The sequence below is a fragment of the Populus nigra genome, chromosome 3 (genome assembly GCF_951802175.1).
Source record: "Populus nigra chromosome 3, ddPopNigr1.1, whole genome shotgun sequence".
NCBI classification, from domain to species: domain Eukaryota; kingdom Viridiplantae; phylum Streptophyta; class Magnoliopsida; order Malpighiales; family Salicaceae; genus Populus; species Populus nigra.
The window spans coordinates 9919222-9991310 of NC_084854.1; the positions used below are offsets into that span (position 1 = coordinate 9919222).

Here is a 72089-nt window from a genome sequence, read left to right on the forward strand (position 1 = left end):
GTGCTCTCCCCATGCCCCTTTCTCCAAGTTAATTACGGGCAATTGTCAACCCTCGTTAGTTTTTCTTTCCTTTTTTCCTTCTAGTGACAAGCCAATATCTCTTGGCATCCAAGAAATTGACTTGGCTCTTATCACTTGGCAATGCCAATCATGTCATAATAACCTTTTTAAGAAATCAACGGCAAAAAACGATCCATTTGATCATAAGGTGATGTGAACAGTGAGACTGCACAGCTTACAGTGTAGATATGTAGACAGAAATTACATTAAGAATGTTGTGGAATTTGGAAAATGGTAGCTCTCTCGCGGTAAACAAACAGAAGACAAAACAAAAAAAAAATTAAGAAGAAAAGAGAGAATCAATCAGACTTCCATAACCCATATATGTTGATGGATTCATGTCCTAAAACGAATCAGAATATGACAACAACAGAATCTGAAACCTAATAATATCCTGATTGGTCTTTCTTTGGTGCCGTGGGCTAGAAACACATATATATGGTCTCCAGCTACCAAATGCAATTTCCTAGAGAAAGAAAATAATGCTGTCGGCACCTCACGGGCAAGTACGAAGTTTGACCTGTCAAGAAAGTCTACGCCATAGCCGTCTGTTAGGTATAACATAAGGAATTTGAGGGTAAGGTTGGGGGTGATGGTGTCACAGAATTTGACCCTATTGATCTCCCCTACCAAGAGTGTGTTTGTCTTTCTTGTGGCTTTAGTATTTTGAATGCACCATGAATTTTAGTATTTGGTAACAAACAAAAAATAGTGGTGGAATTGTTGGGAACTATCCAAAAAAATAAAAAAAGAGTTTCAACATCTGGTTGGAAAAAAACATTGGATACTAGCTTTTCTCTATGAGATTCATAAAATAGCCTTTTCATCTTTTTTTTTTAATTTAATGTATTTCTTTTACTAAACAGTAATTTCAATCATGATTTTAATTAAATAAATATAACCAACCATAACTAAAAATAATTTTTCTATATTTATTTTTTTTCAAATCATAATTATAATTATAAAAACTAACGCATAAATAAACACATTCTAATAAAAAAGAATGGAGGTTTAGATGTCATTGTTGTACTTCTTGACTCGGTTGTTTTAATCATTAACAAATTACTAAATTATCAATTATGGACACATTTCTTAGTAGGGTCAAAAAATTAAATTTAATTAAAGAAAAATAAGGTTAATTATCGTCTAATCAAACATGAGTTAGTACTGTTAGACCCACAAAACCGCCCTAGATCGAGTCTTTGGTCTGAGATCTCACACTCCTTAGTCTTACGTTTGGATAGCATGTAGACTGAGGTCTCAATAATGCTAAGCAAAATGAAAGAATTCTATTCGAGTGAACTCATTCCAATCGTTCTCGAACCTAAATTGGGAGGGGCTATCCGAGCCTCTCAATATGAAAAACCCAAGGTCTTCAAATGGATTTTGGCATAGCATTTTGATCGAGATGTTTTCCAATTTGTGCTGTTCTAATGTCAAACTCCAAGATAAACCTTGCCGAACAACAGGTTCCTTTCAAGCATAACAATTTTCCATGCCCTGAACCCTACATGCAGGCTCTGGGAATGAACTGAGGCTGGAAGCACCTTCACATGCATCCTACTTATGCAGTCCTGCATTAAATATTCACGTACGGCTACAAAACAATGGCCCAGAACTGTTTTCGTTTTCCAATTCAACTTTATAAGAAGCCAGTGCAAATAATGGTTGACTCTCGGATTTTCAAGAACTAGATGGATGAAATTAAGCAAAATCAAAAGAAACACTTCTCAGGCTTCATGAACTTGTACTTCGGGTGCACATATCATCGCAAGGATACATAATGCAAGTATTTCCTCGAGTGATTATCATATACATTTTACATCTCCAGACCATATATTGAACTTCAATTATGTTCATAACAGAGAGTTTCAAGTTCTAAGCATTATGCATCATAATCGCTCCCAAGATAAAGCTCTGACTCTTCAATTACGATTTGACTTGTATATACATGCCCTTCCTCGTAAAAAAACTTGGGTCCAACATCAAATAATAGTAGAAATTGCCCAAGGTAAAATGACTTTGATCGATCCAAACAGGTAAAAAAACCTGCATGAGAAAGTTAAAATCACTTTGCTGCCATTGACACCAATTAATTCATGTGAAAGGAGTGAACCAGAATTATTTGATAAAAGAAAACTAGCTTTGCCAAAGCAGAAAAGATAACTTACATTCCGCTTGTGCATCCACAGCTCTTTGTATTATGTAAGCCTCGAGGTAAAATCCAGTGTGCTTGTAACTGCACTTTGAAAAGAACAATCCTAACTCATAGCAACATTAAATAAAAGCTTGATAAGGTTGCATAATAATAATATTAGCCTGTAAATATTTGAGAACTCGTATGGTGATGGTGACGTGACATTAATCAGAGAAATCTTTCTATTCATTTATTTATTTGTTTGTATTTCCCCCTTTTCTGCCACAATGATAGTCAAGAAATGAAATTGACCGCCTCGGAACTGGAATTATTTCACATTGATTGCAGCAGCCATGTTCCTCAGTTTCCGAGAAATCTCTGAGAATGATGGTCTCTCTGATGGATCCGAGGCCCAACAACTTTCCATCAAAGACTTCCACTCCGGATCACACCATGTGGGAATTTGAGGACGTAATGTGTTGTTCACAATTCCTCCTACGAATCAGAAGGAAGAAGCAAAAAAAATCACAATCAAATGCGCAAATAAATCATAGAATAATTTGACTTAATAAAAGAATACATTTCATTCACTACATCCATTGATGAGGTTGAAACAGATTTCAAAAACCTATGCCACAAACATTTGGGCAGCCAGATGAAAAATGGTGGAGAGCACCAAAAAATTAACAAGAGCTTAAAATGAAGAATATACATTAGCATTCAATATTTCTTACAAACTTGTCCACTTTTCAGTTTAGGTTGTACGGTTATTTTAATCACACCAAGGCATGTCTCTCTCTCTCACACACACGCACACACATAGAAACAGGTACCTGAGATACTATTAAATTTCTTATTAGGTTTCCATAATGCATAATCTTATATTATATATTAGGTTTTCTAGCAGATAGTTATAGTTTAGCATCAAAAACATATGTCAATCTGCAGAATTTTCTGTGTGGCATAAATTAATCTTAGAGGTCATGCTGCTCCATCTATTTAGAAACCCATATCTTTCTGCTGCCAAGAATTATGAGACTAAAACACAGTCCAATTGATAGTCACCAGTTAGCCACCAACACAGGATGCATGATGGACCAATGAAAAACTGCCCTTACTGAAAATCGACCAGCTTTAGCTCAATATTGTTAACATATATATAAACATAATTTAGAAGTATTGGAAATCCATGGTCTACCCTATGAAGACCCAGCGGTCAAAATTCAAGAACATCCAAGTCCCCACATGCAATTAAGGAAATGCAAAATCCAGGAACTAGGTGCTTTATGATGTAGTAAAGAGGCATTCTCCAGAGTACTAAACTGAGGAGGTTGAAATGGAAAAATAAAATTGGAGAATTATGGAATCTAAAATCCCTGTTAGACTGAAAGGTGACTTTCCCATAAAAACTAAAAAGCACAAAAAGCAGAGTCAAACATAAATAAATGGAGCTTAACTAAAATGAGTTTTAAGGTGAAAGTTAAATGATCAAAAAGACCGGATATGAAATGAGTGTGAGTATAGAGGTGGTGGTGACACTCAACGAGAATAAATTGAGGGAGAACCATATTAGTTGGTTTGGCCATGCTCATGAAAGGCACTTAGATGAACAATGTAGAAGAATTGAGCAGCTCCTACAGCATCCTTGCATCCACACAGAGCAGCTGCTGCGCTTCAAGGGCTTTTAGGGTATTTCCCTGACTGATATCCTAAGAAATTCAAACACTCTGTGGCTGTCAAAAAAAATTCTTGTTCTTCTTTGTCCATTTGGAGGTCTCTTATCTCCAATTTTAAAAATATGTTCTTTTCTCATTGATACGACTACTTTTATCTATAAAAAAATTAAGCAGCTAACTTTCCAGAACAATTCACAACACCATACCCTCTTGCATCCAAGATTTTGACCCATCATATGTCCAAATGTGTCTGAGTTTGTAATATGAAGCCTGTAATAGGATATAACCCAGTTTCCATTGGCGTTCCTGATTCTTTATCACTAATGCAATTCTTTAGGGAAAAATGTAAAGCACAAAAAGAATCATGGTTGATTAATGTAAAAGTATCCATGCTACACAGAGATATGCTTATCCTAACCTACATGTTAACAGCAATTCAGGTTCAAAGTCCTTTAATTTACACTCTTAAGAGAAGGACATCTGAAATCCCAGGTTAAAAGAATCTAATCGTATATCCATGTGTTGATAAACAACACTTTCCTAGAGGAAACAAATTATATTGCTATCAATATGCTTATCCAGCATACAAAAACATTGATGCTTACCAATTATGGAGGCACAGTGCATGTCAGCATAAGGTTCTTCTCCCGTAAGTAATTCCCACATAACAATCCCAAATGAGTAAACATCAATCTACAACACAAGACAATACGTGTTACTTAAACTACCAAAGAAAGGAAAATAAGTTATGGCATTTCTATTCGAGCATTATGTTACCTTCTCTGTTACCATGTGGTTCTTGCCACTCAAAAGCTCAGGTGCCATCCAGGGCAAAGTTCCACGAACACCACCTGAAACTAACGTGTGTTGTTTCACCTTTGACAAGCCCAGATCACCAATCTAAGAATGTTTGTGTTAGATGCCAGACTCGGGCCCTTCAGAAATGATTACCATTATTAGAAGACAGTAACGTACAACTTTCTATCTCACATACCTTGCAAACTGGCCTTTGCGGATCTCTCATATTTACTAACAGGTTCTCACATTTCAAATCAAAATGAACAATGTTCTTCCCATGCAAATACTCCATTCCAAAAGCAGCATCCATAGCTATGATGAGTCTTTTACGACGATCAATGGTTCTGTTCAAGATATGACAGTGTCACAGATTCTTCATCCTCAGAATGTTTGTTTGTATAATGTCTTTTTGCCCCTTGTAATTAAGTTTTACTTGTAGAGCATGTTTAATTCATATTTGATAAAGAATAAGAACTCTTCTAAAAACAAGAGATTGAATATTCAAAAATGCAAAATCGTTACCTGTCCTTCTTCTGCAAAAACTGTTTCAGAGATCCATTAACCATAAACTCAGTAACAGTTGCTAATGAGCCATCAGGGCCATCACGAACAATACCATAGAAAGAAACAACATTTGGATGGTGTAATGAACTCAATATCAAAGCCTCCTTCCAGAAATCTGCAATCTACAAAAGCAACATAAATGCAAAAATTACCATCAATCACAAAAAATTACACTACACGGTCATCATATTAGAAACTACAATTTGGCATCAAATACAAAGAGAACGATTCCTGCTGATAAATTTCTTAAGTGAAGACTGTTTAAAAGACATGGTATCAACTCCTCTCCAGAAAGATACACCATAAGGTCCTGGCATGAGCAAATATATGCATAAAGAAACAAATGGGAAAGATGAGGAATAGGAAACCCTCAAGGATCTGATGAAGTTGTCATTAATAACAGACATGAAAGGATCAAATCTCCTACAAAAGATGTCTAAAATATGCACTAGAGGTTTAATCTTTCCACAATTCATACACAAGTATCAAAGAACAACGAAAGAGATACTCAAAGCAAAATACAAATTTCATGTTATCAAGGTCACGATTCAATCTTCCTTTTCTTTTGCCTCAAACAAACTAATTAGCCTCTTTTATAGTTATTCTGAATAAAATTAACTAGCACATAACATTTCCTACTCTGACATCCTTAAGCACAATCCCCTGAAAGGCCACATCCAAAAATTATCACAAGCCTCTCTTGACACTGTTTTACAAGTACCACTAGCTCACACGCACACAAGTGCATGTGCATATATCACATATTATGTCACCTGAGACCAAGTCAATCATCCAGAACAGGGGAATGAAGAATCATCAGAAGGATATGGGTCCTACCAAACGCTCTCTTTCAGAAGGTCTCCCGGCAAAGCAGCTGGCTTTTATTCTCTTTATAGCCACATCAGAACCCTTCCATTTCCCATGATATACAGCTCCATATGTCCCAGATCCTAATTCACGAATCTCCTCCAAATCATCATTTTTTATTGTCTGTGACACAAAATCAATCTATTATTAAAATTGAAGCACACAAAACAAGCAAGTGTAGAGAGCAAGGAACAATAACTAAAATGAATGTGCAGCATTAATACAAAGATGATGTGAATGTGACAACAAACAGGCACCTGCAATCCCCTTTCTATAGCTTCTGCCTCAGCCTTTGTAGGCTCAATTTTGTTGTTTTTTATATTGTCATTGTCAGATCCCAGCTCTGCTTCTTCATGAGTATTCTGTTAGACATGCAATTCATTAGAAAATAAGATAACATGTTGTAAAATGCTTTTTGAGCAAAAAAAAGTTCAGTTCATTCTTACCACAGCTTCAGGCTCCTTATCATCTACTTCTCCTGATATTGAATCATTATTTGCAGGATCAGCATTTTCTTTGACTCTAGCTTTCACCTCTTCAGCCTCTTCCAGTGCTGCCTTCTTTACAGAAGCAATTAAATCAGGTAAGAAACTCATACGGCTAACTGACAGGTTTGGATCTCCAGGAACAGCAGAAGGATCTCTTTCTCCCGCTTTCACTGTATCACCACTTTCTTCAGCTAACCTCGAGAAATTGGAATTGACAGCCTCAAGAAATGCTGCCTGGCCATGCATATCAGCAATCATGTCCTGATCCGGGCAAGGCATGCATGACACATCCAAGTTTTCAACTTTCCCCACACAATTTGCTTGGTTTTCTACACCAAGAAAGATTGTTCCCTCCACTTTTGATGCTTCAGCTACATTGGTATTACTTAACTCTGGGTTATAACCAGAAGTAACTGTATTTGCAGATAAGTTTAGCATTTCATGTTGGAGCGGTGGTTGAAGGGGTTCTGGAGCAAACGACTGATTATTTTCTACCCCATTAGCATTTGGATTCAATTTCAACATGTGACCGTAAGAATATTCCAAGGAATTTGTCCCATCAAAAACCAGCATTTTCTGGGAGGACTCAACCCAAGGTTTCTGACTATCCACGCCAATGCCACTCCTTTGACTACCTTCTGTCGTGCCCCTAAGAAACGATGGATTAACAGTACTACTCACATGTGGAGCTGCACCGGATGCTTCATAAGGAATGCCATGTACTGGAATTTGAGCATTTCTCCATAAAGTCTGTGGATGTGCATGTCCACGTGGCGATGTGTGAAGATTCTCGGATCCGTAAGCATAAGGAAAATTCCCATACCGTACTGCGCGTTCCTCGGAAGGTGAAACTTGTAGGCTGTGGACAGCAGCCACAGCTTGATCGTGAAACACATCATTACCCAATTCAGGTCCAGGACGGTGATGGGAGGACATATGATGGCCATCCACCAAATTACCATGCCCAGGGGGGTAATTCATGCCAGGACCATCTACAATGTAATGATCAGTGAATCTTGCAGCTCCAGAGATATGTTTTCTGGCTTCATCAGCGCGGGGACTCAACTGATGCTGCACAATCCATCCGCTTTCATGGCCTTGTGTCTCATTGTAGACAGTTCGTGGATCATTCTGCTCTCTGGGATACACTGGGTGATGCACCTTTGCATCTGCATTTACTATGAAAGTCTCCCTGTTTGGGGGACAGTCAGCACCTGGATTAGCAACCTGAGGAAGTCCATTTCCCATGCAGAGTTGCTCCAAATGCAGTTGATTTCTTGGGAAAGCCCCCCTGCAGTGCTCACAAACACTGTTCCCTTCAAAAACACTGGGACTGTGCAGCAAGTTACCTGGAAAACCACCCTTATCACCACCTACTACTCCAGCAGGCATCCATACTACATTTTCAGAATACTGTGCCTGGTGATCAAAAGGGGGATGCTGATTTAGCTGCAACCGAGCATATTCTTCAGGCATTCTTTCCATCCCTTTATCGGGTAATTCCCCAAACTGCATACGGTACCGTGCAGAAGGGGGTGAGTTTGGAATCTCTGATAATGGTCTTGGATCATGGTGCCCGTGATGCCTAGGAGAATAATATGCTGGACTCCATGGACCCTCCATCTCATTATACCTAGGAGCAATAGCAACATGATGCAAGTTGTACGGTGATATTGACATCTCACCACTCCTGTGGCTAAGGAGACCACCATCAAGATTCATTCCATTAAAAAACTGTTCTTGTAAATGAATGTCATCAATTGGACCCATTAAAGGGGAATCAGGATGGTGCCTTCTAAAATCAGGCCCCTCGTTCAAATTATTTAGTGCATCCACATACCTTCTTTCACTCTCCCTTCCATCCCCATCAACATAATGGGCTGAACCATCTTGGTCTGTATTCGAAAACAGAAAAATCCTAAGCCTAGTGAAACCATCCCCAGAACCCAATTTCTCATACTCCTCCATCATGTTAATCACATCATCATCATTCACAACCGAGACTAACGCATCAAGATCCTCATCAGGCTGTTGATACTTCAACACCATCGCCCCATCATAAAGCTCTCTCATTTTATTCATCAACTCCTCATAACTAATATCCCTAGGCAAACTCACAATCCGCGTCTCCCCACCAACATAACGCAATTTCCCATCTTGGGGTCGAGGCATTATGCTACCTAAGAAACTACACAGTAATTTAACACGCGGGGTATCATCGTTCGAACCAGGGTTGGAACCAGCTGTGGAATTGGTGGTAGACATTGGTGTATCCATGACGTAGAGACCTTGCTGGTTATCAACAGGATTATCAATCTTATTCAAGAATTCAATTCTGTTATTACACATGGAGTATAACATCACAACACATCAATATTAACAGCTTTCTCAAAATTGAAAGCATAACAACGCAATTCACTGATGATTCTAACAAAGCAAATAACAAACTGATTCTTCATTTGGAAGCTCATAAAAAGCCCCTAAAATCATCAAAATCAGTCATTGCCACTAATTCCAGCACCACCAAAAACAAGAAAAAAGATCCCTAAATTAAAAAAAAAAAAAAAAAAAAAACTATGTTTATCAATCTAAACCAAGAGAAACTACAGTCATAAACAACTCAAAACATCAAAACGAACCCTCCTTTAAGAACCCAGATTCGGTTCAATAATATGTAAAAGAAAGAAATCCCAGTTTCTAAAATGAAACAAGAAGGTACCTGGTGAACAAATTAAAATAGGAAAACAAGAAGTTCCAAGATTAAAAATTTATGTCTGTTTCTCAGAATTGGGTTAGTGGGGTTTCTGTGGAAAGGAAAAAAAAAAACAAAGGAAGGAAGAAACGGAAGCAAAAAAATGGGGTCTGGAGGGGGGTTGGGTTGGGTTGTGACTGCGATGATGATTGAGGGAGAGAGAGAAGGAAGGGGAGATGGCGCAATCGCAAGGCAATGGCTGCTTGCCAGGTAGTCTCATACGTGGCAGGCACTGCCTGCTTTCTCTCTCCTCTCTTGGCATCATTTGTTTGAACTTTAGCACTCTTCAGTCTTCTCGCTCTCGCATGCTTCTCGTCCACGCTCTTTTGTCTAGCGTTTGTTTGAGCATCACCAAGAATTTGTCCTTCCTACCATAAATAATTAAGTAATTAAATAATTAAGAATGTTACTTTTAGTTCTGGAACATAAGATTCAGTTTGGAGGCTAAATTCTTGAACTTCGAGGGTGAGAGTGATTGGCACCAAAATAGCGAATATTAGATATCTGGCTCAGCTACGACACGAATTGAATTATTATTTAATGTTAAAAATAACTTATGCAATTCTTAAAGTGTTTTTCATGAGTAAAAAACTTTTACCATACCTAATGCTTATTTACAAAAATTGAAACGGTGGTATATTGGGATAATATTTTTTTTTTAATATTGAAACGATAATATATTAGATTAATATTTACAAAAATTTAAATAATAACATATTAAGATAATATTTTTTTTAATACTCAAACAATAATATATTGGATCAATCTAAATTAACTTAGATTAAATTACTAAATTAATTTTCAATCAACTCAATCTCGTTAGAAATTGAAAAAAATATTCAATTAGAAAAAAAAATCCAAAAAATAGATCGGAGTGTACTCAAATTAACTTAGCAAAATCATGGCTCAAATCATGCATCTCGCTGGATTTAATAAATTTTATTTATGAAATTATCTTTCATTCAATTCTAAGACAACTAATTGCCCTCTTTTCAGATCAAATAACAAATTAAAAAAAAAAACAAAACAAAAGAACAAACAAAAAAGATTCATGGACTAAAATAAAAAAAATACATTTTTTAAATCTAAAAAAAAAGAATTCAAATAATGAAGGAGGAGATTATTATTTAAAAAAACACAATTTAAGGAATGAAAATGGATAAAAAAAATTAAAAAAAAAAAAGATAAGCACATAGGCCCGCGCTTGGTCTATAAAAAAGAATCTTTACTAACATGCCAAGTTTTTTTCTAATAATCTTATCATCTGCCCTTTAATTAAAAAAAACAAATGATGTATCACATGCAGCCCTAAAAACTAGAGATTAGAGAGCTATTGAAAAATCAAGGCAGGGGCCTAAAAAATCATTTTTTAACCCTTTTCTTTTAACTCAAAACATCTAATAAACAACTTAAATACCTAAATAAACCCATTAATGAGTAAATACAAAAATCAATATGAGTTCAAAAACTTCACAAACCTAAATCCACCATCTCAAACAATGGAAAGGCTAAAGATTATCTAAATGAAACTCCTTTAATCAAATAGAATTTGCAATGGAAAGGCTAAAGATTATCTAAATGAAACTCCTTTAATCAAATAGAATTTGTTGACAGTAAGAACAACTTTGTTGTGACCAAAATAGGTGTTAACTAATGATTTTCTCTAAATATCACCGGAATTTGATGACTTTCTCTCTCCTCTCTTAAACCAAAAACTAAAAAAAAATGTTGGATCAAAGTTTAATTATTGAAAACTAAAGGGACCAACAATGAACCATTTAAAAAGTAGAAGGATCAAAATGAACTTTTTACACCAACTTTAAAATCACCACATATTTTCCATGTCTTTCTTAATTTGGTCCATTGTCTTTAAATCTTGTCTTTTCCTAACAAATTAGAAGCAATTGGCCATCAATTTAACCGTTTAGGGATCAAATTGTAAGGAAAAAAACATAGCGTTGTTGTAATCTATAGTGTTTGTCTACATCTACCCTAACTCGATATATATATATATATATATATATATATATAGTATTTTCACCACACCTTTTATTATTTATTAATTGTTCAAAACTCCATTCCTTCTCACATTATGTGATATGATATGATATACTTAAGTCTTATGAAATTTCACACAATCCTCTAATATATCTATCTTAAAACATTATTTCATGAAAGAACTACTCATTAGAATTTAATTAAGAGGAAAGGATTTTTATTAAAGAAATAAGATTTTAACCAATTTTATATTCTTCATGTAAATATTTTGTTTCTTATTGGATTGAGATTTTTTTAATATATAAAAAATATCCAAGATTACCATCTAACGAAAAACAAATATGGATACAACTTTCATAGTTATAACTTTCAAACATTGTAATCTGTAATATTGTTTATGAAAATATAAGTATTTAATAACAAAAGAATTCTTTTGCAACATTGTTCATTTTCAATGAATAAAAATTTATCTATTCTTATTTAATTGTTGATTAATTTAATTAATATGTACTGAAAATCACATTAAATAATTATGACTACATTTTATTTGCAATAGGGAATTACAAGATAAATAAAATAATCTCCCACTCAAATTCAATAAACTTTTCAATGAACAAAACAAGTAGCTTAATAAACTGAATTAAGATTATTAGAACTACAACTTAAAATTTCATTTCTCTTTGTAATAAAGAAATTTAAAATTTAAAATTTATGAAAGAAATTTTATTTCTTTATAAGCAGAACTTAAATGAAAAATTATTGATTAACCAAAAAAAATTCAAATAGAGTAATTGATGCAAAATTATCCTTTAGATGGATAAATTTAAGGTTTTGAAAAAAGTTTGCAACTTGACCCAACAAAAACCTTGCCTTGAAGATCCAAAGTTATATGCAATTGATCTTCCTCACTTTATACCTATATTGAGACGTAAACCAGAAGTATAAATCACAACGAGTTTGATCAATCATTTAAAGAGTTTGCAAGTTCAATCAAGAATTTAGTATGGAAATCATTCAACTACACAAGAAAAATAAGCACAGAATATACGACAACTTGTAGATAAAGTTCATCAACTTAATGAAAATCTCTTTGCAATAAAGAAATTATAAATTTAAATTTTATGAAAGAAATTGTATTTCTTTATAAGCAAAATTAAATGAAAAATTATTGATTAACCAAAAAAATGAAATCAAATAGAGTAATTGATGCAGAATTGTCCCTTAGATTGATAAATTTTAGGTTTTGAAGAAAGTTTGCAACTTGAACCAACAAGAACCTTGTCTTGAAGAACCAAAGTTATATGTAATTGATCACCCTCACTCTACACCTATATTAAGACACAAACAAGAAGAAAAAATCACAATGAAGTTCATTAATCTTTTGAAGAGTTTGCAAGTTCAATAAAAAACTAAGTATTAGAATCACTTAACCACACAAGAGAAATAAGCACACAGTATACGACAACTTGTAGATAAAGTTCTTCAACTTAATGAAAATCTCCTTGTAACAAAGAAATTATAAATTTAAATTTTATGAAAGAAATTATATTTCTTTACAAGCAAAACTTAAATAAAAAATTATTGATTAACAAAAAATAGACAAAATCAAATAGAGTAATTGATACGGAATTGTCCCTTAGATTGATAAATTTGAGGTTTTGAAGAAAATTTACAACTTGACTTAACAAGAATTTTGTTTTAAAGAACCCAAAGTTATATGCAATTGATCACCCTCACTCTACACCTATATCTAAACATGAACGAGAAGTATAAATCATAATGAAGTTAACCAATCCTTTAAAGAGTTTGCAAGTTCAATCAAGAACTTAGTATGAAAATCACTTAACCACACAAGAAAAATAAGCACACAATATACAGGAACTTGTAGATAAAATTCATCAACTTAATAAAAATCCTTACATAAGAATATTTATATATAAACCCTAAAACTAATGGGTTAGACATGCAACAAATTTAAATAAAGTCCAAACTAATTAAAATAAGGTTTTTTTAAAAAAAAATAGTATAAGATTATTTTTCATGCTTTGCCGTAAATGATAGTGAAAAAATACCCAAGATAAATAATTATTGAAGAATCTTTGCTGAACAAAAGCTTAATGCTTTGTAAATAAGAATTAATTTCTAACTAATTAATTGTTCTTGTTTGATATAAAATCCTTGTAAGATAAGTAAGTCAAATGCTGCTACATAAGTTCTCAATAGCATTAATAACTCCTTATAGTAAATGGAATCCATAACTCTTAAGGAAACAATGTCTTTTTTTTTTTTGTTTTTATACTTTGCTAGCAAATTCTAAGCCCAACTTCAAACATGTTGTTCTCTCTCGTCCGGAAAAATTAGCGAACCTACCATATATCATTGGAAATATACAAATGTCTAGTTTTCAACCCAATTAAAACTCCAAATGTAGCTTCATATATGATCCGAAAAGTAGACAAAGGTCCAGACTGATAGATTTGAGCCTTTTTTAACCCAAACCCCTTTACTTAACCCATTGAACTCATTTTGGATCCACTTCGTTTTAGGCCTTAGAATAGACTCAATAGACACTCATAAGGTCCTTTGATGTTGTATCCAGGATCGCATTATCCCTTATCTCCTCAAAATAATTCGACCGTAAATGACTTACATCAAACAAAGAAAGATAAAAAAAAAAAAACTTTGAATATAGCACTAACATTATACTTACCCTATAGATTCCCTTTGTAGGCATTCCTTCCTTTAAGGAATCTGAATAAATTGTATTCTTTAAACATTAAATTTGATTTTCAATATCTATGAAATCTCTTTTCTACGCATATACACCCAAACTCAATCTCCTGATTCAAAGACAACCCTTTTTCATCTTTTGTTTGCTTGAAATGCATACTTCTCATTCTTTTTCTCAACATATTGTCATACCTTTTTAAACAATGCTTTCTTCACCTTGATTTTATATTGTCATCAAGTCTAACCCTTTCATCAACAAGTAAATAAACTAAATCTAATAAAGTTAAACTATAAGCTATTTTAAATTGTGAATAATTTTTCCAGTTTAATAGATTAACACATGATGATTTCTTTTGTAATATATTAAACAAAAAATTGTAAATGCTCAATATGCTCACCTAAGTTCTTACTATTTGAATCATCTTGGTGGCTCTCCATCCCTAAGTGACGTGTATGGCCAATGAACCTCCAGTATGGCGCCGATTGACTTTTCTTTTTTCCTTCCTTTCTATCTCTTCCTCATTTTGTACACCTAGCCCTCCTAAATCTTCATAACAACCTTCATATTTGATTTTTATTTTTTATTACTATTTGTTTTATTTGAAATTATTTATAAAATTGAAATTTATTTTTAATTTCATCATTTTTTAATTTTTTTATGTGTCAGACTTCAAATTTGGTCGTCATTCTTTTGATTTTTATTTTTTTATTTGAGATAATTTTTAAAATAGACATTTGTTTCAATTTTATCCATCAACATTAAATTGAATGAGAATTGAGCTTCTTGATTGAGTCTGGATCCAAAATTCCATGGGTTGCAAGTTTAAGAGATTGGTTCAGGTTTAGAACATTTGTTCGAATTTGTTTTTTTTTTAAGCTCATGTTTTTTTTCAGTTTCATCGTTGGATATTTATCAAATTAGAGATTGAGCTCTATTATTTTTTATTTGCTTTCTATCAAATTTTTTTGCTAATTTAAAAAATGACCTGATTATCTAGGATCTTTTTAATTGTTATTCTTTTTTAAATGTAGCTTTTTGTCAATGAATTTTGTTTTTGAACTAAATTAAATTAATTGATTAAATATAAGCATGGGATGCTTACTTCATAATAATTTGTTTGGTTTGCTTTTCAGATCCGTTTCTTTAATGTCGCGTGTAGCTTTTTATGTTTTTATCATGCAGTATTTTGCAAAGGCATTAGAACTATCTCGGTGAGTTTTTTTCTAGTAGTGGAATGATATCCACAATAGAATGATAATGAGTTAGATTATTTTTTTCTAACATGTTTTTTTCTTCTCCTCCTGAATATAATATTGTCAAATTATTTTGTATAGTTAATAATTACTAAATATTTTATTTTATTTATTATCACTATAGTTTTCTTAACAATATTATTAAACTAACTAAGTTATATTTAGACCTTATCAAGTGAATGATCCATTCCTCATCTCTCAATTTTTTCTTTCACGCTCGCGTTGCATAAGCGGACACCAATCTGGTATTGACTCTTGGAAACGTGTCAGCCATCCATTGAGTGATCCAATGATATCGTGGAATATGCTTCGTATAAACGACCTGTTACGTTCGATTCCTTATAAGGTCAATTCTCCTGCTCCACGCACAGGCATTGTCAGTCAACTCACTCTCGCTTTCTCATGAAAAATCACGTGAGCCACGGAATGAGAAGACAATAATGAGGTGCCAGGTGGCACAATGTTTATGTTTGATTCGTGAGTCACCAACTTGTGGATGCAATGGTAGTGGCGGTGTCATTGGATACAACCAGAGTACTCAAACTGTTGTGCACTCGCTTTCCAATTTCTTGCCAGTTTACTTGAATTCTTCATTTTCATTCTGTGATGTCAATTGTCCTAATGTACATAAATATCCAAACCTCTTTTTCGAGCATTGTGATCTATACCATCTTCAAAGGAGATTTTATTTTTGCTCTTTCTGGTATTTATGCTATATGATGAAGCAAACCTCTTTAATTATCTAGCAAATCTCTTGAAATTTAGTTTTATTTATTTTGCTTTTGTTAGTGATGAATGCCAAACCTAAACAAAGAATTGAAATTTAAGAAAAATATCAAAACTAAAATTGATGAGAACAAGAGGGTCAATTTTTATTTTCTTTGTATAATAATAATAATAAAAAAAAAAACTTATTCAATGAAATGTAACTTAGTGCTTCAAACAAGACTTAGTAATTCGAGGGATTCTTTTAATTGATAATTTATCTCTTAAACTTACTATTTAGTAATGAGTATGATTATCTCCTCCTCCTCCTTTTTTTAATTCCTTTCCTTCTTTTTTTTCTCTTTTAACTCTCCTCCACTCTATAGGTGGTGGGTTCAAATGAAGGGTTTTTCCAATAAAGACCTTTCTAGGTGATGATGTTTTATTATTTTAGGAATTGAAAATATTTTTGGGTAGCATTTAAAAGAAAATTTTAAAATATATTGGACCAATGTTAAAAGTGTATCTTTGAAATGCTTAGGAGAGGAATTTAGTCTCAAATATCAAAGCAAATTGCTATGAAATACAAAGAAAAAAAAGAATTTCAAATATCTAATGTTGTCTTTTTTTTTTTACACTATCATATCTTGTTAAATAATTGTCATGTACATAGAAATGAAACTAAGATGTTCTTAAATATGATGACACAATTTTAATATAGGTTTATCAACTATGTGCTCCAAGTACCACCACACAATTTCAAAATAACATTTCCAAACAATAATGATTGGATATTGATATAATTAGTTTTGCAAGAAAATAAAAAAAACTAAAAACCTATTTAAAGCAACTTTATGCTCCAAGTCAAATTGGTTGTCCTTGTAAAATCAAGGAGGTCAATTTCATAGTAATTTGACATCTTCAACTCATATGTGATTTTTTATGAATTGTTTCACTTTGCACAAGCTTTTATCTAGTAAGACATAAAGTTTTCTCCATATGACATGTTCCCTTACTCCTTTTATTAAGGCTTTTTAAGTCACTAGCTCAATCAATTCTTCCTCCTTAAGCATCTTATCATTACATCTTCTCAAGTATGCTCGTGTAGACTCATCATTTTATTGGGCAACACTAAAAGGTTATGTGGAGTTTTTCTTAGCATGTATGTTAGTGCTAAAATGTGTCATTAGCTTGGTGTAGAGATTACTAAACCCTTTAATAGAATTTGGTTCCAAGTTATATCAGGCAAGCATAGACCCTCTAAAGGCTGTAGAGAGTATCTTGCATATCGAGTCATGATATTGGATGACCAGCTCTAAGTTATTGCGCATATTTTGTACATTCTCCATTGGGTTGGTCAATCAATCATAGTTGTCCAAACTAATTTCGATAGGAATATAGTCCTTAGGGAGTTGAGTATTCAATATGCATTTGGACAAAGAAGAACATCTTCACCAATGATAGATATAGACATTCTCCTGAATATACTTATGCATAGATTGTCTCTTAGTTCTTTTTTGTTGGGCTCTTGGGAGCCTGAACATAATAGGTGTAGAACGACGATTATAGTGACTAGTGTTCGTCCTATGATAACTAACGAAAGTTTATTCAAAGTATTTTCTTTTTGCATAGGTGTCGTAATAGTGTGAGTGATCCTTTGAGAAACTACTATGAATTTTATTCTTCATGGTCATCTCTAGATAGTGTGATCATCTACGAACTCCTGGTACAACTGATAGTCATGGTGTTAAAACATTGTGTGTTGTTGAGGGTGTTAAAACTTGTTAGGGTGGCAAGGTCTGATTTTCCCTTTAGGTTATCGACACAACCTGGGTGAGGAGTTGCACCTGACTAGTGAGTTGTTAAAGCTTTTGTTGGGTAGGAGTTTCCACGACAACGAGAGACTTGTCTCGCGTCCTAACCCAGGTGGGCATTGGTTGTGTGCCATGAAATGACTTGTAAATGTCAAAAACAAGCTTTAGAAAAGAAATCGATGGCTTTTTTTATCAGTTTCTCATGAACAACGCTATTGATGAAGTCCTAAAAATCCAAGTAGCCTAGGAATGAGGCTACCGAGCTGGATAATTAATTAATCAATTGGTTTTAGCAATTTCATCCATTCTCTCTAACCAAGGTGGTTGATAACTTATATTTGATGTTTGGTAGGTCAAGGCGGCTTGTGACTAGTACTTGCAATAGATCCCCTTTGGTGGAGGTGATTCTTAAATAAGTATATTTTTCGAGAGATATAATACAATAATATTATAGAGAAATATTCTCTCTCTCTCTCTCTCTCTCTCTATATATATATATATATATATATATAATAGACAATGAAAATGATGAACTTTTTTTTTTGAAGGTATGGTGTGTTTATAGCCCATTAGTTTTGTTCTTTTGTGAAGAAAAGAGGCTGGAGTGTAACTTTATCTTTGTAATATTTTGAGTTACATTATAAGTTGTATTCCACTCATTTTATCCGACTAAAGATGAATAAATGACAAACCATGATAGATCCAAAAAGCTATTAGAGAATCTGTTTTAAAATTTGATTTATTTTTTCAAATTTATTTCTTTATTTGGTTAAATTATGTTAATATATTAATATTAAAAATAATTTTTAAAAATAAAAAAATATTTTTAATATATTTTAATACAAAAATATTTTAAAAACAACACTAGTTCCAAATTATCATGCGAACCCTAAAACACCACACCCACGGCCACAGACTGCATCAACTCTCCACTGGACGCTTCCCTCTCCAATCTCAGACACGCACACCACCACTCTCAAGCACCGCCCGACCCGGCTTCTTCTCAAAATTCTAAGGTGCTTTTCCATCCGTTATTGAATCAAAAGAAAATGGGTTTATAGATTTTTTACAATGAATGAATGATAAAAGATAAGATTGTTTATTTGCAGAGATGAGAATGATAGCTCAGGTTTCGTTGCGTTGCATTAGGGATGGATTCTTGAGTAGCGGGCGATTTCAGGCTCCTCATCTTATCAAATCCCTCTCTACAAATGCTCCTTCAGGTACTGAATCCGTCTTTCAGATACTCTTTTAGATGTAACTTTTTTAATCGAACCTCCTTTAACTTTACTTCTTGTAAATAGACCGAAAGGGATGCCAATTCTCTCTCTCTCTCTCTCTGTATTTTTTTGTTCTTGTGAAATGCTGTTTTGGATGATTGGGGATTTTTTTTTTAAAAAAAAGAACCTTAGACGGTTTTCAAATAGCTTAAGTTAAAAATATGTAGCATTTTATTTAGTGATTGTATGATGGTTGACAATTGGTTATGTTATTATTTAGAGTTCCTTAGTACAATCTTCATATTATTGTCATTTTATATATATATTTTTTGTTTCATCTGGGCCAAATGTGGTGGAACCATATCTGAACTTCATTGTATTGTTTTTTATCTTTGGCATTTGATTAGATAATTGGATTGGAGACAATCAAAGCTCCAATTCTTTTGAGTCTGCTGATGGCTTTGAGCAACGAATATTTGGTGGCATTGATGGGGGTAATTCACATTCAGAATCCTTTTTCCAAAAGCTTGATAGACTGGCAAAGGCGCGCAATGGACCTGGTTCAAGGCTGAATGAACGAAATAGTTCTGATGATTTAGATTCGAGTTTTAACACATTAAAAGATGGAATGGATGAAAAGTTACAGGAAGCAGCTGGATATATAGATGTTGATATTGATGATATAGATGAGTATAGGCCAGATGCACACTTTGAAGATGGAGATACTTATGACATTAAGGTATGCAGTTGCGCAGCCATTGAATCTATACTTAGAATGTTGTAATTTGATCTGGTATTGTTGCTGTGTACTTGGTTCATACAGTTTGCTACCTTGAAGGGTATTCCTGGGGTGCATCTTGCTCTGGTTTCTTAAGTGGCATTGATATGTTGGTTTTGTGCTCTACTTAAAAATAAATAAATCCTTGTTTGATGTTCCCTCAATGTCCTTTTCTAATTTTAGTAAGTTCTGTGAATCATTTTTAGCAACCAGTTTCTATTACTATCTGATGTGCAAATTTTCTGTTGTCTTTATGGGAAATAGTTGACGTAAGATATTGTATTATGGTGCTAAATTATTCATACAGGTAAAAAATCACAGTTTGATGTTAAATGACAAGTTGTACTTAGAACTCTCCAGGGGGAACACAATGATGATCAGTTTGAAGTTGTGACATGGGTTGTTAATGGGAAAGAAATAATGTGCCTTGTTGCAGTATTCTATCTGCATTTGACTTTGATGATTGTTTCAATTGGCATCTTCTTTCAGAGCTTGACTATCGCTATTGCTGGTGCTATGACTTTGTACTCTTTATGCCTTTGTCTCCATGGTTGCCTTGTCTAAGACCTTATGGGCCATGTGCAGGATTTGGATCTCACGAAGCCATTTGCACGTAGAGAAAGACGGGATGAATTTTGTGTAACTACTGCGGAAGTTCTGAGTAAAGCTGATTTTCGGGTGAGCTTATCACACAATGTCTGTCATTTATGCTCCCAAGATATAATATTAAGTATAGTATAATTGTAGATGCCACTAATAGGTGTTACAATTGCCATTGTGAAGTATGAGTCAGTCAAGTCACTTGAAGTTCGAACTAGCACTAGTGATAACCACCGCCCAAGTGGCTGCTGGTAACATGCAACTTCATTCCCTTGGGTCCTTGAAACGATGTACTGTTTGGCATTATTCTTAGTTGCTTGCAAAATTAGTGGTTTTTGCCCATTGGTTTGTTCCTGTTGTGACTGATGGTTGCAATTTTCTCCTGCTGCTCTCCTGAACTAAATCAAATTGTAATTGTTTTATTCTTGATTCTACTTCATTTGTTGGAAAATAATTGCTAAATATTAATTCAAGTCAGGGCTATCCCTTGCAATCTCTACATTTTTATTGTTGATTATATCTTCAACTTCATTTGCTGGAACATAATTGTTAAATATTAATTCGAGTCACTATTATCCTTGCAATCTCTACATTTTTGGGCACATACCTAAATTCATCATTTTTTTTTCTCTGAGCAGAATGTTAGATTCCTTGCAAACTTCATAACAGATGCTGGAATTATTATTAAGAGGAGACAGGTAGCATTGAGTGTCAATTCAAGTTTTTGCTGTTCATTGAATCTATGATAAAAATGTGGAATCCTGCCTTACTTCATCATCTTTATTTTGTAGACTGGCATAAGTGCCAAAGCCCAGAGAAAGGTTGCAAGGGAGATCAAAACAGCTCGAGCTTTTGGTCTGATGCCTTTCACAACAATGGGGACAAAATCATTTGTTTTCGGCACTACTATGCAGAGTCAAGATGAGGATTTTCAATATCGGTCTTATGATCACTCAGTTGATGAAAAAGATCATGACGAAGCTTAGAAGTTGTGCCATCTCTTCAGCCCATGTTCTTCACTCCCTTTCTTTTGGCCCAGTTAGGTGCAATAATAACTACTAGTATCGGGTTTTGATAAATTTATTGAGGGACTTTTGGAAAAGTTATGCCACAATTTGAATGTTGTAGTGTGCTGGATAGAAAATAATATATAACTAGTTCCTTTACCTGTGCCACATTGCAGGCTAATCATTTTTGTCAATCTAAAAAAAAGTGATGTGAGGAAGCAAAAAACTTGATGCATACGGGCCAATTTTTTTAAAAAATATTTAAATGCTGACATGTTGAATAATATATTTTTATAAAAAAATATTATAATAGTAATATATTATATTGATTTAGATTAATCATTTTTAATCTATGAAATTCTTTTTGGAATTCACTTTGTTTCCTTGAGGCAAAAGCTTGACAATACTATGTTTCTGAAGGTTACAAGTACATGTTTGGGAACGCAGTGCAAACCGCGTTCCTAAAAAATTTAATATTTTTTTTATTAAAATTTAATATGGTTTGTACATTTTGGATCGTTTTGATGTGCTGATGTCAAAAATAATTTTTTAAAAATAAAAAAACATCATTAGCATATATTTCGACACAAAAAATTATTTGAAAAACAACCGCTACCACACTGCCGAGCACCCTCTAAATATGTTTGGTAGTGTGGTAGTGCGGTTGCTTTTTAAATAACTTTTTGTGTTGAAATGCATGTCAATGATGTTTTTTTTTTTTTTTAGTTGTGTGTGTGTGTGTGTGAAAGATGATGTTATTTAATTTTTAGTTAATTAAACATGAAAGGATGAAATAAGATAAAAAATATTAAAAAAAAACTGGTGTGAGCTAGCCTAAGACAACAAGATTGACATTTAATATGGACATCAAAGGGCGAACTAATCCGGATTAACTTGAAAAACTCGTGTCTTAGGTCATAAGATTGGAATAATTATATAGAAAAAGAAATTGAAAAATATCACAAAGCTATTTTTTCTTAAAATGTCGAACGATGATATCGGAAAAGAAAATAAAACAAAAAAAGATGTCAACCCCTATTAACTTTTCAAACTTGTGACTTAAGTCATCATATCAGAAGCACTATATATGAAAAAAATCATGAAACTCAATCTCTAGAAAATGAAATGTTGAAGGATGAAATTGAAAAAAATATAAACAAAAAAATTCAAAATAAAAATAGCAGTTAAAAGAATATTTTTTAAAATAAAAATAAATTAAAGGGCAACACCAAATTTTCACTTTGAGATTTAAATTGAAAAGAACAAAACATTAACAAAAGAAAAAAAAAACCAAAAGAATGAGGGCATAAATGGAAAATAAAAAACAATACACTATCAAGTTGAATTGAAGGATGAAACTAAATACAATAAAAAGTTTACAAAAAGTTTAAGGAAAAATATAAGAAATCATAAAAATAAGAATCAAATTGAAAACACCAATACACAATAAAAAAATGAACCTGTAGATTTTTTTAACATGTTTTTTTACATAAAAAAAATAAAAGATGTAAATAAAAAACTTATGCATGCATCGAATTAAATAAATCACGAACTATTATGTAAATAAATGGAAAAAAAATATTAGCAATAAATAAAAATATAATTCAAAAAATTGAGAGACGTAGATCAAAATATTTAATATCATAACATTGGTCATTTACCTGATTGTATTTAATGAATTTGTTTATTAAAATCAATTTGTAATAGAAATCAATACACATATAATTGTTTTTTGAATAAAATAAAAGGAAAAACAATATTATACAAGGTTGGACATATTAAAAACATTATAATAAAATAAAAATTTAATCCATATAAAAAATATAAACAAATATAGATAAATCATACTAACCTCTTAAAAACATAATCGCTATTTAAAAAAAAAGCTAAATAACCAAAAACAATCACAAAGAATGACTATTAATTAAAACATAAATTTTAAAATTATTTTAAAAAAGATATAAAAAGTTATTAATAAAAAAATTAAAATTAAAAAAAATAAGGTCAGGCACTGTTGGACTATGTAAGCTAGGCCAAGAGCCTGGCCAACAAGAAAGTGCCCACATGGGGCCTTTAAATTTTTTTTCTTAAGTTAATGGGGTGGATCTCGTTCACCCTAATTGTTTTTTTAAAAAAAACAACGCGTAATTTGAAGCTCCCCAGAATCTAGAAACTAGTTGGCTGGAAAAACAGGGTTGCTGTTTTTTACCAAAAAACTCATTTTCAACCCCTTTTTTTTTTTATCCAAGACACTTAGAAAACACTACAGGAACCTTGTTAAACCAATCAATGGTCTTCAAAAATGCAAAAAACAGCCCCAAAACTGAAAACAACTCAAAACTAAAAATCTTTTCGAGCTCAAATATGTTTTTGTAGGCGTTTTCAAGGAAAAAACAACACCTAATCTTAATTCCCCTCATCACATGGCACCATTTGACACAAAAATAAACGGTTTTGTGTCTTAAATCATCGCCAACGACAATTTTCTTCTTAACACTGAAATTTGCCAACCCCTCTCTCTCCTCCATAAAAAAAAAAGAGAACTTAAAAAAAAAATGAAGTTTGATACCAAAATTGAATTTTTTAAAAATAGAGGAACTAGTTACCTAATAGCAAAAAAAGATGGAGGACTAAAATAAACTTTGCTAACCAATTTAAAAGATACCATCTGTTTTACCTGTTTTTTTCATTTCAGTCTTTTATATTTTAATTTAATTTTTTCTAAAAAAAATACAATTAAATGTTAATTTGGATTGAAAAAGGTTTAATTATACCAAAAAAAATTCGAGAATTAAATAGAGCCATAAGAGAAAGTGAGGAGGGTGGTTCATGAGAGAGAGGGAGAAAGGTGGTGCTATGATTGGATTTTGTTGGAAGAGAGGGAGGGGGGAGACAATGATTTTATCAGGAAAAAGGAAAGAGGGTGGTTTCGATTTCAAAATTGAAATACTTGTATTCTTTTTATTAATTAGTGTGGTTTGTATTTACAGTTCTTCTCCCCTCCTCAAATCTTAACTAAATATAACATGATATCAATGATAAAACAACTATATATTTTGATATTAGCTAAAATCAAAATGAAAGAGAGAAATTGATAGAGACACTAGGGATTTAGAGCTTACAAGTGTAATGTAAATAAAAGAACATTTGATTTCATTTTTTTAATTAAAAACTTTCAATAACTCTTTGATTTTGTATGATTACAATGTTTTTAATTCATGTGCCCTTGCTTTTTTTTTTAAATCATCAATTGATATTAACTTTTCATATCATCTATGAATATCAGTTTTTATAAAATAATTATTAGTTTCATAATTTTTTGTTGAATAGCTATATATACAAATAATTTTTTTAGGGCAACACATTAAAAAACATAAAACAAAAGGTACCTAATATGCTCATTTTATTTTTATAAATAATAATATCTTAAAGATAATTATGAGTATTTCACCATTATTATTAACAAAAACCTAAAAGAGATTAGTAAAATACTATGAACTAATTAAGACACAATACACTAAAGATTGAAATAATGTTTTGACCTTTTGCCCTTCTTAACAATTTTGAACTAGTTTGGAAGTGTAATAATTTTTGTTTTTAGACACTTTTTAAAAGTGTGTTATTATTGAAAAATATCACATTAATGTTTTTTTAATATTTTTTGATGATTTTTATCGTACCTTTTACAAGAGCGCGACGTCCCGCGACCCTTTTCAGAAAGGTTAAGAGGTTGTTGGTTGGACAAAGAGTCGTCACCTAGTATTATAATTATTAGGAACTCTAAGATTCTAGGCAAGTGAATGGTTGCATAAAGAGAAGGTATTATAACTCTTAGTATGTCTCATCTGAAATAAACTGCATTGTTTTTCTTTGTTTGTGATTGCTATGGTCTGTTGGTGTTTCTATTTCTATTAGTGTGTCCATGATGGAGTTGCTACGATGAACACATCTTGATTTTATAGGTCAAGAACTTGATCTGAAAGATCTCTAAAGAAACCAAGTGTATTCACAGTTTATTCACTCCAAATGAACCATAGTTAGAAATCCAAAGTGATTAAATGATTGTCATTTTTTCTCTTTTTTCTTTGGTATTTTCGTATGTTTATGATTCTTGTACCATGAGATATAAGGTGAAAAATCTCCAATTATCATTGACTTCTTTCAAGAAAAACTTGGAATTTTTAGGTATTGTGTTATTCCAAATAATATTTCAGATAAACTTCAGTTTTTATTTTTATATTAGAAGTGAATGAGTTGTATTACTCCTAATCATATTTTAGATATCAATCTTTATACAAGGTTTCTATCCTTATATTAAAAGTGAATAATAAATTATCATTCATAATAATATTTTGGATATTAATCATTTTGTAGGTTTTTATCCTTATATTAAAAGTTAATAATATATTTCTTTGCCAAAAATAAGTTTTTGATATTTTTAAAATATAAGCCAAAATCTTTTGAAATTCTATAAACTGGTTGTAAAATCAATGCAATACTTTGTATTTTTAAACATGCAAAAAAACTTTTTTATGAGGTTTTTCTTAATTTTAAGACATGCTCCAATATTGTTTTTGGATTTTTGGCCACATGCAAGGAAACTTTTTATTTATTATATTTTAAAAAATATATTTTTAATTTTTTAAAGCTTTGTTTGGCAAAAATCTTTTTTTGTTAAATAAAACTGTCAAAATAGGTCTAAGGACGTGTTTGCTAAACACACCCTTAAGCTGAAAATTCCTTTATAAAAAAGGTTGAAAAAAACAAGGCCTTGCACATTTGACTCAAATTTGACCCCATTAGATTGATTTGAATTTTTTGGTTCGACAATAAACCGAATAAAAAACCACTAGTTTGATTAGAAAAACAAACCAAAATCAAAACCCAAAACAGATCAAACTTGCAAAAAATACAAATGCATGAAATTTTTTGTCAAAAATATATCAAAACCCAAAAAAACTCAAGAACACGAAGAACATCCTCAATAAACATCAATCAAAACCTAGACCAAATATTAATAAAACAAAAACATAGACATGTTGAAAATCAATCCTCGAACCATAATCAAGCATCAAACATCAACAATTATCTATTAATAATCATAATTTAATTAAAATAGGTTTCGGTGCAAAAACAAAACCCTATGATTAAAACTTAGAAAAAAACAATTATTTATTTAAAGTAAACCTTGATTATTGATTAACCAAACCTCATGAAGTTGTTAGTGCAAAGAATCGGATCAAAATTGGTCCAAATCATAGAGTTAAGGCAATGTTCTTCTCAAGAACACTACCTATAAAACCTTGAAAATACAGAACAAGCTGCCAACCCAAAAACATGCATACCAAGCCCTAAAACCATGCTTTTTTTATTCACACAAACCATATTATCATTGTTACATATGATTGGATCAAAACAAGTAAAAAACAAAACACCATCTTCTCAAGATTATGCATGAAGTTCCTAACACCAAAATTACAGCCCTATTGACAACCAACAAATGCATTAAATTTCAATATGAAACTGGCCCTTTAAACACTTGGGACTCAAAGCAAACTCAGGAACCAAGAGTATGCATTAACAACCTAGAAAAAGACATTAAACACACACTACCACTTTTGGCAAATTCAAAAACTACTATATTTCATCAAATCTAAACATCCAAACATCTTCTAAAACATCCAACAATATTAACAAACAACCTCAAACAAGATTAAACGAAAAAAATAACATTTTGTGCATTTATCAAAATCAAAACTAAAGACATTATAACACCAAAAAAAAGTTCATAAACATTTTTAAACATGTAAAACATGCTAGATGTGTATCTCATAGACATCATTTACTAGGTTAAAGAAAGTTTATACCTTTAAAGCTCACTAATTGTTGCCGCCCCTTTATGCGTTTCTTTTGAAACGTTTATCTTTACCATACTCAAAGCTTAAGAAATCCTTATGCTAGGCTCTTGAACCTTCACATTAATCTTTCTTATCAAGATTTTCCTACCCATTCTTCCTCTTTTTTCTCCTCTTTGCTTTGATTTTTCAGGGGGCATTTATAAGGTTTCAAGCTAGGACTTTAATTAAGTTTTGATCACGATTGATCAATGTTTGAACCTTTTATCCAAATGGGAGGGTTTTAGGTAAATTTTAATAGCTAGAAACTTTGTACCTTGATGGTTTTGCAACAAACTTGATTTTTGAAGATTTTGGTGGTTTTGCTAACTTGGAAACAAAAGAGTTGTTTTTAGCCTTCTGATCTTGAGGGAAAGATGTTCATCCCTTGATAAGAACCAACTCAGAAGGTTTAAGGTGTGAACACATGAAAAATCTCAAATTTTGCTGATTTCAGTCCCTGAAGCCACACATTTTTTTTGGTTTGGTCTCTTGTTTTGAATTTCTTAAATCAAGTCTTTTATTGCCTATCAAACTTCAATATTTGTGCAATTAAGCTCTTGATTTGATAAATTTAGCTTTTCAAAATTGCAATTCAACCCTCAAACTTCAAATTCTTTCAATTAAAGCTTAAATTGAATTTAAAAATCAATTTTCTTGTAATTAAGCCTTTAATAAATTGAATTAAACCCTGAAAAAATAAAATTGAGTCCTTAAACATTCAATTTTAAATTTTCCTTCCCAAATTCAATTTTCTAATTCAAGGGGCTTTCACCAGTTCATTTTGGATTGTTAGTTTTTTCAACTTTGTATATTTTGATCTTCCCTGACCAATTTTTAGTAATCTTCTGGGTGTTCTTTATGTTCTCTCCATTGATATATTTTTTTAAAATTTTTTCAACTTTTTATAAAAATTTTATTTCCTTTTTCTGATTTTTTTTGCTTTTTTTCCCTTTTATGATTTTTTGTATATTTATATGGATCCTTAAAATATATAACAACAATTTTGATGTGCTGAAGTCAAAAATAAATAAAACTGAAAAAAATCATATCGATGCATTTTCATAAAAAAAATTCAGATTAAAACGTAACTTGCACCATAATACCAAACACACAAAAAACCCAAAGGCCTTGTTGATGAGGTAATTTGGGTTTTTTTTTTTTCATATGGCTCATTAGTCATTATCAAAATGATTGGTACGAATTAGTATTTGCATATTTGGTTTTAACACAATAACATTATTTAACCTAGGGGTGTTCAAAAAAACTGAATAACAGAAAAAACCGAGAAAACTGATGAAAAATTAACCGAGAAAACCGAACCGAGATGAAAAACCGATTAAACTGATTACTAAAACAAAAAATCTTTCAAGTTCGGTTCGGTTTCGGTTTCACCACCAAAACCGGTGAACCGAATCAGCTACCCATAAAAATAAAGCTAGAAACGACCTAGTATAAATACTAAATGCAAATGGTATAGTAAAGTGTAAACCTAAACCTAAATTTACTTTTGCACCTGCCGCTCACACCAGATCCTTCTTCCTTTCCCCTTCAATTTTCATCTTTTTTGCCTCTTGCCCCCGTATCTGTTTCTTCTCTAACTGATCAATAAGCAAATAACCCAGATCTTCGTATCCATCTAGTATACTTGCAGTAAAAAAAAACCCGAACAAAACCCCTTGGCGTCTCTCTTCACCTACAACAGAAAGAGTCAAAGAGGTAAAGTTTACTGTTTATCCATGTGTTAATTCTGGCCTTCGTGTGCTTGTAAGTTTTACTTGTAACATTTGTTCCATTAGAGATCTCTGACATCTGCTTCTTTTTCTATCCTCTTGCAGCTAGGGTTTTTGCATCTTTCTTCAGGTTTGCCCGCTTTCCCCGGCTCTCTCTTCTTTCTGTTGATTTGTGTTGATATCGAGTTATTGATTGCTTTGTGTTGATTTCTGTTGATTTGTGTTGACTATTGATATCGAGTTATCTTTCAAAGTTTTTACTGTTTTTACATCTTGTAACATTTTTGTTGATTTGTGTTGATCTCTAATCTATGTTGATTTGTGTTGATACCAATCTATTTTCTGTTGTATTAATTCTGGACTGCTGGTAGTATGTTCATGACTTCATTTTATTTTATTAAAATTAAGAATTCTTTAAATTTTAATTATATTTTGGTGATTCAAGGTAGTCTTCTTTGTTCTTGGCTGATGTATGTTTAGTATTTTAGCATCAATGGTGTCTTCTTTCTTTTACAGTAATAATCCTTGCTCATAACTGGGATTTACCAGTTGTGTAAACATTGTTAAGCAGTAATTTTAGTGCATTAAAGGCCTTGGAACTGCTCTGCTCCAAATCTAGAGTTGTCAGATTCCAGAAGAGAGCAAAATAGGGGGGTTTGCTTGTGTTTTTTTTCCTTCAAGAAAAGGAATGGATGGGTCAGTGATGTGGACATTTTTGGATCTTTCTTAGTGTGATAGTTGTTTGATCTGATGACTTTATTTTCGAAGTAGCTGGTTTATTTGGAATCATGTGTGGAGGTCATAACAAATGCAAGAGCACTGAAATTGATGGCAAAATCACTTTTCAACAATTTATGTAAGCAAATTGTGGAGATCTTTAATGGGGTCTTTCCCTGTTTATCAATGCTCTCGCTTCCCAGTAACCTGCAAGCAGTGAATATTTTACATCTTTCTGCTAAGTAGCTTTACTTTGATAAAATTATAAATGTGATGTTATGATCTATGTGACATGCACAGTAAATGTGTTGGATCAGCATGTGTAAATGCCACGAACTTTCAGGGTTTTGCTTGCTCTTTCCTTCATTTTTAGAATAGAAATTGGTCCATTACAGACTTTTTGCAATTGAAATTGGTCTATTACAGACTTTCAGGTTCATTGTATGTGTAATTTCCAGTATGCAGGTTTTTTAGAATAAAGAGGTGATAGATGCCTTTTTGCAATTATATGAACCTAACATGATGCTCAACTTCTGCTTGATTCTCAATTGTAGTCAGATGTTGATTCATGTTGTTGTTTTCTTAATTTTCAGATGGATAATAGGGAAAATCCTACATCGAATGAGTCAAATCCTTCAAGTTCAAAACCAAATTCTTTGCCTATTCCAGTTCTAGTTACTACCTCCAGCACAAACAACAACACTAAATAAGGTAATCCACCTTCTAGATGTAATAAAAGAAAAACATCCCAAATTTAGGATCACTTTAAAAAACTAGATGGTAATGCTAAAACTCATAGGGCTGCATGTAAGTATTGTGGAAAAGACTATGCATGTCATACTATACTTAATGAGATTAGTAACATGTGGAGTCATCTAGGTGTATGCAAAAAATTTTCTTCATGGATTATATTGAAAATTCTGAGATGATTGAGTGAGGTAATTTCTCTTACAAATTTAAATTTAGTTATTTTATAATATTGTTTATTTACATATGTTTAATCTAACATTTTAATTTATGTTTTTGTAGAATTTGGTGAAAGTTTAAAAATCTCAACTGATTATTTGTAAGTAGCATAGTTATGAAACCCAACCCGAAAATTAACCCGGGCAAGAGACCGGGTTCTGGGTTTTATGGGTCGACCCAGGTTAACTCGGGTCGACCCGTACGAATGCAGGATACTTAATTATTTATGAGTCATCCCTTCAAATAAAGCAAAATATCACCTGCACACGTTAAACCTTTACCTTTGTTGCTATCGATGCTCTCCTTCACTTGCAAGTTGTAACTAGCCATCCCAAAAATTAACAGTAAAGAAAGAAAGAGAGATAGAGCAGAGAGAGATCTGTAGCGCTTGTTGCAGATAGGGAGAGAGAAACAGAGAAAGATCAACAATGAGAACTAGCAATCATTTGATAGGGGTACTCAATACCCATCCCAGGAGGTGGTATATGGCTAAGGAGAAGAGCTAACAACACAGATTGTTTGAAATTCTTATAGTGGCCGTTGATAGTAAGTGACACGACCAAAAAATTGATGTCTTTTCCCAAGTGCAGGAGTGTCGAAGTAATAAATAACCCGACAAGATCGGGGTCGAACCACAGGGAGGTTACTTGTATAAATTATAAGCAACAATAATACAACAACAACAACAATAATGATGATAATAATAATAGTGAAGAAGAAGAGGAAGAAGTTGATGAGAACTTTAGAGATGGAAGATTAACGTAGGATTAAACAATGATAACAACAAATGTCAAGGTTAGAGGATCCACTAATGGTACATCAAACAAGTATAGTATAAACTCTTATTATTCAACTGGAAACCACACACAAAGGAGGTTCCAATCGGATTATAAATTGTTAACATGATTACATTAGTTATCTTATTCGAATAATGCTAATATTTGTAAATGTTGTCATGCATTCATGATTATAACTTATGTTAACAACAAATCAAGTTCCTTTCATAGCTCAGGTGTCGGTTATACCATACAGTATGGGCTATGAAAGTGCCAAGTATTTGTTGTACCAAATGTTATACAACATAAATCTAGATTAACCATTTAACAAGCAAAGTATTATAAGTGAACAAGATAGCAAATATAAAGCATGTTAGTATCCAACATTAAGGTCCATGTTAAGTTTATATTATACTTATTCTTACACCATTAGTGTACCCTTTTCACCTTGACATAATAAACTTAGTTAAACATAATGAAAGAAAGAAACATAAATAAACAAGGAAAGAAAATGAAAAGCATAAGCAAGAGATTAATTATAAGCAAAACTTAAGCATTACAAAATATAAAGAGAGAAAGCAAGAGCATGATCTTGATTTGAACACCAAGATGCCTAAATACATGGCAAATGCCTCCTTTTATAGGCCAAAATTCGGAACTATTGATTTGTTGACTAATTGATGAGTGGGTGGCCACATTTTGACTTGGTGACAATTCTTATCTTCTTGTCTACCAAAAACGTCATTGATGATGTCATAATTTGAACAAACTTAAATCATGAAAGTTCTAGTAAATTGTCTCATCTTTCCAGGGTAAAAATTTGAGATCATTTGAATTTCTAGAACTCGAGATATGGGCTAAACACTGAACAATGTCTGGGCTGCAGGACAGATTCGTACTTCTTCGTTGTTGCTACAATTTGGACTTGAAAACGGCCTTTTTAAATCTTGGGTTGCACATGAAAGTTGTAGGCCTATGTCTTATATTTCCATCCATATAAAATGGACCTAAATCCAAGATCTACAGCTCCAGATATGACCCAATTACCGAACAGTGTTCTAGTTTGGACTGCACCAGCATCTCTTTTCTAAGTTTGGCCATCTCTTTGTCCTTTCAATTTCAGTACTTCAACTCATCAATCAATTCTTTCATTTATGTGATAGGCCTGCATTTAAGATGAACATTTACCATAAATTAAAGGTATCTTATATAATTAGATATGTTATTATAAAACATGCTTTAGTTAAGGAGTTATTGATACTTCAAGTGCAAAAATGATGATATAAAACCTTGATAAAAATGCACTTTTAAGTACTAATCAGTAAGTGGGATCTCAATCATGGTCGTTTCTTTAGCTGGTTTCACTGGTGCGTGCTATTGAAACACTTTCTTGATATGGGTTTACCTATTTGCTATGTTCTTCATCATCGCCGCACTTTTAGGGTTCATCATCTTTCACTAGCACAAGATTAGCTCTTGTATATGAGATTCTAAGGTTTGTGGTAAGATGGGGAGAAGTATTAATGGCGTCCCTGAGACTGCAGATATGCTCGACTACAACTTCCCTCGTCCCTCTCTCAGTCATCCCCTGGCCTTTTGGCCAAAACCTTATTCTTCCCAAGTCTACACAGAAACGACATTCGAAAAGGAAAAACACCGGGTCTCGCCCGGGTTTGCCCCAGACCGGGTTTTGCTGGGCTGTTACATTAACCGGTCTTTTAACAAACCCGAACCGGTCCAGCCACCGGGTCGACCGGGTCCCGGTTCGACCCGCTGGGCCGGTCCGGGTTTAATAACTATAGTAAGTAGTATTGGTGGCTTGGTGCAATCTTGGAATATAATTGTTTTAGGTAATTAATTTACTTTACCTTGTTAATTTCCCTAAAAATTTTGCATACTTAATTCTTTCAATAGTTAAACTATAATATGTTGCTAATTTGCTAGTGTTTTTTTATAGCATTATCCTTGCTGGAATTTGTGGCTAGTGTTGCTGGAATTTTTGGATGCTGGTGTTGCTGGGTTTTTTTCTTCAAAGTTCATATTATGACGGATGTTTATGATAATTTATTGATGGTTGCTAATGTATTCACTCGTACTTTTCTAGTGCGAACAGACTTTTAATTTGAGATTTTAAAATTTGATCATGCATCTTGCATATTGCATTGATTTAGCACTTTGGAAAGTATATTAAAAGTCAGCTAATTTGCATCTCAGTGAGATTTTAATTACTGTCCTAATTCATGTCTAGATTTTAATTTATATTGAAAGTTAGTAAATTCATATTAAAAGTTAGCCATGTGAATTTGCTTAACATTATAAATATTTAAAAGCTGAACTTGCTTTAAATTTTAAAGCTTAATTTAACCCAAACCGTAAGCCAATTTTAAAGTTTAGCCATGCTAAATCTTCCCAAACTGTAAGTCAATTTAAAAAAAAAACCAAAAAAACCTATGGGATTAGGTTTCCCAATTTTTTCCTTAAAAAACCGGATTTAACCGAACTGGACCGGTTCGGTTTGAACTGGTTTCCGGTTCGATTCGGTTAATTTTTTACAACAATACTGTAATTCGGTTCGGTTGGTTTATTTGAGTTTAAACCAAACCGAACCGAACCGAACTGTGAGCACCCCTAATTTAACCACCCTAAGAAGCAAAAAATATTAAATTTGCATTCACAAGCTTCTTCTTCTTTTCCTTTTATAAGCACAATGAAATGAAAAAATAACCCTTAGAATAAAATATGATTATGCTATCATGCAGTGAATATTTATATCTTTTACCCCTTTTTTTGTTATAATTAAGTTGAAAAAAAGAGCAATTTAATATTTTAATAAATATAAAATGTTATTTTAAAAAAGTGGTTGACACATGCATATGTTATCATATGGAAGACACCCGTACCATTCGGGCAACATTCAAATCATCTCAGAGGCCCCTCCATCCCTAGGAGACACATGTGGTGAACAATTCTTTGATTTGGCACCGATGACCTTTTCTTTTCTTTCTTTTCCCTCCAACTTGATTTTTATGCATGTTCCTCCAGTTTTTCAAAATAGTCGTTCAATTAGTTTTTCCTTTTAAGTTTGTTCCATGTTCTTTTAATTACTATTTTTTATTTGAAATAATTTAAAAAAATTATAATTGTTTTTAAATTTTATCATCCATCGATTTTTGCATCTATCATATTTGGTCTTCATTCTTTTGATTGCTATTTTTGGTTTTTATTATCATTTTCTTGATTTATTTTATTTCTCAATTTCATCCCTTGTTATTTTATTTCATTTAATATTTATAATAGATTTGGTCCTCTTGGTTTTTTTTTCTTGATTTTTTTTTCAATTTTGTACCTCATTGTTTTATATCATTTAGTTTTATAGCAGATTTGATCCTCATTTTTTTGTTGCTTTTTTTATTTTTATTTTTGATGATTAAGAATTTTGCTTTGTGATTTTTCCGGGTTCGTCTTCTATGGGGTAACCCAGTTTCATGACCTAAGTCACAAGTTTTGAAAATTAGCCTTATTTGAATCCGACCTTTTTTAGGTTCTTTTTGTTTTTCAAATTGATTTTTTTTAATTTCATCATTTAACATTAGGTTATTGAGCCTTTAATTTTTTGATTTTTGTTACTTTTCTTTCTATGAGATTATTTCGATTTCATATTTCGAGTCACATTTAGTTAAGTTAATCTAGATTGACTTGAGTTTTTTTACAGTGTTTTTCTTAATCAATTTTTTTTTCAGTTTCACATTTTATTATTTAGTTTGCTTGAGTGTTGACCTTCATTATTGTATTCATTCTTTTCTGTACGAGGTTATCCCGACCTCACAATTAGGCTGTAAATTTGACACGCTGACCCGAGTCAGGTTTTTTGTTCTTTTTTAAAATTGTTCAATTAATTTTTTAATATTTATTTCGTTGGTAATTGAACTTTATATATTTTTCAATTTTATTTTTATAAGTTTATCCCATTCACATTTAATTTTTGTTTTGTTAACAAATAAGATCATTGAGATCTTTTAAAAATATTTCAAGGATATATTTTTATAATATTGTAAAGTGTTTATTTTTATATTAGTAATTGTTGTATTTTTAGTTTCTTTTTATTGTTGTTATCTTTTTTATTTTGAAAATTATATTAACTAAATATATTGAATATATTCAAATCTTGCTCCAATAAAAATATTATTGTTGCATGAATATTCTTTTATTTTACCTTAAAAAATTTATCTCAGCTGACGTGATAGCACAAGCCATCCATCAAAGTAAAAACAATAATTTGGTTAATAATCATACGAATCCACATGATAACATCAGGTTAAGAAATGTGTTTCCTCTTTTTTCTAAGTTTGAGTCACAGAGTTAGTATCTGGTATTGTTAAAGACGGTTTAATATTATAGTTGTGGTTGTTTTAAAAAAAATATTATTTATTTAAAAATATATTAAAATAATTTTTTTTAAATAATTTAATTTTGATACTAGTAAATTAAAATAATTTAAAAACACACACATAAAAAAATAATTTGTAGCAAAAATAATTTATTTTTTTACAAATATACTTTATGACTGCAAAAACAAACATGATCTTATTAGTCTTGGCTCAAGATGCGGAGCAAGGGTTGACCAGTCAACCCGGGTGAAATCTAAAATAATATTTTTTTGATAAAAAATAAAAATAAAAATAATATTATTATAGATAAAAATTTAAAAATTTCTTATAGTTAATCTTTCCAATCAAATAAACCATGAATTGCTTGCTACTCAATCGTGTTTAAAAAAGTATGTTTGGAAATACGGTGTAAATTACGTTCTAAAAATTTTAAATTTTTTTTACTTAAAATTATTTTATATTTTAAGATCGTATTGATATCAAAAATAATTTTTTAAAATAAAAATAATTTATTTTAATATTTAAATAAAAAAATACTTTAAACTGATTAACATCTAGCCCTGCTTAAGCCAATCATTAAGCCGAGTTTAATTAATATAATATTACAGAGATTTTTTTTTTGACACAGGCTAAACATACTCGTGTTTTAATTATATCTTCTATCCGTTTTGTCGGGGAAAAAATGAAGTTGGTAAGGGAGCCACCGAACCTAATCATTGTCTAGCACGTGACGGCACCAACATTTTTACTTACCTTCCCTTGAAAAGTCAGTCACTGGCTCACCGTCCACAACCCGCCCCCAACTTACCCTCCACATTTTAAATTTTGATACGCCCCGAAGCCGTTACATCACTCTCTAGGCTCCTCCTTAACTCCACCCTCTAGGGTTTCTCTACCTCACCAGTAGCCATGCTCTTCCTCCACCTCCGCAGTAGCCGCCACCACTCGCTCCTCCGCATCCACATCAAATTCCTCTCCACAATTTCCTCACAGCATTTGCACCTCCCACTCTCCTTCCCAACCTACATGATATGGGGCTCCAACACTTCCCTCGGCAAAACCCTAATTTCCACCGGCCTCGCCTCTTCCTTCCTCCTCTCCCCCCGTACCACCAACAAAACCCCCAAATTCGTCTACCTCAAACCAATCCAAACCGGTTTCCCTTCCGATTCCGATTCTCATTTCGTCTTTTCTAAACTCTCCTCCCTCGCTTCACTCCGTTCCTCTCCTCTCTCTCTCTCTGCCTCCAATTCCGTCCTCAATTCCTCCCTTTCCGCTGCCAGTTCCCTCTTTGGCGACGATTCTAAGACCAAGGGTCAGAACTTAGGGATTTATAATTTGAATTTCACTGAGGAGAACAGGTTTGTGAAAGATGGGGTTAATGTGGTTTCGGAGTTGGTTTGTGAAACTTTGTATGCATGGAAGGAGGCTGTTTCGCCGCACTTGGCAGCAGAGAAGGAGAATGGAGTTGTGGAGGATTCTTTAGTGTTGGAGACTTTAGAGAAGTGTTTGAGAAAAGAAGAGGATAGAAAGTTTGAGGAAATGGATGTTTTTTGCGTGGTTGAGACTGCTGGTGGCGTTGCGAGTCCAGGTCCGTCTGGGACCTTACAATGTGACTTGTACCGGTATATGGTCATTCTCTCCTGTTAATGAATGTTAATTGTCAATTGCTGCTTATAGGATTAACTAACATTTGATTATTAAATTGGGAATCAGATTTTTGTCGTTTTGCAATTGATGTTCTCGGTTCTTTGTTTGACTTTATAATTGAAGACTGGACTTTCTTGATGTTATTTTTACATGTTGATCTTACTTACGCAAAAGACTATTTGTGGGCTTTTAATCTTTTTGTCCAGTAAAGATCTAAGGTACCCTTGAAAGTTGGTTTGGTAGTAATGTAACTAAATGAGAAGTGGAGAGGGAGTAAGGTCTTGAATTCAAGTCCTACTCTTACCACCCAAAGAACAAAAAATAAATAAATAAAAAAGTACCCAGCAATAAGCTGGCAGTGAATATGAACATCTTGCTTGGTGATTGTGTCTGTTCTTTTCCTAGGAACCTGAACATACGTGATACTTATTCATTTGAGGTCCGTGCTTTTGCAAAAAAGTGACAATTTAATCTTTTGGTATTTGGTATGTGCATTTGGTGTCTCATAGAGAATAAATGGTAAGATGGAAGGAATGAAAAGAAATTATGTAATCAACCAGTGATAGTTGGGACAAAAAGTTGGTTGAGTTGAATTTGTGCAGTTTTTATCTTACAGGATATGTGACAGAACAGAACACAGTGAATGAATTCTGAAGTCAACCAAACTAATTTGGGACTAAAACTTAGTTGAGTTGATTGCTTTCATTTTGTGTCTCACGGAGAATATGCATTCGATAGGACACAAGTAAAGGAAGAAAGCTTGTATTCATTTTCTTTTCATCTGTTTTTTGGAGCTTCGTTTACATGGCAGAAATGAACTGGTTTTAGTGAGATTTGCGTGTTTTGTGGCAGTGATTTTGGCAACAGTTTACACCTATGTTATCACTATGCTTGCCTGGATGCAGAATTGCATATCTCAGTTATCTTACAAAAGGACAGCCTTAAATATATTCCAAGTCCAACAGTCACTCAACGACATTAACATTGTTGACGGTGTTGCATGGATAGATAAAATATCATATTAATATTCTCCTTCTTTGTGATGTATGTTAGCAGGCCTTTTCGCTTACCTGGTGTTCTTATGGGAGACGGCAGGCTAGGTGGTATTTCTGGAACCATTTCAGCTTATGAGAGTTTAAAACTTCGAGGGTATGATATTGTTGCTGTTGTTTTGGAAGATCATGGCCTTGTTAATGAGGTGCCATTATTGTCATATTTGCGAAATAGGTAATTTAATCATTCTTCTTCTTCTGACTTGGATAATTTTGAATCAATTATTTGACTGCAATCTTGTTATGCATTTGATGCCTACATAATTGGAATATCACTTGGTATATTTAAATTGATTTTTGTTCCCATTTTCTCTTGTATTTTTCTAGGGTTCCTGTAATTGTGCTTCCACCTGTGCCACAAGATATGTCAAATGACTTGGTGGAATGGTTTGGTGATTCTGATGATGCATTTAATTCTCTAAAGGAAATAATGATATCAGCTTTTTCAGAAAGAATTCTGAGACTGAATGACATGGCAAAAAAGGCAGTACACACTTTGTGGTGGCCGTTTACTCAGCACAAACTGGTACCAAAAGAGGCTGTTACTGTTATTGATTCAAGATGTGGCGAGAACTTTGCCATTTACAAGGTTAGTGTTGCCAAAAAAGGCGTTACTCACTAATGTACTTGAAATTATATTATGGAATGCCCTTTTTTCTTCTTGATCCCCTGCCCCTAAAAAAAAATATTTGCTTAGGGTTTCTGTTTTCTTCTTTTCTCTCATAGAAATAGTTGCAATTGGTTTTAACTAAGGCCTCGTTTGTTTGTCACAAAGTAGTTTTCTTTTAGAAATGGTTTCCATGGAAAATAGATTCCTGGAAAGTGTATTATTTTTCAATGTTTGGAAAGTGTCATGTAAAATATGTTGGAAAACATTTTCCAGTGCTTGGTTATACCTTGAAAAATGAGCTGTAAAATCACTTATTAATGTTTTTTTTTTCAAGTTTATTTAACATATATAGCATGTTAAATTTAGCTATTTAATCCACTTACAATAAAAGAATAATATATAAAAAGTGTAATGGTGAAAAAAAAGAATTTATTATATTATATATTTATATATAGTTTATTTTATAAAATGTATACATATAATATAAATACTTTAATAAAATATTATAGAAATATAACCTCTTTAAATATTTTTTAAGTAAAATCTATTAACATGTTTAGTTATTTTTTAAGTGAATAAATTTCAATGTGCTAACAAATAATGCAATTGTTTGCTATATACAAATGTTCTCACCTTTCTTGTTAGAATTATTTTCTGATGTAAAGTAGCTATTTCTCTATGCTTCTAAAGTTCATAGAATTTTCAGGTCCAAGGCAATCAGTTTATTACTCAACAATTTGATGGATGCGCTAGTTGGTGGACCCAAGGACCTGATGCTACTCTGCAGGTCAACTTTATGGCAAATAACTGCTTTTCTATTCTTGTTACACATTCCTATCTAATCATGTTGTAATTACTGATCTTTTCAGTATTGCATGCTTCATTAGAAAATGTCAATTATTTTAAGGGTGAGAAATGCTATTTCAAAAGAAAAAACAAGAATAAGTTACAAGAATATCATGAGCCACTTGATTATAGGATGAATCAATGAGTTCCAAATTATTCTTATGATCCACTGGCATACAATTCTCTTGTAATCTGTTCTTGTGTTTTTTTGGGGAACTAGCCTTTCTTATAGGGTCCTTTGACAGCCAGAATCCACATTTAGAAACTGCTTTTGAATCTTTGTTTCTGACTTTTCTTTTCTATTCTAAATACCAATTTCATCTACTTGCATGTTAATTGCTTGTTCAAAAGATGCATTTTTTCTTTTGGCATATTGATTTAGTTAGTTCAATTGATGCTCATGCACCTGTGTGACATCGGGATAGAATTTTGTATTCTTAATGGCAAGCTTGTTTGCTGTGGGTGTGGAGTGCCATCTAATATGCACTCAAAACTATTAGCAAATTTAGCTGTAAGTAACAAGACAGATTACAAGCTAATTACTTTTTAAACAAAAATTAACTTTAAAAATGAAACAATTTTATGTACAAGCAAGTAAGAAGAAATTCTGTTAATTTGAATCTGCTTAGCTGAAGGGATATTGTTGCTGGAGTAATAGAGAATGGAACTGGAGAGTTTGTTTTCATTTGCAGCTATATCAGCCTTTTAAAATTTTTAAGAAGTGAAGTTGTTGGTGCATTTAGATTTGGCTATTCTGGAAATGATTTTGTAGGTTCATATTTATATGCATATTATTTCTACCATTTGAATTATTGTTGTTCTTTTCCTTTCTGTTGCTGGAAGTCAATGCTTTCTGGAAAGTGTAGAAAAATCTATTTTAATGAATGTAGTGGAAGTTCCTTCCTTGAGGATTTCTGAAAGTCTTTCTGTACACAGGATTCTTTTAAAGGATTTCTGAAAGTCTTTCTGTACACAGGATTCTTTTAACTGTTTCTCTGGATTATTGGGAACTTTTTTTTCTGGACCTGACCCTCCCCTCATTTGCCAATTAATGGATGATGAGTTTATTAGGAACAACCCGAGGAACACACAACAGGATTATTAAAATGTGTGGTATCTACAGACTTGTGTTAGGGTTGCATTTTTTCTTAATTATTGAGTCCCCTGCTTTTAAATAAGCTATCCTGTTCAGAAGGTCCTCTTTCCAATCAAACGATGGGTTGCACTGTATAACTGTAGCATAAAAAGTTATACTATAACTAAACAAGTATTATAGCCCAGAAGCATGTCTTATGACAGGTTTCTCTTCTTAGGCAAAATCCACTCTTATAAATTTCATATGTTAACAAAGTACCATGGGACCCACTGCTCTGTCAGTGTAGGTTATGGTGAACCATGCTCACCTAGTAATTTCACAAATGCTAGAGATTTAACCATATGCCTCCCAAACTATCTTCTCTCATTAATGTTCACTTTTCTGCACCATTTGGTCACTTTTCTGAAGTTCTTTAATGTGGTTACTTGTTTAGGTGGTTTCAGACTGAGCTTGCTAGAGAGATGGGTTATACTGCTGCAAGATATGGTCATGTAATGTTTCCAGAGAATGTTTATGAGCCGGCGTTGGAATGTGCAGAGCTTTTGCTTGAGGGTGTGGGTAAAGGTTAGTATTTTTCTTCTGCCGTTTGATGTTTTTTCAAGCATTTTAACTGCCATAATGTAATTAATTTTTTCATGTTGAATAACACTTGCTTAATTAACAAGAACATAACATTTCTTATGTGCCTGGTGTTTCAGATGTGATAAGTGGTTTTTTTTTTAATCATCTATGGCGTAAAGTTATAACTTTTAAAATGCATTAAAGTTATCCATTTTGAACTTCTTCAAAATTATCTTCTTCCCAACTTATCATGTACGTTTGTACTTTTGCAGGGTGGGCTTCAAGGACATACTATTCAGATAATGGATCAACGGCAATTGAAATTGCTCTCAAAATGGCATTTCGCAAATTTTCCTTTGATAATGGACTCCTTTTAGATTTTTCCAACAATAACAGAACTGACAAATCTGTCCAACTAAAGGTGAACTTAAATAATCCTTACATCTTTCAGCATAACATTTCAGACATTGTTTCTTCAAAAATGCAAGAAATTCTGGTTTCAGAAAAAAATGGTTATTTCTGAGGTTACTGATTTTCTTTCCCAAGTAGGTTAATTTTCTTTTCTTTCTGATTATTAGTTGCTAGTGGGGATGTTTTAAACAATGGTCATACTTGCACCTCAATTTACCTTGAATCCAGCAGGTGTAGAGTGAGTCCTTTAAGAATATTTTTGTCAAAAATGAAAACAGTCTAGGTAAATAATAGTTGAGCAAGTGACGTTGAAATCTGACCATTGTCCATGCTGGGTGCTTTACAAGTTTAAACTTAGTTCTCCAACTTTACTGGTTATAAGACAGTTTTTTATTTTAAAATGTAGCTTAACACTAGGGTACTTTTTATATATAGATAATTCCAGGGTGACAATCACACCATGTTAGATTGTTCTGTAGTCTACTTAATATCACTACTTTTATTAACACATGCACGATTTTGGAATATGGTTAAAGCTCAGTAATTGAAACATGCATGTTTGTGCATTGGATGCTGTTTTTTTTTTTTTTAAATTTTTTTTCCATATCTGTTTGTATGTGGTAAGTAAAACATTATTGATTTCAAAAGTAAAACTCAAGTACCATTGGCCTGTCTTGACACTGCCTTTGATAAGATTGGCTGAATTGTCTTTGTATAGCCTATGTGTCTTTCTACATGATAATTATTACAAATCTAAAGCATGAACCATTATGTACCTTTTTCATTCAGGATGAGCCATGAGGTTTCTTCCAAACAGTTGCTGGTAACTAAGGTGTGGTTTTATTTCAGGTATTGGCTCTCAAAGGATCTTATCATGGTGACACTTTGGGTGCGATGGAAGCTCAAGCACCATCATCTTATACAGGCTTCCTCCAACAGCCATGGTAGGGAATATTTTGGTGCTAGAAGCACAATTTTATGATGAATAAAACTATTTTAATTAAGAAGTTTCAATTTTTTGGGGCCATGCTTTACTAATTAGTGCTCTTGCACAAGGAAATCTCATTGATGCTGAAACCAATCATTTAGGATTGAAAAATTATAGGTTGATGAGCAAAATGGAAGTAATTATCTCAAAACTAGGCTTATTTGTGAGAATTCACGCGCAATGAAATAGCTTCTATGCATGAGTTCCATATCATTGTTTTAAAAAACATAGCTCGTAAATTACTATATCATTCTGAGACTTTTGGATTGCTCTGATGTATATCCTAGTTGGTTTTCTCCATTGCTTCATAGAAATTAGTGAGTAAGACAAAACAAGGGAATTGAGTTGGGTTGGAATTCTCTTGGTAAGGATAGTGCTTGCATATTATGCAACTTGAAATATAAATGATAACTTCAGTCACAGAAATGGAAATTATTCAAGACTGCTTTGACACAAGTGGGCAGAATATGAGTGCCCCTGGCAAAGCTTGAGTTGGTTCATGTCAATGAGTGATGGCTTTTCAGCTGTTGTCAATGCGGAAAAGAGTGACTGATCACTCTGCGAGGGCCTGTTGATTAGATTAGCTGAAATGTGAAGTGGATTGTTAGCATAACTAATTGGGAGGTAAATGTTGAGATTGTGTGCTGATAGTTTGGTGCTTTGGGTCAACAGTGGTTTCAGCAACCTGGTTTGGTTGTTGCCCTGCATTGAACTCTGAAAATCATTAATGTAGGAAGATAGTAATTCAGAGTCGATAGCACAGATCATGTGGTGGTGGGTGATGGCATTGATACTTTGAAGTGGCTGTAATATTGATGCCTATATAGTGGTTATTGTTTTTTCTTTTGGCTTTTTAAGTCGAGAAGGGGATCTGATGATGTGGATTCAAGGAATTTTTGTAATTGAAGTGGCTGTAATTGTATGCCTATATAACTTAGCATTTTGTTGTTTCTTTAAGTTCTAGTTGGATCTAGAACTTGCATTTTTTTATACTTGAATATTAGATGCGAATGTTGTGTGGAACACGAAGAAATTCAGTTTTTGGAAATGTAATGTTTATGCTAGGAAAACCTGTTAATGAAACATGAAATAGGGAGCTGGAGCAAATTAGCAAAGTACCTATTGAAAATTTGGCTAGCAGTTCCAAATTCCTTGCTTTAGGCTCAATGCCTTGTAGATCCTTCTATAATTATTTTGGTCTGAAAATTGTACCTGGTTCTATAGGAATCAGGCATCAAATTCACCTCAATGTGCTCTTTTATTTTTTTACATTGACTATATGTGCTCAAGAAAAAAAAGACGGTCAATTATCAGTGAATTAATTTATCTTTTACTTACCTCACGCATGTTCACAGGTACACAGGAAGAGGGCTTTTTCTAGACCCTCCTACAGTGTCTATGTCCAATAATAAATGGAATCTTTCTTTACCTGAGGGAATGCATTGTGAAAATATGATTAAGAAAGACATGAGTAAGTAAACTTTTGAAATGTACTTTTTAAATTTTTATGTTAGCTGCTGTTATTTTCTATTGCTTCCTGATGTGCACTGACATTTACAGACTTCAGCACTCGTGATGAAATATTTGACCAGAGCAGGGACAAATCAGATCTCACAGGAGTTTATTCCTCATATATATCGCAGAAATTATTACAATACCCCGCATTAAAAGAATCTATCCATGTTGGAGCGTTGATTATCGAACCAGGCAAGAGAATTATTATTACAATACCCTGGATTAAAAGAATCTGTCCCTTTGTGGCCAATTTGTTTTGTTGATTTTTTTTTGTTAACTTCATCTTTGAGGTCTCTTGCTTCAGAAGTCAATTGATGATTTCTTGATATCTTATTTCATTTCTTATTGTTGAAAAGGATGTGTGGCATCGTAAAAGAATTTACCTTGAGTTTCAGCGGCTCTAGTAATTTCCTGTACTAGTGGATGTTGTCTGGATAAGACAACCCTTCATCAGCATTGTTAACCTGAATTATGCGAATCATCCAAGAGTCTTCTAATGATTTTTGTATTGTGCAAGTCCTTCAAAAACTTTATGGTGCGTATGAAAACATTTGGAAACTTAAATCCTTCAGAATACTTTATTCCCTTGGCCTGGTCAATTTTTAAGTGGCCTTTGATTTTAGGCAAACAGTGTTTCCAAATTTTCTTTTATGTTGACTCCCCAGCATTTCATTCAGTTGGTTTGGAACTTAATATCCAAGACTTAAATGCATGCACTCACACTCTTGCTAGTCGTTTGAGTCTTGTATTTACCTTGCAACAAATCTCTATATAATCAAAACTCCTACTTAATAGGAACTGTGAATGCCTGGTCTTTCCTGTGGCCTGTGCGCCAGTGCAATTTTTATGGAAATAGTTCTGGGTTTGATGAAATTATGAATTTCAATATGGTTTTAAATGGTCTTTGCCTAATTGGCTTGATACTGTTTTGCAGTTATCCAAGGTGCTGGTGGAATGCTTATGATTGATCCACTTTTCCAAAGGGTGCTTGTAAGTCAGTGCCGAAGTAGAAATATTCCAGTTATATTTGATGAAGTTTTCACAGGTTTCTGGCGTCTTGGAACAGAGGTTGGTATCCCTTGCATCTCATTCTCATTTGTTCTTCTCTTGTTCTTTCTGCTTTACATGTTACTTTCATTCAATATAATAGAAGTGTTGAATTACATACATTTCTTCTACTTTCTTGAAATGTCCTTATTGTCCCTCCTTTTACAGTCTGCAGCAGAACTACTTGGTTGTCTACCTGATATAGCCTGCTTTGCAAAGCTGATGACTGGCGGGGTTATACCCTTGGCTGCAACATTGGCCTCAGATGCAGTTTTTGATTCTTTTCTTGGAGAATCAAAGGTGATGTATAGCTGTGGGTTTGTTTGATTCTAAGGACACCTATGCTTGCTTTTGAAGTTGACCAAGTGAATTTTTGAGATTATTATAGTGGTTTTTCATTTCGCTCACTATTGTTTTTCCTCATTGCATTAACTCACAATACAGACAAGAGGATCAGAGGCTACATGGGGAAGTGGCTTCTTTGAATCGACTTTCTCATTCCTACTCGATTGTTTCCTTGATATCATAGATGAAATCTTAATTGATGTTTACTTCAATTTTTGCCAAAGTAGAACCATATTACCATTTGATTTTTTTACTTTATGTGGCTCAAACTTTTCAACTAGCATAATGAGTTTAGGTTCCGAAGATTTGTTCTTGGAATAACATGCTAGTTAATTCAATCTGAAGTTTAAGCAGTCTGAGTTTATTGCATTTTGAGTTACAAGGTTTTTCATGTGGTTGTGAAAGTAAAATTTGCGATCAAGAATTTTTGATATTTTCTTCAACAACCAACTTTCAAATTCGAATATTCATTCCTATCTGTATCCTTCATTTATTTATGGACGTCTTTTTCTGTACTGTGTGATCTAGAGTCTAGACTGTATAAAGAAACTGCTTACATTTATTTGTTTCTGGCTGTAGCTCAAAGCCCTTTTGCACGGACACTCATACTCTGCTCATGCTATGGGGTGCTCGGCAGCTGCTACATCAATTAAATGGTTTAAGGATCCTCAAACAAACCATAATATTATTTCTGGGCGAAGATTGCTTAGGGAGGTGTGTATAATTCATTTTTTTTGTTTCCTCATTGCATATCAGTTTCCAGAAGTTGATGTCTGACAGTTTCCACAATCTGGAATATATATGACAGCATGCCTTGGTTGTGATACTGGCATAGTTGCCATTCCTAAACCAAAACCTTAGGCAGGAAGCATTCCATGCTCTCATTTCAAACTCAACATGTGAATTGAAATTTCAGAATCTGATCTGGTTCAAAATGTCAGCAATTATTCAAACCTTTAAGATCTGACATGTAGAATTTTAATGTTATACTATCTCAACAATTGTGGTATTGGGAAAAAAAATATTTGACACACTTCTAGTACAGTCTCATAGGACTTCCCTCCTCAGCACCATAGTCATTTTCAAATGCTTTACATTACCATTGAAATATTAGCTGGACTTTCTTTGTCCTTTGATTGGTTGGGCACAGTAATCTGCATTTTTTCCCCATCAGTTTTCTTATTGATACACCAGAAACAGGTTATGTTTCAATCTGTTCAAAGCTATTTTTTCCCAATGATGAAATAATGGTGATCTCCATATCATTAATGAATTTCATCCAATATTTTGCATTTAATGCTTGCAGTTATGGAATGCGGAACTGGTGCAACAGATCTCATCACATCCTTCGGTTGAAAGAGTGATAGCATTAGGAACTCTTTTTGCTCTAGAACTAAGAGCAGAAGGGCATAATGTCGGGTATGGTCACATTCAATTACTTCTATGCCACTTTTTGGACATGAATGACTTTCACAGTTATCCAACAGCTGTGGTTCAGGGTATTAAAATGTATATATTTGTTCAGCTTGTATTAAGATTAGGTCTCAATGTTTCCAACTAGTGGAAGCATGAAACTTCGTTATAGCAATTTTATCCTCCAAAAAATGATTCCTACATGGAAATTCAACTATTTAATGCTCTAAGTAAATGGTGATTTTTGCATGATATTTCAACCACTCCATGCAGTCCATGTTTGATGCAATGATCTTCCTACTTGTCCAAGACCATTGTGTCTGGGTTCACGCTTAAATGAATTAGCTATACTTCCGAGAATACTTGGCGTTTCTGACACTTGGCCTTAACCAATTAGGGTTGCCTGACACTTGGGCTTTACAATTGTGTTCAGCCACGGCCACATTTGTATAGCAGGTAGCATGAATATCATCTTTAGTTGCATCGGTAGTGTTTGAAGTCATAAGGTGTCATGCATTTAGTTCATGATTATCCTTTGTTTTTATTAGTTTCAGTCCTACTGATATCTTCCATGCTGAACACTATTAATTATCTTGTATGGTTATGTGCCAAGGTATGCAGCTTTTTTTCTCTCTGAATCTATTTCCATATCCCCTTGTAGTGACTTCATCAGAATCATCAAAATCATGATACTTTTTTCTTTCTAGGCTGAAACTTGATGATTCTCTGATAGCCAGTGAATTTTTTTAGGTACGCATCCCTCTATGCCCGCTCTCTTCTTCAGAAGCTCCGTGAAGATGGTGTTTACATGAGGCCTTTGGGTAATGTCATATATCTCATGTGTGGGCCATGCACATCTCCTGAGATCTGCACAAGCCTACTCATTAAACTTTACACGAGACTTGAAGAGTTCACCCAGGTACAGCAGGCTTCCTGCTAATTATGAAAGTCTAGTTAATGTTTTTTCTATTAAAAAATAATGAATGAGGATCGATATAAATAATGATTGTGATACTAATTTAATAATTCTCTCTTGTCAATTGATATGGCACCTTATGCTAGGTGTTGAATTAATGAGAAATATTATTAAATCTTAAATTTACAGCTTTATGATTTAAAAAAGAAACAAACATAAGTTTCCTTATCACATTTGGCTGTGTAGAGCTGAAAACCAATGTTCCCGGGGTCTTGTGGTTTGGTCTTTAATTGCAAGCCCTAGCAACCAGGATTCAAACCTTGTTTTTTAAAGGATTAATCTTGTCTTAGCCCGTGTTGTCTCAAAACGACATTTTATTTTTTTTTAAAAAATCAGTCAATTTTAACTAATGATAGCAAAATTATTCGTCTCCACCAGTATTTTCAAAAACTTGATATAGAGACTAGTATCGGGTATTTCTCCAAAAAATATAAAATAAAATTGGAATGGAGGTGAGGAATGAATAACCTGAACCTGCTTGTTGTTTGTTTGTTTGTGTGTGTGTGTGTGTGTGTGTGTGTGTGTTACGTCCTGAATATTTCTTAAAACAATTGCTTTCTTAAAATAAATTTATTGTTAGATTATATTTTAATTACTATTAATCATCTTTTAATTAAATATTAATTATCAAATGTTAATGGTAAATATTAGAGATTTTTTATATATATAAATTCTAAAGGGTGTGATTGTCTTTTCATAGGGACTTAGCTGTCATTGGTGGTTTTTGCTGGTCAGATTATACTTTTCAAACAAAAAATAAATAGTGCAAATACTATAATACCCTTGAAAAAGGGCAAAAAAAAGTTTGCACTCAAGGGATTTTTTTTGGCTATTTTGTATTTAGTTGCACAAGTAATTATTGCCGAACCTTTATGATCAAAATTGTTTCGGATATCATGGAAGGGGTTTTTTTTCCTTGTAAATTCATTTTTAATATATAGTATAATAACTTATGTGCTCTTTATGTCTGAAATTTTATAAGTTGCCATCTAAAGACTTTTTGGACTTTTTATCATGGTTTTTGTGTTATAGTTTGGTCTTTCTGAAGGTATAAAATTAAAAAAAGAAATGTAAGATGTCTTGAGATAACATGCTCGTGCGTAGGGTGGAGACACCACATTCAAGTGGCGCATGACACGTGATATAGTTGCCAAAAACACCATACCATCATGTCACCAGCTCTGGCAAGTAGCGGTGCTTCTATTGAACTGGCATTGTATGCTGGTTCTAAATGGTTTGGCAGCAATTGAGTTTTCTTTCCCCCCTCTTATCTCTCACGGCCTTGGGATGTGTAATGGCTAAGCAAAAAAATAAGTAAATGCTATCTCCCATTTTATTTTCATTTTAGTTATACTTGTTTCTTTTGATTAATCTTTGAATGTTCGAGATCTTTTTTTTTCATTAATTTCTCCTTAGATTAAGTTTTATTTGATTTTTATATTAAATTTGATTTTTGTTCTTTTTGTTACTTATTTTTCTTTTTAGTTTTAACTCTTGAAATTTAAATTGATTTGGTTTTTATATTAAATGTGATTCTTATTTTTTTAATTAGTATATTATTTTTATTTATTTCATCCCTTGAGAATTTATTTAGTTTGATTTTTATATTAGATCTATCCTTATTTTTTTTAATTGTTATTTTCTTATATATCTTTTTCCTAATTGACTTTAGTTTTGCAATTTCATCTCTCATCATTTTATCATTTAAAAAATTAGTTTTTGTGATTTTTTTAATTTTTTGTTGTTGTGAGATTATCCCAATCTCATGACTTGATCTATTGGGTTGACGAGTTAATCCGAATGGGCTCAAGTTTTTTTAGCTTATAATTGCTACTTTTCTAATCCTTTCTATCTCTTGATTCAACATTCAACAATAATTTTTTTTTTTAAAACTAGTTTTGTTATTTTCTTTGTTTTACCTTTTATCATGTTATCCTAGTTTTATAATCTTATCTGTAGGTTAGGCGGGTTAACCTGAGCATGTAGGTTAGGTGGGTTGACCTGAGCAGTGTAAAGTTTTTTTTAAAACTTATAATTGCTATTTTTTTCCTTGTATGGTTGATTTTTTTTTAATTTAATTCTTTATCATTTGGTTGAACTTCAAGTTTTTTTTAAAATTTATTGCTTTGATCAAATGACTTGGATCGTGAGATTAATGGATTAACACGGGTTGACTTGATTTTCTTTTACTTTTTTTTTTTTTATTATTCGACATATTTTTATTCTTTAAAAATATGTTTTTGTTGGCTGAACATTTTTTTTTAGTCCAACTCGTGGTAGTCCTGTTGATTCACTTGCTAGGAATAGGGCATTAGGAGAAGGCCTAACTAGGAATATAGGAAATTCAATCTCTCTACTAGCTTCAAATCAAAAACTTGAGGAAGTAGCTCAGCTGGGAGGCGGCAGGGTACGAGCTACATGGCTAATATATATATACCAAGAACCGATCAATGGGAGAGATATAACTCGCTTCAAATCCGCATCGTAGCTTAAATAAGGTATGTTTAATAATTATGATCACTACAAAAAAAAAAAAGCTTATTAGCCATGCTTAATTTTAACTCATTCTTGGGGTTTTGTTACACAACATGAGGACCTGGAGATTTGCTGCCAACCAACAAATGTAACTTAACTTCATCTCTTTTTTTTTTTTTTTTTGGTCAAACACAACGATCATTCTTCAAACACAACGATCTAATTGATCTATTAGATCATCTAGCTTAACTGAGTCAATTTTCAAAATGGTTTGAAAACAAGACTTAACTTGGATTAGATTTTGTGTCACTATTACAAAATTAACTCATTAAATAAGGTATGTTTAATAATTATGATCACTACAAAAAAAAAAAAGCTTATTAGCCATGCTTAATTTTAACTCATTCTTGGGGTTTTGTTACACAACATGAGGACCTGGAGATTTGCTGCCAACCAACAAATGTAACTTAACTTCATCTCTTTTTTTTTTTTTTTTTTGGTCAAACACAACGATCATTCTTCAAAGAAATGAAAAGAACCTGGACTCCCTTAAAATTTATGCTAGTCTAGGATTTGAAAGTATAGCTATTAGATCGGGCTTGAAATTTGACTCGTGGAGCATCATGAATTTACCAAGTTAAATTGTAGGTCAACATGTCAATCTTGAAATTATGTTATTTTAATTTTATTTTAAAAAACTCAAATGATGTTTTTGATAAAAAGTTTCACAAAAAATTAAATAATATTGTTTAGGATAAGTTTTTTAAAATCCTTTGAGTTAACGTGACTAATTTTTAGTTGAATCTAGTTAGGGTGATTAGATTATTAATTGATCTATTAGATCATCTAGCTTAACCGAGTCAATTTTCAAAATGGTTTGAAAACAAGACTTAACTTGGATTAGATTTTGTGTCACTATTACAAAATTAACTCATTAAATAAGGTATGTTTAATAATTATGATCACTACAAAAAAAAAAAAGCTTAATAGCAACTAACTAGTCCATTGCAGATAATATTAAAATCTGTTGCTGATAAAACTCAGCAACAGAATTAACAACAGATAATTTCAGATGCAAATAATAGATGCTAATTTTTTAACAACGGATTATCCATTGCTGATTTTTTAGTAATAGATTATCCGTTGCTGAAATTCGGTTGTTGATTATATAAATCAGCAACGAATATTGCGTTGCTAATCCGTTGCTAATCAGCAATGGAAACTTTGTTGCTGATCCGTTGCTGATTTGTCCGAATTTTTTAAATTATTTTTCCCATCTATTGAATTTTTTTTAATTATTTATGGATATTTAAAAAATTATAGATAAATACATAAAGAACAATTACTGGCCAACAAGAGTAGACATTTGAAGACATGTTAAATGGACTAAAACTATTAGTGCATAATCCTAACCGAATATTTCGTGGATCTGATGCAAAGTCCTGATGATCTTAATTAAACTTCTTTCATGCCTCCCCGTCAGATGGATGCACCATAACTCCATCATCTAACCTATAAAAATGATGCCATGTCATATCTTTGGCATGATATGGAGACATGAATAGCCTCTGAAGTCTTGGTGTCAAGGGAAACTATCGGAGTTGTTTCTCTGATTTATTAGAACCTTTACTAGTGGAATTTCTAGGTGTGGAATTTCTAGGTTTGTATCGGAAACTTCCACAAAAGTCACAATTTTTTTTCATTGCATCTACCTCACAGTACAACATACAATAATTAGGACACACATCATATTTATCATAACCAAGTCCAAGTGGTCGCATAAATTTCTTGGCATCATAGAAACTTGAAACCAAATTTCCATTATCAGACATGCAACTTTTTGTAAATTCAGTAAATTTGTTGAAGGCAGTCTGAGTCAAATTTAGAGTTGACTTCATGTTAAGCAATTGTACACAAGCAGATAATTTAGATTGCTTGGTACACCCATCCCATAAAGACTCCTCTGCAACTTTAAGTAATTTATAAAATTTATCTGCCTCTGGTTTCAGAAGTTCTTCTGCTACCACAGGACTAGAAACCATATCATTAGAGTATGTATCACCAACCCCCATTGCATGCAGAACCATATTCCTATATGAATTTTCTTCAAAAACATCATTCACAACATGACTGCACCCAACTGATGAAGGTCCAACAATTATTGGTTCTGAAACATAAGGCTCTCTATGTACAGTCCAATTTTCATAATCAGGTAAAAACCCTCTTGAAAACAGGTGCTTATAAACATCTTCTTTCATTAAAAACTTTTGATTTTTGCACCTAACACAAGAACATCTAATTTTACCTCCAGATACATTTTCATCAATTAAAAATGCAAAATTGATAAATCTTCGTACACCCGTAATAAATTCCAGACAAATATGACCATCCATATGACGATGATACATCCATGATCGATCGTCCATATTAATCTAATTAACATAATTAAAAAAAAATAGAATATTATTTAATATATTTCTTAATCTATATTTAAAACTTTATATAACAAATTATCAAAATAACTTCATTAATAACTAGCTAATAATTTAAAAATGAAAAACTCTTACAATACATCTTTTATTGCTAATTGTTTTTACGTTCTCTAATTGAGAGATCATAAGATGTGATTTAATTTAACATTAACTAAAATATTACTGAATTTGAGAAAAATCCAGTGTAAGCATTGTTAATAAAATTATCAATTGAGATATTTTTTTGTTTGAGATGAAACACCGATATATTATTTATTTTAAATTTATTAATTGTTGGTTGATGAAAATCTATGGATATTATGAATTTTTGTATTAAAATTTTAAATTATTTAAATTATATAAATTTTTACTTAAAACTATTAGTTTATGTGTGCGTATGATTTTGGAGTTTCATATATACCTAGTTGTTAACTTCTCATCTTATTATGCACTGCTCCCATATAGATTTTTTACAGGAGGCTTATCCAAGAAGTTGTGTATGTCATTGCTTGCTTCTAGAAAATAAGGTTCCATTTATGGTGTCAAATAATGAGAGTTATTAGCAATATACTGTGACTATATACTGACAGTGAAATATACTAGATTTTACTGACCAACATTACTGTATGAAGAAATAATAAAACATGCCAAATTGCTGTAATGAATCTTATGTTATATTTTATATGTAACAACATTATTTAAGCATTGTGATCCAAGTAAGAGTAAATATTGCATCAGCATGTATGTGTTTAAGCATTTTTTGCATCATGACCCAATATGCCAGGACAATGTTTAAAATATCGTTAAGCTATATGACGCTTCCATTTCCTCAACATTTTCAGCAGAGACTGTAGCAACACCAAATTGAGTAAGGGCTTCAAATGTAGGGATGGTGAAACTTAAAAGTTTTCCTGGGCTCCTGCAAAAGAATGAAGATGAAGCTCAACAAATGGACACCTAAATAGATGCATGGTGACGCACACAAGCAGTGCCATAACTAAAAAATTGTTGAAATTGCACAAATGATAAGAAGGCTACTGCAAAGAAAGCTCCCTCTCTAATCTTTTCTAGTTTTTGCAACTAGTAAAATTCACTGCAATAGTGTACAAATTTATACCAGTAGTTAGGATTACGTCTTTTCTTTTCTGCAACTCGTAAATATGACCAAGAAATGTTGACGTAAAAGTGATTTTAGATATTTTGCAGTAATGATCATGCTACAGTAAACAAGTTAAGGGACTCTAGGCATTAAAGAAGTAATCCGAGCTTTACTTTTCGCAACATTTTTCATGCTCTGTTCAACATAAATCTCAACCCCCCTCTCTATGTATATTTTTTTTATACCTCACCCAGTTAATAAATTTAAAATAAAATACATTACATTAATAATTAAAAATATTAGCATGTGATGACAACCATATTTAACAAATAATTTGCAAAAAATAAAAAAAATTATTATTCTCATCAATAAAATTAGTTAATAAAATAAAATACATTATCTCTAAATTACAAATAAAATCTCTCAAATATGGATTTCTAATTATACTTGTTTTAATTTGTCGTACCGTATTCCTTGTAAGTAGATTCTTGGGAGCACAACACAGAAGAAGTTAAAGAAAGCACAAGCGAGGTTATTGAAAAAGGATGTTTTGGAATTACATGTTCCTGGACTATAATTTAAGAGAAAGTGATAGAGGATCGGGTGGGTTTCTGGAAAAGGAAGAAAGGGACAAATCAATGGGGTTAGGGTTTTTTACGTGGAGAATGAAAGTTGTTTGATTTTGAGTTGGAGTAATTGTCTCCTCTCGTGTGGGGTGTTTTTTTTGTTTATATACCAGTACCAATTAATTTTTGACATGTAATATATATATAAAGGTTAAATTTTGCACGATCATTGTAAACCATGCCACCGTATTAGCAAAGGATAATTCGTTGCTAATTTTTAATATATTGGTTTATTTTTTAGCAGCCGATTTTCTGTTGTTAAATCCATTGCTAATATTAAAAAATTAGTATATATGTAATCCGTTACTAATCTGTTGTTAAATTTACATCTGAAATATTTCGTTGCTAATTTCCGATGCTATTAATCCTTTTTTTTAGTAGTGAATTGAAGAGAGAGATATAGATGATAATTTAATGTAAACTTAATGGATACCAATCACATCAACTTGAATGATTGAGTTTTTTAGTTATCTCATCTAGTAGGTAATTGAATATATATTGTAAAACCTAATTTAAACTCCAATCTAATTCGAGATATATAATTATATTATATAGATATATAAGTAGTATGTTTATATTTTTTTGAATTTAATATAATATATAAATATCTCAAAAACTTATATAATACTTGCATATATATTATTGGTTTACTTTTTTGAATAATAAATAATATTCTTACAATAGATATCCAATATTCAAAATATAATAAATAGAATATAAATATTTAAATAAATATATAAAAAAACACAACAGGTGGGTATCATTGTCATCTCCAACATGGAGGCAATGTGTAATTAAGCAGTCCTGTGAGCTAAGTAAAATACGTTTTCTTTCTCCGCCCTTCCAAGAGACATAAACTCATCCTTATCAACTACGGTTACTTGACCAAGCCAGTGCCTCTATAAATACAAAACCTCTTGCTGTATTTTGTTACTATTTGTCAAAAAATTTAAAAAACGTGAAACCTGCAGCACAGAGCGATAGATTGACGGAAACCCTATATTATTCGAAAATGAAGAAGAAGAAGACACATCAGGAAAAGTATATTATTCGAAAAGGAAGAACAAGAAGAAGACACATCAACAAAAGCAAAATCGCAAGAAATACAGTGCAAATGTTCTTGATCACTTAACCGGGGACACAATTTGCATCGATTGTGGTTTGGTTCTTATATCTTACTATGTCGATGAAGAACCCGAATGGAGAACTTTTGGCATTGAAGATAATATTAATGAATACGACCCCAACCATTTAGGTTCTCTCTCTGACCCTCTTTTAACCCATGCCAATCTAGCCACCACAATTTCCAAGCCTGCCAAGGGTGGTACCACTGCTGTTGCAATTTCCAAGAACTGGTTGATTAATCGTCAATCAAACCCAGATGGGGATTTAATCCAGGGGTTTGAAATTATTGAAACAATGGCAAGAAGGTTATGTCTTGCGCCGTTCATGAATCGGGCTAGAGAGATATACATGAACGTACAAGAACAATAGTGATACGAGAAGATTCAGGTTAAAGGAATAAGGGAGGGAAAAGAGGTTACAAATAATTTAGAATTCTGTTACAACCACATGCACTATTTTATTCACATGCATTACTCACGTCTATCTTTTAATATGCACCGTTTCAATAATATAAACAGAATATACAAGAACTTAGCTCATTTTCATAATGCCTATATTAAGAGGCAGTTGTAACAAGCAACACACACGTGAAATAGCAAGAATATCATTATGTTTTCTTCTCTCAGTCCCCACATTCTCTCCTTAGCTCCTCATTTTGTTGAATTCTCTTCACCACCCGTTTACACCCTCATCAAGTGATATCAGAGCTATTATCTTTTGACCCTGAACAATGACCCATGACACTAGGTCTCAAGATATAAAGAAATTGAAAGGGGTAATAGCAATAGCTAACAAGGAGCAAGGTTTGTGGAATGACAAGATGGCAAAACTGCTAGAATAACAAGGACAACAACAGCTGTCTAGCGACACGCGCCTCTTGAGGTTTGACACGACCAAAAGATTGATGTCTTTTCCCAAGTGCAGGAGTGTCGAAGTAATAAATAACCTGGCAAGACCGGGGTCGAACCACAGGGAGGTTAATTGTATAAATTATAGACAACAATAATACAATAACAACAATAGTAACAATAATAACAATAACAATAATAGTAATAATAATAATAATAATAATAATAATAATAATAGTAATACTAGTAGTAGTAGTAATAATAATAGTAGTAATATTAATACTAAAGAAGAAGAAGTTGATGAGAACTTTGAAATGGAAAATTAATGTAAGGATTAAACAATGATAACAACAAATGTCAAGGTTAGAGGATCCACTAATGGTACTTCAAACAAGTATAGTATAAACTCTTATTATTCAATTGGAAACCACACACAAAGGAGGTTCCAATCATATTATAAATTGTTAACATGATTACATTAGTTATCTTATTCGAATAATGCTAATACTTGTAAATGTTGTCAGGCATTCATGATTATAACTTATGTTAACAACAAATCAAGTTCCTTTCATAGCTCAGGTGTCGGTTATACCATACAGTATGGGCTATGAAAGTGCCAAGTATTTGTTGTACCAAGTGTTATACAACATAAATCTAGATTAACCATTTAACAAGCAAAGTATTAAAAGTGAACAAGATAACAAATACAAAGCATGTTAGTATCCAACATTAAGGTCCATGTTAAGTTTATATTATACTTATTCTTACACCATTAGTGTACCCTTTTCACCTTGAAATAATTAACTTAGTTAAACATAATGAAAGAAAGAGACATAAATAAACAAGGAAAGGAAATGAAAAACATAAGCAAGAAATTAATATAAGCAAAACTTAAGCATTACAAAATATAAAGAGAGAGCAAGAGCATGATCTTGATCTGAAAACCAAGATGCCTACATACATGGTAAATGCCTCCTTTTATAGGCCAAAATTCGGAACTATTGATTTGTTGACTAATTGATGAGTGGGTGGCCACATCTTGACTTGGTGACAATTCTTATCTTCTTATCTGCCAAAAACATCATTGATGACGTCATAATTTGAATAAACTTAAATCATAAAAGTTCTAGGAAATTGTCTCATCTTTCTAGGGTAAAACTTTGAGAGCATTTGGACTTCTAGAACTTGAGATATAAGCTGAACACTGAACAGTGTCTGGGCTGCAGGACAAATTCAGACTTCTTTGTTGTTGCTACAATTTGGACTTGAAAACAGCCTTTTTAAATCTTGGGCTCCGCATGAAAGTTGTAGGCCTATGTCTTATCTTTCCATCCATATAAAATGGACCTAAATCTAAGATCTACAGCTCCAGATATGACCCAATTACCGAACAGTGTTCCAGTTTGGACTGCACCAGCATCTCTTTTCTAAGTTTGGCCATCTCTTTGTCCTTTCAATTTCAGTACTTCAACTCATCAATCAATTCTTTCATTTATGTGATAGGCCTGCATTTAAGATGAACATTTACCATAAATTAAAGGTATCTTATATAATTAGATATGTTATTATAAAACATGCTTTAGTTAAGGAGTTATTGATACTTCAAGTGCAAAATGATGATATAAAACCTTGATAAAAATGCACTTTTAAGTACTAATCAAGGTTGGAGGAGCTCATTTCAGGTATTTCACTTTAGCAGAATACCTTACTACAGAAATTACAGTTACCTACAGGAGAGTCCAGCTCCAACCATGAGTATCCCTACAGCAGTCAAGAAGGAGTGTTATACAAGAATGATTGGCAGCAGAGTGGACATTACAAGTTCCATAAACCCAAACGAGATTTTCCATCCTTCGGAGGGGAAGACGTACACAAATGGTTGTATAAATGTAACCAGTTTTTTGAAATGGAAGAAGTTCCTAAAGTAGAGAAGCTTAAACTGGCCTCATATTACTTGGATGGTGTGGCCCTATATTGGCATCAAAATTTCATGCGTAGCAAGGGTGGCCAGCTAGTAACCTGGAAGGAATACGTGGAAGTCCTATATGGAAGGTTTGGTGGCCATAAAGAACCTTTGGAAGAGTTAAAAGATTTGAAACAAGAAGGCGATTTGGAGACTTACATAAGGAATTTCGATATCCTATGGAATAGAGCCGAGATTGATGAAAGGTACGCTCTGATTTTCTTCCTTGGAGGACTTGAGGCAGAAATAAAAAACTTGGTAAAAATGTTTGAACCAAAATCCCTTAACCAAGCTTATAATCTGTCCTGTTTACAAGAAAACACGAACCTCTACAAAAATTCCCATAAACAGCCATGCAAACAACCAACCTCACCTTTTGGCAACAATCAGGCCTCAAACCAGCAACAATCTTCTTACAAACCTAATAAATTCCTTGAATCAAACCCCCAACATTCTACTCTACCAGGGTTACTACCCATCCTTCAAACACATAATGGAATCCAGCTAATGAGAAGGCCCACCCGAACCATTCGGAGCACCGAAATGGAAGAAAGAAGAGCGAAGGGCTTGTGTTTTTAGTGTGATGACAAGTTTACATTATGGCACAAATGCAGAACATGAAAGCTTTATTCCATATGTTTAGTAGGAGATGATGAAGGTGATGCAGACAATATGGTAGAAGCGGGGCAGGAATCAGGGGTGTTGATAGACACAGATCCATACATTTCCATGAATGCATTAGAAGAGGTTCCAGGATGCTACATTCTCAAGGTGACAGGTAGGGTAGACAAACTACCAATCTTTATATTGATAGACTCGGGTAACACTCATAATTTCATGAATACTTGGATTGCTAGCCAACTACAGTGTGTTCTAACCCCCATCAACCTAGTAACTGTCAAGGCTGTCAATGGGGGGAAGATGTTATGTTCTTCTATTTGTGAAAATTTTAGATGGAAGATGCAAGGAATACATTGCGAGGCTGATGTATTTGTCATGGAATTGGAGGCCTGTGACATGGTCCTAGGGGTTCAATGGTTAGCCACCCTAGAAGACATTGTGTGCAATTATAAAAACATGTGGATGAGTTTTGAATGGTAAGGGCAATGAACCACCTTAAGGGGAGAAGAATCAGTGAAATTACAATCAATCCAATTCGGTCAGATGAGTGGTCTGCTTAGCAACAGGACTAGCATTGCAGGTATCAATCTCTGCAGCTAGATGATGATTTAGGACACCCCTAATGCTGCGACATCAACCACTGCAAAGAATCTCAACAAAGAGGAAAAAGCAGCCCTAAAACAACTACTTCACCTCTATCAGGATGTCTTCATTCCTATGGCTGGTTTACCACCTAGTCGGCCTCATGACCACACCATTCCTTTAAAGGAGGAAGCCCAACCTGTCAACCTTCATCCTTACAGGTATTCTAGCTTACAAAAGGATACGGTGGAAGCACTAATCTCTGAAATGTTAGAAGCAGGAACAGTCCAACCAAGCCATAGCCCATTTGCATCACCGATTGTATTGGTTAAGAAAAAGGATTTTTCCTGGCGATTGTGTATTGACTATAGAGTTCTCAACAGACTGACTATCAAAAACAAATTTCCCATTCCCCTGATTGAAGAACTGTTGGAAGAATTGACAGGAGCATCAGTATTCTCAAAGATTGATCTATGCTCGGGTTACCATCAGATTCGAATGAACTCAGGAGACATCCACAAAACGGCGTTCAGAACACACAATGGCCACTATAAATTCTTAGTGATGCCTTTCGGTCTCACTAATGCGCTGGCTACCGTTCAAAGCTTGATGAATGAGGTGTTTAGAACTTATTTAAGGAAGTTTATTCTTATGTTTTTTGACGATATTCTGATTTACAGTCAATCCTACAAGCAGCATCAAACACATTTGCAGGCCGTATTTGAGCTGCTCAGATCACACCAATTGGTAGCCAAGAAGAGCAAGTGTGTTTTTTTGTAATGACAGGGTAGAGTACCTAGGCCATATTATCTTTAAGGATGGAGTAGCGACCGATCCAGAGAAGCTACAGGCCATCAAGAATTGGCCATTGCCTTAGAACATCAAACAATTGAGGTGATTCTTGGGGCTCACGGGGTACTATCACAAGTTTATAAGAAGCTATGGCATTATTTATCGTCATCTGACCAGGCTTCTAAAGAAGGATGCAGTGGGCTGGGACCAAGAGGCAACGATGGCCTTTGAAGTTCTTAAAAAGGAAATGATGAACCCTCCAGTCCTAGCACTACCTGACTTGAGCAAAATTTTTATTGTGGAGACTGACGCTTCAGGTGCTGGTATTGGAGTAGTACTAATGCAAGAAGGACATCCAATTGCGTTCATTAGCAAGGCCTTGGGACCAAGGCAACAATCGTTATCTACATATGAGAGGGAAATGCTATCTATCATAATGGCAGTACATAAGTGGAAACAGTATTTGTGGGGCAGATCCTTCAAGATCAGAACCGATCATGTTAGCTTGAAATACTTACTAGATAAAAAATTATCCTTTCCCTCTCAGCATTTGTGGCTCACAAAACTACTGGGGTTTGATTACGAAATTGAATTTCGTAGTGGAAGGGAGAATGTTGCAGCTGATGCTCTTTCTAGAATAACGAGCAACGAACTCCATGCCCTCACTCTATCAACAATAAAGACTCTAGTACTGGAGAACATCAAACAGTCATGGCAAGAAGATAGCAGGATCCAAGCTATCATCTAGGATCTAATGAGGGACCCGGCTACACACCCTCACTATAAATAGAGCAACAACTACCTTTTCAGAAAAGGCAAATTGGTGGTGGGACACAATCCAACACTCCAACATCAACTCATTTCCATGTATCATGATACTTTCTTAGGAGGACATTCGGGTTCTATAGTCACTGCAACAAGGATTGCTAGTATGTTTAACTGGAAAAAACAGCAGAAACAGGTCAGGTAGTATGTTAGAGAGTGCCCCACCTGTCAACGCTGCAAAACAGAAAACGTGGCTAGCCCTGGGTAGTTGCAACCCCTTCCAGTGCCAACAACGCCCTTTATAGATATCAGTATGGATTTCACAACAAACCTTCTGAAATTAGAAGGCAATGAAGTTATCTTTGTAGTAGTGGATCGGTTTAGCAAGTATGCCCACTTTATGGCAATTTCACACCCTTATTTAGCTACCATAGTGGCCAAAACCTTCATGGATTTAGTCTACAAATTGCATGGGATGCCAGCAACCATAGTAAGTGACCGAGATACCATTTTCCTTAGTAAATTTTGGAAAGAGTTATTCGCCTTACAAGGGGTTAATCACCATTACTAGACCGCCTACCATCCCCAATCTGACGGCCAAACAGAAGTGGTCAACAAGTGCATAGAAGGCTACCTCAGGTGCATGACCAGCAACAATCCTTCACAATGGTGCAAATGGTTGGCTTTGTGTGAATGATGGTATAATACAAACTTTCATACAATCACAAAAACTACACCATACAAAATATTATATGGTTTTACCCCACCCATACACATCCTTTATTTCCCAAAAGATTCACCTTTGGAAGCAGTCGATCACTGCCGCATTACCAGGGAACAATTGTTGCAGACAGTTAAGCTTAACCTCACTAAAACACATAATCGAATGAGACAATTGGCCAACAAAAAGAGAAGTGACAAGGTCTTGGAAGTAGGCGATTCAGTCTATTTAAAATTACAAACTTACAAACAAAGATCCATGCTTCATCCACACCACAAGCTAGATGCCAAATACTATGGCCCCTCCATTATCATAAAAAGGATAGGGGAAGTCGCATACAAACTTAACCTCCCATCTTCATCCATTATCCATCTTGTTTTTCACGTATCTCTCTTGAAAAGAACCAGGGGTAATCGAATGGTACACCACAGTTTACCTGATAGTCCAAAAGAGCCTCTGCTACAACCTCAAGTAATCATGGATCGAAGGATGATCAAACGGGGGGCACAAGCTGCTACACAGGTTTTAATCCATTGGAAAGGGCTATCGCCCACAGAAGCAACATGCGAGTTCATAAATGAAGTTCAGTTAAAGTTTCCAACTTTGAACCTTGAGGACAAGGTGATTTTGAAGGATGGAGACTTGATACGAGAAGATTCAGGTTAAAGGAAATAAGGGAGGGAAAAGCGGTTACAAACAATTTAGAATTCTGTTACAACCACACGCACCGTTTTATTCACATGCATTACTCACGTCTACCTTTTAATACGCACCGTTTCAATAATGTAAACAGAATACACGAGAACTTAGCTTATTTCCATAATGGCTATATTAAGAGGTAGTTGTAACAAGCAACACACACGTGAAATAACAAGAATATCATTCTGTTCTCTTCTCTTAGTCCCCACATTCTCTCCTTAGCTCCTCATTCTGTTGAATTCTCTTCACCACCCGTTTACACCCTCATCAAATAGTCTTGCTCTAAAAGGAATCGGGAAGCAACGATAACGGCTTGTTTATTCATCTTTTGTAAGGAGAATAAGTTGCCAAGAACATTGAAGGAAACATGTAGTGCTGCATCTTGCAATGGAGAAGGAGGAGGATTAACAATGAAAGAGGCATGCACAATTAGAGGATATGACCATAGGGACCATGAATCATAGTGTGAGACGATTATGTTCCTATCATGGCATGGAAAACCATGCCATGAAAGCAGTGCATGAAGCTCTTGCAAAAATTCAAGAGATTGATATGAGGAGGAACCCCAAGTCTGTGCTGGCTGCTATTATTTACAGTATCACTCAACTTCCAGACGAGAAGAAACCTCTTGAAGGTCTGATTCTTCTCCTTTTTTTTTTGGGTAAATTTCTTAGAATACAATTATTTTTGGATTTTCTTTTCTTTTATGTTAGTTGCTAGTTTGATTCCAAACAAAATGTAGTGGATCAATCAATTTCATTGTCTTGTAAGTTGTTAGAAATACTTGTCATAGTATAGGAGTTAAATTATATTTCTTCTATTTTTTTTCTCTTGGCATTTATCCTCTCTCTAACTTGTCACAGATTTGTAAAGTATCTTGAATCGAAGTACAATCTTCCTCTTTTGGCCTAATAAAATTTACACATAAAACTTTGTAATTATAAAATGAAGATATTCTAATAAACTTTTTGTGTTTATTTATCATATAAGTACAATCAATTTAAAAACTTTGCGACTCATCATGCTTTTCTTTTATTACATGAGGTGAAATATTATTTGAAGTACAATCATTATAATATTAATGAAGTCTAGGATCGCGATCAAAAGTACAACTGCAAGTACCAGAAACAACACAATGTCCACTGGATCCTCCTTGTTTTTTAGTATCTCCACCATATTTTTTCTCACACAACTCATTGCATTTTTGTTCTGTGCAATCGGCCATTGGTTCTCCCCTCATGCAAATACGTGCTGCCATCACTTCACTACCTATAACAATTATTTTTTTATAAGCATAAAAGTCAAAGCCAGAGAAAAGCAAGTAAAAGGTAGCAAAACAAAATTGGCACGTCAAGGTAAAGAGCAATCACTACCTGTAATAATTAATGGTATCTAAATTAATTATCTTAAGTTTTAATTTCATTTAGAAGAAAAAAATTGATAAACTATAAGCAAATAATATAGTATCCTACCTAAATTATGTTTGTATCAACTAATTATCTTAATTTAATTGGATTTAAATGAGTAAAATTAATGAACTTTAAACAAACAATATAGTGTTCTAATTGTTAAAGCAATCTAAATTAACACAAAAAATACAGATGTAAGAGATAAGAAAATTAGGGTTTTCATTGAACATTTTATTATGAAGTTATTATTTTAATCTAAATACAAATAGATTATACATAGGCTAAATTAAAAATATTATTCTACCTTTAACAAATAAAACAAAAGAAATATATTTCTTAACACCTTCCCTCAAACTCATGATGCAGCAGTATAAACATCGAGAGTTTGCTAATTAGAAAACAAAAAACAAGAAATGGAATGCAACTTGGTAAAGAAAACTGCAATCTGCAAAGAAGAAGAAACAAAAAGCAAAGTAATGGTGTCATGCTTGAGATGATGACGAGTAAGATGACAATCGATCTCAATGTGCTTAGTTTGTTCATGAAAAACTGAGTTGTGAGCAATCTGAATAGAACTCTGATTGTCACAATATATAGGAATTGGATGAGAAAGGGAAACTTCCATATTCGCAAGTAACAACACAACCAAATAATCTATTTAGTAATAGATGCTATAGCGTGATATTCTGCTTCGATTGGAGATTGAGAAACAATAGATTGTTTCTTACTTTTCCAAGAAATAAAAGAATCACCTAAAAAGATATAGAAACCAGTAACAGACTTGCAATCTGTGGGATCACTACTATGATCAACATCAAAGTATGCATGCAACTCCAAAGAAGAGGTGGATAGAAGTATAAAACTCTGAAAGAATGTACTCTAAAGATATCACAAAATATAAAGAACAACTGCTCGATGAATGGTAGTAGGAGAAGCAATAAACTGATAAACAACATGAACAACATATGTAATATTTATACGAGTAATAATGAGATATACCAAGCTTCCAATAATAGTACGATATAAGGTAGGATCCGTCTAAGGTAAACCATTAGAAGAAGAATACATCACGTTAATCTCAATGAGAGTATCTACAATCTTGTTATTAGTAAGTCTAGCCCGCTTAAGAATATCTGCAACATGTTTCCATTGAGAAAGAAGGTAAGCTCTAGGTGAGTAAGCGACCTCAATATTTAGGAAATATCGAAAATAACCCAAATCCTTCATTTCAAACTGTCTAGCTAACTCTGTTTTCAAAACTAAAATACCATCAATGTCATCAACAATAATAATCACTTAATAAAAAGAGTAGAATCATGACTACTAGAAACACATCGAAAAGATGAGATCACAATATAGAATTTCTCAAACTAAGCACGAGGTGCTTATTTGAGACCATATAATGCTTTCTTGAGCTTATAAACATACCTAGAGTCATGTGAAACACCAGAAGAGGGTGACATAAACTTCTTCTTGAAGATCCCCATTCAAGAAGGCATTTTTAACATCAAGTTAAGAGATATGCCACTGACGAATTAAAGCTATGATAATAAGAGTACAAATAGTAGTTATTTTTACAACAGGGGCAAATGTCTCCTCATAACCACACCATATTATTGAGAGTATCCTTTTGCAACCAACCTAACTTTGTATCGCTCAATAGACCTATCAATATTAGTCTTGATCTTATACATCCAATGACAACCAACAACAATCTTACCAGGAGGTAGAGGAACCAAATTCCAAGTATTTATCTTATGTAAAGCAGAAAGTTCCCTATCCATAGCTTGCTGCCAAAGAGGATCAAGAATTGCCTCTTTATAGGAAGAGGGCTTAGAGAGACAATGAATAGAAGCTAAAAAGAAAGTAAATGATGAAGAATAACAAGAATAAAAAAAATCTGGTAGCTTTGTGGACTTACGGATACATGTGGATTGATGTAGAGGTGGACCCACAATCTCAGATGAAGCTTGAGAGACTGTAGATAAGAATAGAGCTTCAGGTGTGCTAGAGACTAAAGTGTCAATACCTGTAAAATGATAAGTATAAATTGGTCGAACATGGGAAGAGGTATCTGAGGTACTAGGAAACTGATATAATAAACTATTAGAATCCTCAGAAAAAAAATCTATACGAATAAGATCAGATTTAATTAAGCTATGAGTAGTGGATGGAATAGAAAAGAAAGGTATATGCTCAAGAAAGACAGCATGATGAGAAACATATATAAAGTTTTTGAGTTATTGGATCAAAATAATGATACCCCTTTTTACCTTCACCATAACTAAGAAAGACACAAATAACAGATCAAGACTACAACTTACTGTGTTCTATATGAGGACAAAGAACGAAATAAGTACAACAAAAAACTTTAAAGGAGGAATAATTGGGGCATGCCTATACAACTTCTTGAAAGGAGAAAAACCTAAAATGTAAGAAGATAAAATTGTATCAATCAAACTTAAAGCAATAAGAACAGCTTGTCCCCAAAACTCACTAGGAACAAAAGCAGACAATAAGGGAGAATGAGCAGTTTCGATAATGTGCTTATGTTTTCTTTCAGCAACTTCATTTTGCTCAAGAGTATCTATACATGAATTTTGATGAATGGTTCCATCTAAGGCAAACAACTCATAAAATTTATTAGAGGTGTATTCCTATACAAATCACACCTAAAACATTTGATAATAGCAGAATGTTGAGTTTTGATAAGAGCTCGAAAGGCTGTATATATCTCAAAGAATTCAGAACAATGTTTTATTAAATAAACCCAACAATAATGAGTATGATCATCAATAAAAGAAATATAATATCAAGACCCTTCTTTTGTGGTAACAGAAGAAGATCCCTATACATCAAAATGAATCAAGTCAAATGGGGAAGAAGAAACAAAAATACTTCGATTAAAAGGTAAAGAGAAAAATTTTACTAGTTTACATCCATTACAATCAGAAATATCACAAGTTTGCAAATTTTCTAAAGCTCTTGTGGATGTAAAAAATCTCAAATGAGAATATGAAACATGACTTAGACGAGAATGCCATAAATAAAAACTAGAAGAGGAAAGACTCAAACGAAAAGAAGACAAATCAACACTAGTAGTAGCAGCAACAACAACTAGCACTTTTAACTCATCCAAAATATATAGTCTATTCTCTATACGGCTTGTTCCAATTAGCTTCTGAGATTGCACATCCTATACACAGCAAAAAAAGAGAGGAAAAACTAACTAAATAATCACTAGAATCACATAACTGACCAACAGAAGCGATATTCCATTTGAGTTTTAGAATAAGATATACATTAGGGAGAGACAAGTGAGGTGTGACAATAGAACCTACACCTACTAAGGGTACGAAAATGCCATCACCAGCAATAATAGGAATAGAAGGTGAAGGGGACAGATAAGTAAAAGATGATGAATCTAGAGACATATGATGTAAAGCACCAGAATCCAAGACCTATTCAAAATATAACATACTTGAGGAACTATAATACAATTGACCTACGAAAGAAAAAGTGGACAACGTTTGTGGTTGTAAGGAGAAAAACTTCTGAAATTGCTCAGTCAAAGTACTAGGATCAGTGATAGAGCCTGATGAAACTACTGCTGCAATATTGTGGTGTGGTGGTTTATATCCCTAAGGTGGTTTATGAGCATTAGATTGTGACTGGCTGCCAGACTTTCAAGCTTGATTCTGCTATCTTAACTTGGGACATTAAGCCTTCCAATGACCTTTCTGCTTGCAAAAACTACACTCATCGAAGGCAACCCTTGTGTAAGACTTATTTTGATGATTAGAGAATGACTTAAATTTTATTGTTGTCAAAGATTATATCCTTTGTTTTTAAGGTTAAATTATTTGTCACTTATGTAAACAATTTTAACTTAATTAGCATTCTAAGATTCTAACAATACCACCTTGAAAGGTTGTTATACCTATCAAGATATGTGAACTACAAAATTGATTTTATTTTCTTTCTATGATAACCGAATAAGAACAAGATGATATGAAGAAAAGAAGGAAATAAAAAACAATAGTAAATAATAGAAAACTTTACTCAGGTTTTATTCTTTTAAACAATCCCCTTCATCTCCTATTTATATAGGTGATTTAGGCTGTCAAAATTAATTCTAATATTTTTTAATAACTATTGACAATATTTTAACACTTATCCTAAAATTTTAAAATAAAACCAAAATTGTTTTGAATTTTTTAAGTTTAATATTTGAAGTTAAAATAAAATCAAAACTTTTTTTATTTATTAAACAAGATGACAACTAATTAGACATGTATTAAACCTGACAGATTCAATGAGTCTAGATAGGCAATTTTATAGGTTGATGAAAAATATTTTTTTACATTAAAAATTTATTTTATAATTAACTTGAACACGAGCTTGAGTCGAGAATGCATGTGTAGTTTTAACACAAAGCCTACATTGTATAGGTCTTTTTCTTTATAAAAACTTTTGGTGCTTTACAAGACTAATTTTCACTTTCTTAGGCATTGCTATATAAACTATAAGAAATGCTTGTAATGTTTCAATATAGGATTGAGGCCTTTAGGTTTGAAGATTTTCTCAACTAAGAGTTTGTTGAGATTAATTTCATAATTGATTTTAGAGATGTTGAAATACTCATTTTGAAGAACATTTGTTGTAACCCATTTTTGGATCCCCACAAAAAATTAAAAAAAATATAATAAAAAAAGAGAAAAAACAGTGTTGTTTTGAGCGACATTGTTCCTCTTTCTCCTTTCCCTGGACATGTAGCAGGGGAAGGTAGGCAATTTTACTTCTTCTTCTTTCTTCATTAAATCCTGCGTGCTGTGTGCCCTGCAAAAGCCTGAAGCCCCACGCACCTTGATAATGAGAAATCAGGGGCGCCGTGCCTTGCCAGCCGCGCCCACCAACCAACCCGGCGCTGCCCTGCTCCCCATGAACATCAATAAAGAGCCCCCGCTCCCTTGGCCCTATAAATAGAGACTCCATGCCAACCCACAAGAGGGGGAGAAAAAAAATAGGGAACAAAGAGAAGAGAAAGAAATGAACAAAAAGGAAAGGGACCGAAAAATGAAAGAAAACAGGGAAAGCCGTAAACAGGGGAGAGAGACTGTGAGAGATAAAGAAGAGGGACTGTTGAGGGTTAGAGGAAAAGGAAAATGAACCAAAAGGGAGAGAAAACAGACCGAGAGGAACTATGAGAGATAAAGGAGAGGGACCGTGAGAGTTAAGGAAAAACAATACTGACATAGGAAGAAGAACGAGTTTTTTTTCTCTTCTCTGGGCCAGGCTGGTTCTGGTCCATCCATTTTGTTTTTCAGGCCAGGCTGATTCTGTCCCAGCCCTGATGTTTGGGCCAGGTCTGGCCCAGACTAAAAAGAGAGATTTGTTGGGCCACAATCGACCCAATCCCTTTTGGGCCGAGATCGACCTCACCCTTTTGGGGCTGAGTCCGACCTAGTTAGTTGGGCTAGCCCAGCTCAGTCCACCTAATATTATATATTATATATTATAATGTTTTTATATATATATATATATATATATATATATAAATAAAAAAAAATTTCTGAAAAATCCTTAAAAAATTGTTGATTTTCCTGCATATTTTTTTCAAAATTGCTTAATACTGGTTTGTATTTTTATACCGTAAAGATACAAATCCAGTATTAAAATACTCGGTTTTCATCAAGACATCAAAAAACAATATATATATATATATATATATATACATGTTTTGTTTTCATGCATATGGCCTAGTCTCCAAAATAATAATAAAAAAATCATCACATCATATTTTCATACAACAAAAAAAATTCAAAAAAATATATGTATTAGCATGCATTTTGACTTTAATAACCAGTTTATTCAAGCCATAAGAACTAGGCCAATATTTTAAAAATTCCGAAAAAATTATTTAATTTTCTTTTAATATGTGGGTTATGATCTTATACGTAAGACGTATTGTGGATATTAAATTCTTTTATTACGTCAGAATTACCCAAAAAGATAAGGATCTCCTTACCGAGGAGGACTTTTCTTGAACCATACCAACAACTAGGAAACACAACGAGACCTCGGATTTTATCAGACAAATAAACAATGCAGCTTACCTTAGGTAGGGCATATTTGGGGTGCTAATACCTCCCCTTTATGCAAAGCTTACCTTAGGTAGAGCATATTTGGGGTGCTAATACCTCTCCTTTATGCAACCAGTCCCCGTGCCCGATCTCTGAGACTAGTTAGGGTTTCTAGTGATTAAATTACTAGGTGGCGACTCTCATTTCATTTTCCACCTATAAAAGACTAGATCTTCTTGTCTCCCCATATTTGCTAGATATTATACATTCCTGATAAAGTGGAATATTTGCCGCTACACCACACATGTGCGACAACATTTTTCAACAAAGTCTTAACTACAAGTGGAATTCACTTTTAATTTGGCTTCAATTGTGTCAATTAAACATGTCAAAACCTAATTTTCTAATAATCTTTCATATAAATGGAAATTTTCTAACCAATATATAAAGATATGGGGATTTGTAAAGAGAAAATGAATTACTAGATCACTACATCAGGATATATAGCTTTAGGCTTTGAACCTTCTTTAGTGAATTATTATTATATTTACTTAACTAATTAGTGACGTGATGTCTTAACCTATTTAATTTTTTAATGGAAACTAATATAACAATGCTCATTTAGTTCTTTTATTAGAGTTTTCTTTTGTTCTTAAGATTGTGTTTATTTTAATCTAGAACTTAATGGCGGAGCCATGATTTTTTAAATGAGAGGGCAAATTGCTAACAAATATTTAATATATATTATATATTATGTAGACATGCATTATATAGAGAAATCAATTCAAAACATATCTATTAACTCATAACAAGCAAAATTAATTTAAAAATACTTTTAAAATGAGAAAATTTACATTATAATTGTCAATAACTTCATTATTAATCTTATCGAAGATATCTTTCTTAATGTATACAACCAAACTGTCATTCATCTACTTATCTCTCATCCTATTTCGCAATCAACTCTTGACAATATGCATAGCAGAAAAAACTCTCTTTATTATAGCAGTTGTAACTGATAGAAGTAATGACAATTTTATAAGTATATATACCAATGGAAATATCAAAATTTTCTTTGTTTTTACCATTTTCTCCGCAAGACTAACAATACCTTCAATACCAGAGAACTCATTAGCATCGCAAAGATCAATAATATATGTATCAAGTTGTCGACCAAGTACCGTAAGGTTCACTATAGAGAATTCATTAGGATAAAAAAAGCAAGGCGAATAAGATTTTCTTTGTTGAAAGTAGAGAAAGAGTCACTTGGGTTTAAACATGCCATACAAAGAAGTAATTGACACATGTTTAGAAAACAAAGCTTTATAACTACCTTAAGTGAACTATTAGTTGTATCTGACACATGTTGAATTGCAAG

At 33.0% G+C, this 72089-nt stretch overlaps 3 protein-coding genes across 5 annotated transcripts; 2 read left to right on the forward strand and 1 right to left on the reverse strand.

Annotated features, from left to right (window-relative positions):
* Positions 1-1796: 1796 nt before the first annotated feature.
* Positions 1797-9560, reverse strand: LOC133687881 (uncharacterized). Of its 2 annotated transcripts, XM_062107220.1 has the most exons (10): positions 9310-9559; positions 6549-8925; positions 6360-6464; positions 6073-6225; positions 5194-5357; positions 4868-5015; positions 4651-4773; positions 4479-4566; positions 2232-2692; positions 1797-2109 (listed from the first exon to the last, which is right to left on the reverse strand). In XM_062107220.1, exons 2-9 carry the CDS (start codon positions 8865-8867, stop codon positions 2526-2528), a joined length of 3267 nt encoding a protein of 1088 aa, XP_061963204.1. In that variant the 5' UTR covers positions 8868-8925; positions 9310-9559; the 3' UTR covers positions 1797-2109; positions 2232-2525. The 2 variants fall into 2 exon arrangements, with proteins under 2 accessions (XP_061963204.1, XP_061963203.1); XM_062107219.1 differs by having other exon boundaries at positions 6549-9560.
* Positions 9561-18712: 9152 nt separating this feature from the next.
* LOC133688523 (uncharacterized) lies at positions 18713-21629 on the forward strand. 2 transcript variants are annotated; one of them, XM_062108021.1, is made up of 6 exons: positions 18713-18859; positions 18938-19066; positions 19471-19802; positions 20427-20519; positions 21080-21139; positions 21233-21629. In XM_062108021.1, exons 2-6 carry the CDS (start codon positions 18955-18957, stop codon positions 21425-21427), a joined length of 792 nt encoding a protein of 263 aa, XP_061964005.1. In that variant the 5' UTR covers positions 18713-18859; positions 18938-18954; the 3' UTR covers positions 21428-21629. The 2 variants fall into 2 exon arrangements, with proteins under 2 accessions (XP_061964005.1, XP_061964004.1); XM_062108020.1 differs by having other exon boundaries at positions 18953-19066.
* A 15064-nt stretch (positions 21630-36693) lies between these two features.
* LOC133690290 (bifunctional dethiobiotin synthetase/7,8-diamino-pelargonic acid aminotransferase, mitochondrial-like) lies at positions 36694-48554 on the forward strand. Its single transcript, XM_062110529.1, has 14 exons — positions 36694-37547; positions 38629-38799; positions 38952-39213; positions 39941-40021; positions 41620-41740; positions 42010-42158; positions 42998-43092; positions 44492-44607; positions 44697-44843; positions 45586-45719; positions 45867-45998; positions 46623-46757; positions 47350-47462; positions 48207-48554. The coding sequence occupies exons 1-14, from the start codon at positions 36832-36834 to the stop codon at positions 48394-48396; spliced, it is 2562 nt and encodes an 853-aa protein (XP_061966513.1). The 5' UTR covers positions 36694-36831; the 3' UTR covers positions 48397-48554.
* The last annotated feature ends 23535 nt before the right edge of the window (positions 48555-72089 follow it).

Excerpts from the sequence above, each read along its gene's own strand:
- LOC133687881 (XM_062107219.1), bottom strand. The coding sequence starts at position 8,951 with ATGTTATACTCCATGTGTAATAACAGAATTGAATTCTTGAATAAGATT. Across the intron at positions 4,567-4,650 it reads ACCACATGGTAACAGAGAAG|ATTGATGTTTACTCATTTGG; the intron begins GTAACATAATGC and ends CTTGTGTTGTAG. Across the intron at positions 2,693-4,478 it reads GCACTGTGCCTCCATAATTG|GAGGAATTGTGAACAACACA; the intron begins GTAAGCATCAAT and ends TCTGATTCGTAG.
- LOC133688523 (XM_062108021.1), top strand. The coding sequence starts at position 18,955 with ATGAGAATGATAGCTCAGGTTTCGTTGCGTTGCATTAGGGATGGATTC. Across the intron at positions 19,067-19,470 it reads CTCTACAAATGCTCCTTCAG|ATAATTGGATTGGAGACAAT; the intron begins GTACTGAATCCG and ends GCATTTGATTAG. Across the intron at positions 21,140-21,232 it reads TTATTATTAAGAGGAGACAG|ACTGGCATAAGTGCCAAAGC; the intron begins GTAGCATTGAGT and ends TTTATTTTGTAG.
- LOC133690290 (XM_062110529.1), top strand. The coding sequence starts at position 36,832 with ATGCTCTTCCTCCACCTCCGCAGTAGCCGCCACCACTCGCTCCTCCGC. Across the intron at positions 43,093-44,491 it reads GGCTTCCTCCAACAGCCATG|GTACACAGGAAGAGGGCTTT; the intron begins GTAGGGAATATT and ends GCATGTTCACAG. Across the intron at positions 44,608-44,696 it reads TATGATTAAGAAAGACATGA|ACTTCAGCACTCGTGATGAA; the intron begins GTAAGTAAACTT and ends TGACATTTACAG.